Source organism: Myxocyprinus asiaticus, chromosome 22, assembly GCF_019703515.2.
Source record: "Myxocyprinus asiaticus isolate MX2 ecotype Aquarium Trade chromosome 22, UBuf_Myxa_2, whole genome shotgun sequence".
In the NCBI taxonomy this organism is placed as follows: Eukaryota; Metazoa; Chordata; class Actinopteri; order Cypriniformes; family Catostomidae; genus Myxocyprinus; species Myxocyprinus asiaticus.
This window is the reverse complement of record NC_059365.1, coordinates 36,515,535-36,587,623: the sequence shown is the minus strand read 5'-3', so window position 1 is coordinate 36,587,623 and position 72,089 is coordinate 36,515,535. Positions and strand designations below refer to the sequence as shown.

Here is a 72,089-nt window from a genome sequence, read left to right as displayed (position 1 = left end):
TAACCTGATAGCACATATATGCTGACAAAAAGTCTATACAATGTGTGTGTTTTTCATTTTAATGTAATTAAAATTAAAATAAAAATGTTATGTTTTTTAATTTGAATGTTTAATGTAATGTAATTTTTATAGTGTACAGTATGCTCATCTGCAATATGTCCCTAAATTATTCACTAGAATGACATTCTGCAGATGTATTATAAGTAGTGCTGTCAGTCGATTCAAATGTTTAATCGTGATAAATCAATTTTGTTTTTGCAGTTAATCGCGATTAATCACAGATTTTGAAAGTGCTGAAATTTGACACTATACATCTTTTCCTATCAAAATGCATTGATTTCCATCTTAGGAAAGAAAACAAAACAATATATAACAATATAATGTTTAATTAACATTTTACAAACAAAGCCTTCCACAGTATAAAGAGAGAAATGCACTAAAATAGCACAAATTCAAGTAACAATAAACGTTTCCAAAGTCTAGTGGCAGTTTGACTAATTGAAAGAACTAGTCCCCATAGTTTGCATATTCAGTGCAATGGGCATTAAGTCTCTTAAACTCTCATCCTTCACAATATTAATCTGCTGGTAGAATGTGGCTATCCACTTTCCTACATCATCATGAAACCGCGTTCAAGATTTGCTTTAGGGCGTCAAGCGCTGCTTTGAACTCCACATGAAAATTGCTTGCAGACAAAAACATCTCATTCTGTGTTTTGGTGATAGTTAAGTCTTGACGTGACATCAAATAGCGTAAAGGGGTCCTTTCACCATTTTATCACTGACAGGGAAACACTGTTGTGTGTGTGTTGTGAATTGTGCGTCAGTGTAATGACTCCGGGCGAACACATTGCAAAGGTTCCGCCCTTCCAACAAGTATTTATGCTGGTTTATGCTGTATTAGAGGTAAATGCGTTAATGGTGATTAATACAAATTTATGCGTTAAACATTTTAAAGTAATCGCATGCTTTAAAGCGTTAATTCTGACAGCTCTCATTTTAAGACATTTATGTTTTAGAATGTACGTGAATGTACTTTTTAATGATGTTTTTCAGACATTTGTTCACAAATATCTACATGCTGTATATGCACTTTTTTATATTTCAAAATGATCCACTCTTTCACAGATATCTCAGTGATGTACATGCTTACTGGGTAAGTAATTATAAAGCAATAAGCATGTTTATGTTTAGTGTTACAATACCGTTACGAGTGTTTCCTACGATGCTTACAAAAAAACAGCCTTTTGAAACATGGTGAACAATACAATGCAGCATCAGAATATGAGCTCCAGGTGAAAGTAAAGTAAATAAGACAGGAATATATTACTATTGTATACAACAAATCCTCAAAGTAATACTAGTAATACTGTAGCATATTATAATGAACAAACTGGACAACAATAAATAATTGTTGAGTTACAATATTAATAAATAACAACTGAATACCAAAATGTTATTGGGTGAAGTAGTAGGTTTTGCGCACCCTGTTCACAAAAATAAAAATGAATATATTGTAGTAAGTGTATTACAGTGATTTTACCATGGGTAAGAGGTGTTCTTACCACCTTTAAAATTACTGTAATGCATGGCCTTGAGTGTCTTATTGCTTAAATTTAATGGCTACAACAACAATATGATAAATACACCAATATTCGATAAACAGTTTATTATTAATAATAACTGGAATAAACAATTATTTTCCCATGTAATACAGTTTATTATCCTAACTGTAGTTCAGTCATGGCAACTCTCAGAAAGATTTGCATGTTAATGTGGGTACGACATATTGATGAGATATTGGTCTCGGCAGACAAGATCTGCTACGCTGCTGCTGCTGCAGAGCAAGTACGGAGACTTGCTACTGCTTGAAGATACACAGACATACAGAGTTAAGCATGTGGACATGCTGATGCTACTACTTAATTAAACAAAATGAAAGACATGCTGCATCGAGCATGTAGGACATGATGCTGCACAATTAGACATAAATAAAATCCCCATATAGCAGATCTAGACATGTTGAGCTGGGGTGGGAGTTGGGTTTCAGAGAAAAACTCTCGCAGCGTGCTGCAGTGAAACTGAAAATCTGCAAAACTGAGTAATTTAAATGTTAGACAAAGAGAGAGACAAGTTGATTGGCTACCCGATTACAAGTCAAAGGACCAATCAGCTTAGACCATGCGAGCTGATTGGCTTAACATGTCACATGTGAGTGAGCCAATTGAACCTATCAGCTTGCGCCACATGCAGTTACATGCATGAACTTCAGTCATGCTGTTTAAAGTTGCCTATATAGCTTCTTAGACAAGTGTCACAGGAGCACCTTATCATGGTGTGGTTGCTTCAGCAATTGCATTTTTCATTTCACAGTTGCTTTTATGGCTTTTATTGCTTTTATTAGATTTAGTTTTAAGGTTTAGGTTAGAGAGGTACGTTTTGTTGATTTAAAACTCAACAGAGCATTAACCTCGCTATTAGTGCCACACAGTGGACATTTCACCTCAAAACTGACACGATATGTTTAAGAAACCACGCAATATAATTTAGCAAAAATGTCACCACAGTCACAGAATTTTCATGAGATTAGGTTGCTTCTCTTTCTCTCTCTCTCCATCCATCTCTCTTTCCCCTACTCTCTTCTTGTCCTCAGAGCACAACGACATAGAACAAGACCTAATGCACCTACCAAGACAGCGATTATCACCTCAGTAATCCTGCAGTTCATTAGCCAGCGGTCTTAATAATTAAGTTAGGGAAGTGCAGTGGTCCAGAGAGACATGATGCATTAATGCTCGCATTAACAGTAAAGGCACCAGGAGGACTAAAGAGGTGCCATCATCTTCTCTCAGTTTCAGGGCTTCACTTTCTTTAGCTTTTTCACATTTTAATTTGTTATTTTTGGGTCTAACAATACAGGAACTGCAGGAGTAGTGCACCACCTCACGCTAGGTTTTAGCACTCGTTATATGAACTTATTGATCAATTGTGAGGCATGGAGCAGGGTTAACGAGCAGAGAGGTTGTTTGCTTAATTGAACTTTATGTTGCCAAGAGGGATTTGCTCCACAAATAGCTTTTTAAATGGTCCCTAATGTTTCTCCCGCACTGTTCAGTTGAGTTTGAATGTAAAGCTTGACTAGATGGCTAATGTTAAGTGTATGTCATTGTAGCATACCAGTACAGAGGGCTAGCATAGCAGCTAACATGGGAAGATGTGGGACTTTGCACAAATAATTACAGTCTGTAGGTACAAACAATCACAAAGTGCAGGAATACAGGGGTATGCTGTTAAGATTTAAGTAGTGAGCACAAAAATACTCTTGTAAAATAGTTCTTGCACACTAATTGTAATTTGAATGTGTTATATTGTAGTAAGACAATAATCACATGGAAAAGAGCGTGGTAACGAGAAGCCTTTCACATAATGCTCTCTATAAAACAAGTTACAACTAAGGTTTGTTAGAGTTGTGGCCTAGCAATAAGTGCATGTATTGTTATCAGAAATTAAAATTTTAGCTTGCATTGTTTTAGTGGCATCTCTACATTAGGGGCAGGTGGGGCTGCGTTCCACCAGATATAGCGCTGTTGTGCAAAATGCGTGACATAATCATACATTTATTTTAAGAGATAAAATATTTTCCGCATCTTAAACTTGTTTTATGTCCATTATACAAGACATCAGTAGATATTCTTTTGAGAAATTTTATAATTATGAAGGTCTGTTGCATTAAGCCATTTAATTATTCTCATTTGCTATGCATGGGGCATGCACGTCTTCCCGTGTTAATCAACTGAGATCTGGAGAACGTGAAGCACATGCGCAACAAGCGTTCAATGATAGCCTGAGGGGCACGTTTGGCTTTGCACTTAGCCAATCAAAAGCTTTGATTATATGTATGTCAAGCTGAAGGTCCTCGGAAGTTACCGCTCTTGAGTGCAGACCTATGTAGTGAACTTCATTCGTAAGTTTTAAAAGCTAATTTCATTCTAATGTGTTGCTGGTTGGCTTAGTTAAAGCGCACCGCTCATCATTTCAATTAATTGTATGCCATTGCTTTGAGGTGTTGTTGATGCATTGGTTTGTATTAGATTATAATAATTGTAAAATATTGAGAGCCTTTCGTTTTGATTAGTTTTGTTATGCTGTTCATGTGAGTTAGTGAGAGAATATGCACAGTCTTTGACAATTTGCTGTTTTCTGGATAAAGCACATACATACTTCAGTGTGCCTCATATCAACATAAAGTGTCACAGATGAGAAGTACACACATCTTTAATGCTCAGTTACAGGTCTACACTAAAATAACTGACAATTATTTTCTAAATGTAATTTTTGGGCTTATATTAAATGCATTGGCAGAAACGATGCACCACTTTTTTTGCGCTTTCTTTTTGTTATTATACTTTTGTGATTTATTATTATGCAGTAACACTGAGGTAATGCATATTACCATGGAGTAAATATATGAAATATGATTGCGCCTGTTAATACGCATCTTAAAGTATCTTAATACCAGGGAATAAACAGTGCACATACATAACGGGATTGTGCGTGAGAGAGAGAGTGATGCCCTCTTGTTTTTCTGCTTCAAAAGTCCATAATCTACTGTCGTGTTAGCTTCCCATTAACTGTATCCCATGCTGTCTTGTGAAACTAGTGATTCTTTGCTGTAATTGGCAAGCATCACTTGTATTCTAACATTCCCTGCCCCTGACAACTGCTGTCACTGCCGTCATCAACAGTGAGCAGAGAGTGGACAGACACTCTCACGCTGAAGCAGTATCAGGTAAAATTAATAAAAGGAAATATATGTGACAACCATCCCGTATAATAAGGAATTGTCTAGTATTTAAAATAAGAAATCAGATGGTGGAATAGCGTGTTTATTGCATGTAAATCCCTTTCAACTGAAGTTGTGTATGGTCTTTTTCTAGCAGCCCCAAGCAGATAAATACACAATCACGTACATTCACAGGGCAAAATTACTTGCATCCTATATAGGGCTGCTGATAAGGGGGGACAACTGGACCTTTTATCCCGGGCTCAGGCTTGAGGGGGGCCCAGACAGTAGTGGTTTTAACAACCACATAAACCACGCAATTGCCCCCACCCCGATAGGAAAGCTCAGCAAAAACAGCTTGAGTGACATGTGTTCTGGGTACATACCCGAATACGCTGTTGTCAGCGCTCTCAGAGCAGTTCACGTTAGAAGCCGCCGGGTTCAGGTTTTCAAGGGTTCGGGTTTGTAATTTATGAAAAAAATATATAGGCCTTCCTTGTTTCGCCCACGCGCTCTCACTCACAGACATGTGTGAATGGATGCGTTAGGGGCCGTTCACACCGAACATGTATTTGCGTACATCTGCTCTGTTTTTTCATTGTTTTCCTTTGTAAACATACGCTGGACTAACATCCTTGACTGTTGCACCGTGTCTCGCAGTTTCTTCAGTCTCAGGCAGGACTGGCACATTTTTAGACACTGTGTCTAGAACTTGGTTTCAAAAACCCATGTCGAGACACCTGTGTTCTGTTTCATTCATTGTGCTGTGTCTAGATTGTTTTTAGCGCATGTGTTAACGTTCTGAACAAGTTCAGGTTGTAAAGAGGTGACTGTTACAATGTTTGACATTCCAGACTATTCTGCACCAAGCAAAGTTTCAGCTTAATAAACGGCAATGTTTTCTTCCTTCTGCTCTAGTGTGTTGAGGGGGCGCAGGCCGTATGTTTACTGTTACAATATCGTTAAGAATGTTGCCTACGATGCTTACAAAAAAACAGCCTTTTGCAACATAGTGAACAATTACAATGCAGCTTCAGAATATGAGCTCCAGTTGAAAGTAAAGTAAATAAGACAGGAATATATTACTATTGTGTACAACAAATCCGCAAAGTAATACTAGTAATACTGTAGCATATTATAATGAACAAACTGGACAACAATAAATAATTGTTGAGTTACAATATTAATAAATAACAACTGAATACCAAAATGTTATTGGGTGAAGTAGTAGGTTTTGCACACCCTGTTCACAAAAATATATATATATATATATATATATATATATATATATATATATATATATATATATATATATATATATATAGGTAAAAACAATGTATCACTGTATTGTTGAAAAAACTGGAAAATGTCCTGGTTACTTTCGTAATCTCCGTTCCCTGATGGAGGGAACGAGACGTTGTGTCGATGTAGTGACACTAGGGGTCACTCTTGGGAGCCCCAAACACCTCTGCTTTTTTTAAAAAAGGCCAATGAGAATTGGCAAGTGGAATTTGCATGCCACTCCCCCGTATGCAACCACTCATTCAGGTTTTGTGCTGAGGATTCGAGACCAGGTCCCGACCATTTCAGCGGGTAGTTCAGCGTTGTGGCAAGAGGGGCACAACGTCTCGTTTCCTCCATCAGGGAACGGAGGTTACGAAAGTAACCAGGACGTTCCCTACCTGTCACTCACTCGACGTTGTGTCGATGTAGTGACACTAGGGGTCCCTATACAAAATGCCACAACTAGCTGAACTGTGTTGCGTGAACTGGCGGTGTGTGACGGGCAGACTGCTGTGTGCCTCGTAGCCAGCGCACCAGGCCATCACGTAACCTCTCCCAACAATCTTATGAGCATCGAACAGTCCATCAGGAACAAGTCGACTGCCCAACTATAGGGACAGGCTAGCCCAGCCGAAGCCTCTTTTCCCTCTCTTTTCTCCCCAAAAAGTGTGGAATTTGTTAACTGACTGGGAGCCATAAGTGTCTGCGTCAGGGGGTGTCCCTCCCAAGAGGAAGACATCGCGGAGACCATGCCCCACCCAAAAGGGGGGGTATTTTAAGTGGGATACGTCACATGGACATGGTAGGTCCTACCCAAAGGGGGAGGAGTTTCTACAAAGCATGGCGACCGGGGGCAGAGGGGCCTCTGTCCAAGGAAGACACAGTTTGCCGTCAGGGAAACAATTTTGTGGAAGATATCACATGGGGTTGCCTTCGGTGAACCAGCATATGTGGAGCACCTACCTCGGTACAGGGGCTCATTAGCGCATGAACTGGGCTGGTCAGTGAGTTTCTCCGCAAACTCAGCTGCCAGAGGGCTAAGGAGGAAAGTCATCCAGGGATCACAGTCTGTGAACACGACTGGGAGTCAAAAGCGCACGTCTTCACCTCAAGGGAGGGGAAAGGCGCTATGCGCAAGCAGTACACCCAGCCAGTTGTCCAGGAACTTACCTGCTCGTGCCTGCCAGTACACGGGACAAGACTGGCTCAACCCGGGGATTGTAGAACCTCGTAAAGGTGTTGGGTGTTGCCCAGCCCGCTGCTCTGCAGATGTCTGCCAAAGAGGCACCACTGGGCAGGGCCCAGGAGGCCACCACACTCCTGGTGGAGTGGGCTTGTAACCCCGCAGGGAGTGGCATGTCCTGAGCCTGATATGCCATCATGATGGCGTTGATTACCCAGTGGGCGATCCTCTGTTTGGAGACAGCGCTGTCCACCAAAGCAAACAAAGAGCTGCTCGGAGCTTCTAAGGCTCTGCGTGCTATCCAAATAGATGCATAAAGCTCTGCACAGCAATGCCAAGGCTGGGTCTGCCTCCTCCTGGGGAAGTGCTTGAAGGTTCACCACCTGATCCCTAAAAGGAGTTGTGGGAACCTTGGTCACATAGCCCGGTCGGGGTCTCAGGATCACGTGAGAGTAACCTGGACCAAACTCCAAGCACGATTCGCTGACAGAGAATGCCTGAAGGTCCCCTACCCTTTTGATGGAAGTGCACGCAATCAGGAGGGCAGACTTCAAAGAGAGTGCCTTAAGCTCAGCTGACTCCAAGGGCTCAAAGGGAGCTTCCTGTAGACCCGAAGGTCTATGGAGAGGTCCCATGAGGGGACAAGGCGTGGTCTGGAGGGATTCAACCTAGCACCTCTCAGGAACCTGATGATCAAGACGTGCTTCCCCAAATACTTACAATCTACTGCATCGTGATGCGCTGAAATAGCGGCTACATACACCTTCAGGGTGGAGGGGGACAGCCGACCCTCCAGCCTCTCCAGCAGGAAGGAAAGCACTGATCCAACTGCGCATCTCTGGGGGTCTTCGCGTTGGGAAGAACACCACTTAGCGAACAGATGCCACTTCAAGGCATACAGGTGCCTCGTAGAGGGAGCCCTATCCTGAGTGATCGTTCTACCAGCACAACAACTCTCGAGAGTGAGCTAGGATTAGCCAGTCATCAAGATAGTTGAGGATGCGGACGCCCACTTCCCTTAGCAGGGAAAGGGCAGCCTCTGCAACCTTCGTGAAGACACGAGGGGACAGGGACAGGCCGAAGGGGAGGACCTTGTTCTGGTATGCCTGGCCTTTGAAGGCAAACCGCAGGAAGGGTCTGTGCAGAGGTAAGACCGAGACGTGAAAGTACGCGAAAGGACACTTGCTAGAATGCGTTTTTGCATCAGCATCTTGAACAGGAGTCTGTGCAAAGCTTGGTTCAGTACTCGCAGGTCCTGGATTGGTCGCAACCCACCGCCTTTCTTCAGTACGATGGAGTAAGGTAGAACCCTTTCTTCATCTCGGCTGGAGGGACAGGCTCTATCGTGCCCTTGCGCAGCAGGGTAGCGATCTCCGCACGCAAGGTAGCGGCGTTCTCCCCCTTCACTGAGGTGAAGCGGACGCCGCTGAACCTGGGCGGGTGCCTGGCGAACTGAATCGCGTAGCCGAGTTGAACGGTCCGGGTCAGCCACCGTGATGGGTTGGAAAGCACGAGCCACGCGTCCAAACTCTGGGTGAGGGGGACCAAGGGAATGATCACGTCGGACGTACCGGCGGGTGGGGCCTTACAGCGGGGAGGAGCTCGAGGTGCCACATCGAGGGGAATCTAGCCCTGTGGCCGTGCTGAGTCCAGGGACATCAAAGCAATTACCTGGCTCCTGCCGCCCATCATAAGATTGGCCGAGTAGCGAGGAGGAGTCTCATCCCCGTAGTCCACCGGACCCAATCCCATGTGGGCGTGTTTGTGCCACAGCTGGGCGCACAGGGGCAGGGGGACTGCCTGCTGGGGTGCCATACCTGCAAAGATGGGACGGTGGACGGTGGTCGTGACGACGGCTGTGCACACCAAACATGTGACCCAGGGAACAAGAAAACCACTCTTTTGTTGGATTTTTGGGTACCACAGCCTCTTGGACATGTGGTGAAATTACATGAAAATGAATGGGAGGTTCGTGGGGGGATAACCAACGGAGGTGGTCCCATTGAGGTCCCCAAAACTCCCAGTGCTAACCGGCACGGCCTCATACCCATAGGTAGAAGGACCGAGGCGGGGAGCCGCTGGGGTGGCTTGCTTTCTTACGAATGCAAGCCGCAACTGCAACGTTGCCATGGTCATGTTCTCGCAGTGAGGACAAGACCCATCCACGAACGATGTCTCCGTGTGGGCAGCGCCCAGACACGTAAGACAGCGATCATGGCTGTCAGAAGCGGAGAGATATCGACCGCAACCAGGAATAACACACAGACGGAAAGGCATCTTTAAAAAGACGTTCTGTGTGTGCCGCTCTTTTAGAAAGAAAATATACTCTTTTTTTTTTTAGAATATACTCATTTAGTTGTTTCTGCCGAAGCACCCAGGGGCGTTCTCTGCAAACCATTAATGCAGAGGGGGAGAAGCCGCTGAAATGCGCCGTAAAATCCAGCAGAGAGAGGTGAATGAACTCGGCGGATGAATTCAGCTCAATGAATAGAACCGCTCGGCTCCGAAGAGAAAATCTGAATGAGTGGTTGCATACCAGCTCCTTTTATACCCATATGTCCAGGGGAGTGGCATGCAAATTCCACTCGCCAATTCTCATTGGCCTTTTTTCAAAAAAGCAGAGGTGTTTAGGGCTCTCAAGAGTGACCCCTAGTGTCACTACATCAACACAATGTCTAGTGAGTGACAGATAGGGAACATGCATTAATGATCTTTTAGTAGACTTTTATTTCATTAAACATTTTGAATGTACTTGGCTACAACGGCTGATAGGATGAATTTTAAATTATGATTTTAAATAAATTGTATGTATTTTTTATTTATTTTTAAAGCCAAAATTTTCAAAATTGGGCCCTGGGTTAGTTGTTTGCTTGGGGCCTCAGAAATCGTAAACTCGCCCCTGAGCAAGATAGCAAGAGAGCAAGATCTCAGCAAAACAATCAGTAGGTGTGACACCCTTGGTCAAAATAAAGATGTTCTAAGCCAGCTAGTGAGAGGCTGGTTTTTATGTTCTGTTATAAGAAGGACTTTAGACCAATGAGCATTCACACCGGATGGGGTTACTTAGCGTGACGCCGCAGAAATAGATTTATAGAATGTCCTGTCCATCATCGCTTGTTGCTGTCGTGGCTACTTAGGATAAAAACTCTTATTATTATCATTCTGCGAAAAAGGTTTGAATACCTAAATTATTTTTTATTGTATTTTTTTAGCAAAAGTTAGGGTAGGAGAGGATAGGATGGTATATTTATTAATGTCCTGGGGAAATCGTGGCATTACAGCAGTAAACATAAATCACAGAATGAAACATAACAATAAATACAATACAACATTATAGTGAGAGAAAACAATATATATATATATATATATATATATATATATATATATATATATATATATATATATATATATTTAGAAATTTAGAATTTAGAAAAACACGTAGATGTGCAAAAATTGCACAAATGTTGTGCACCGTGAAATGCTTGTGCTAATAAGCATCTGAATATTTAGATGATGAAACTGAATAAAACACAATGCTTCATCATAGTACAATATGTCAGTGTGAATGAAAATGTTCATTAAATGTTGTCATGCATGGTTTTGTCACCATGATCACATATTAAATCTGTGTGTTAGTTCCAATGCGCTTGTGCCTTTGACATTACATCCATCACATAGTGATATTTACATTTAAACAGAAGTGCAATAAAGCTGTTTTGGTCTCAGTACTGTTAGGTTAAGAGTCTGGGTAAAGTTAGGGTTATATTAATGTAATTACTGCTCAAATGTTTCTGAAAACCGGATTAGCTGTGCTTTTAATGTCAAATGAACAAACAAGCTCTTGCACAGTTTGTCCAAAGAACAAGCATGGATCGATTTTAGCTGACAAAACATTTCACCTCCTATGGCAAATTTTTTTGTGAGATCAGTCTTATTTTGTGCTGTAAAGTTGGTGTGAATAGGCCTTTGCCTGTCATCCCGTGCAGAGCTTTTACTGTGTAGTGTCTGTATAGTGAACGTGCTACCTTAACCAGAGTAAAATTGTTATGATTAATCCTTTAACAATACAGCCATCTCATAGACCTCCCACAGCCTCATTGTGGGTTTTACAGTACTTTGCCCTCCTTCTAAGATTGCTGATTCCTCCTTTTTCATCTTTAATGGTGACATGTTGCAGTGATTTATTCAAATGACAAACTTTGGCTCTCTCTTTTTTTAATCCTGAGATATTAGTCACTGGTCGCTAATGTCAGATTACTTTCCTAGCAATTCTTCCTTTGATAAACGACTGGCAGGCAGGCAGGCAGCAAAAAAAAAAAAAAAAATAGATCAAAACCACTGGGAATGAGAGGAAGAAAAAGAGGAAAAAAGAAGGAAGGAGCTGAAAGAGCAGTAAATCATTTTACTCAAATACCCAACAGGGCTGGAGAATGCCACCCATGATTTCTCTGCCACAGCTAATCAAAGCCCACATGGTTGTTAGCATGGAGAGGATTGGACACTCACATTCCTTCCAAATATAACAAACCATTAGCACTTTCACTGAACTTGAATCAGTGTACAGACAAGCACTTGTCTACAGGGCCAGGTTTACAATTTCTGAGGCCCCAAGCAACCGACCAACCCCGGGCCCCATTTAGAAAATGTATGCTTAAAAAATTACATAAAACTGATTTTAAATCATAATTTTAAATTCATCCTATCAGCTGTTGTAGCCAAGTACATTCAAAATGTTTAATGAAATAAAAATCTATTTTTTTTTCTTCTCTTATTTCTGTCTTATCTACTTTACTTTCACCTGAAGCTCATATTCTGACACTGCAGTGTATTGTTCACCATGGTGCAAAAGGCTGTATTTTATGAAAGCAACAGCAACATTCGTAACAGTATTGTAACAGTAAACATATAAGACACGACGGCCCCTCAGCACACTAGAGCAGGAGGAAAAAAGCATTGCTGTTTATCCAGTGCTGAAACTTTGCTTGGTGCAGAACAATCTGGAATAATGTTAAACAGTCACCTCTTTACAACCTGAACTTGTTCAGAATATTAAATCTTTGTGACACGTGTGCTAAAAACAATCTAGATGCAGCGCAACATATGAAACAGAACGCAGGTGTCTCGACATGGATTTTTGAAACCAAGTTCTTATTAACTTGACACTGTGTCGTCCCTGAAGAAATAGCAAGTCGCGGTGCAGCAGGTATGGACGTTCATCCAGCGCATATTTACATAGAAAAACGATGGAAAAGCAGAGCAGATGCACGCACAAACATGTTCGGTGTGACCGGCCCCTCATCCATTCGCACTTATCTGTGAGTGAGAGCGTGTGGGCAAAACAAGTTCGGAAGGCCTGTATATTTTTCCATAAATTACAAACCCAAAGTCCTACTTGAAAAACTGACCCGAACTCAGCGGACCTCTAACGTGAACCACACTGAGAGTGTAAGCACTGATATTTCCTCCAGGAAATCTATAAATTTTTGTTTCTGTAGTACAATTGTTAGAGCATGGCACTAGCAACACAAATAGAACTACTGATAAAATGTAAACCTTGAATGCACGGCAAGCTGCTTTATATATACGCTTCTGCCAAATGAAAAAAAAACCCCCAAAAAAACATGTAAATGTATTATCAGTGCAACACACTGTACAACAGTTCATGTCACAAATGTAAGTAATTTCAGTATATTACCTAATGTTTTTAGGGTCATCTTTACATGAGATTGAAACTGCAATCTGCACTTTTGGTAACTGCAGATCAGAAAGTCCATTGTATTACCACACACACACACACACACACACGCGCGCGCGTGCGCACACACACGTACGCACACTCACCTGCACTATAATGATGACTTTAATGATGTCAGCTCAAAATAGCTATGGAAGAAAATGTTAATTTTGGTATTGAACTTGAAGTATCTAGGTCATTCTTACCTGAGATTGACAACGAAAGGTTTCGTGGTGTCAGCCTAGATCCTTAACAATGAAATTACGACAGTTCTTACTTTTTTTTTAAAAGGACATTGCCCTGGATCAAGCGGTGTTTAAATGACTCTCTTTAAAGCAGTTGTGATAGAGCACAATATCTGGGCCAACTATACTTGGGGTGGAACCTGCAATCTGTGTGTCTGTAATCCAAGTCCTTAACCATTAGGTCACCACATCTCCCTTATTAGGTTACAATATATGCATTTAATAAAAGGACTGGGCCCTTGAGCAACAAGTCGTTTAACATGTCTCCCAAAAAGCACAACTTCAGGGTCACAGGTGGTTGGAATTGAACCCACATCCTTTGGAATAACAACTCAAGTACTTAACCAATAGGCTACCACAACTCCCTTGCTACATTAGACTTTTTTTTTTTTACTTAATCTAAGGACAATGTGTTGGAGCAACAAGTGGTTAAATTATTTTCTTAAGCTCAACTGTGTATGTTAAAGTATTCTCAGTATGTTAGCGTTTTCTTAGTGTCTTTGGGTGGTTCAGTTCTCCCTACCAGTTGGATAATAACTTTTTCCTAGACACTGATTGATGGTGTGTTTGAAAATCTCAATCCTTTTTTGTTTTTTGGAATGTGCACAAAGTTTGGGTATAAAATACAGAGCTTTATCGGCTTAAATGTTCTATATTTATCTGCTTATATACTTCTGGTTATAACAGGACATAAGTAAATAAATAAACTGTGACATTTAATTTGCTCTCTATTATTTAAAGGAATAGTCCACCCCAAAATAAAATGATTTCATTTTAAACATGCTGGTATTCTGGTAACACTTCATATTAATGTTCACTTTGAACATTAAGGGGTTTATAAAAGTGTTCATTAATGACTAATAAACATTTAATAACGTCATTATAAATCATTTATATGCAGTTATAGAAACATGCATAAAAAAGGGCTACTTTCATTCAGTGCCTCCTAATTAGTGAGCATTCAACTTACTTTTTATAAATGCTTAATTAATACACTTATTCGTATCTATATTAATCAAAATCATAAAATGCCCTAATTCATGATTTATGTCACAATGCAGCAAAACTAGACTATTATAGTGAGATTGAAAGGAGGGATTATGTCATTTTGCTACAGTCTACTTTGTGTTTATATTCATTACTGTAATAATCCGAGTCATGTCCCAACCTACTGTAACTAGGTCTAGTTACGTAAAGTCCTCTGCAAAAACACTTTTCAGGTCTGCATGCTCATTCACTGCATAATAAAGCCTGATGACTACTAAACCACACTGAACTTTATATATATGTTTCTAATGTTGGCAACTCCTTAATAAATGCCTCACTTGTGTCTACTTAGAGAAATGTACATTTTCGTATGTTACTAATGTTGAATAAGTGTTATTAAGCATTTATATAATTCAATGTAAAATGTTCACTATTTGACAAGCACTGAAAGTCATCCTTTTTTTTGCATGTTGTTATAACCAAACCAATTTTTTTTTATTTTTAATTTTTTTTTAGGAATTATTAGTCATTAACGATAGCATTAACCATACAACACTAACCGTAAAAGCACCATAAAAGTAGTCTACATGTCTTATGCACTATATTTCCAGACTTCTGAAGCAATATGAGAGCTTTGTGTGAGAAACAGACCACAATTTATGTTTGTTATTCACTGCAAATTTCTCTCTCCACTTTTGCTCTTAAATCTGACAAAGCCAACACATACACAAATCAAACGCATACACACATGCAACGACACACATAAATAAGTGTCAGTGATATTGACAGGACAAAATCGATGCAAATGCATAAATGCACTGCGTGTCAGCAACAACCCCATGGCATATATACACTCACACAAACACTCATTACTGACATTGATACTGTATGACTGACAAATGCAAATTGCAGCATCAACACCAATGGTGAGTGACAGAGTATTATACTGTTTACATCAAAAGATTATGTCAGTGCAATTTATAACAGACTCATGCCAGACAAAAATGACCACAAAATGCAGCAGTGTCTATTTCTGATGTGAAACAATTGTGGGAAAGTTACTAATTATTTTTACACATCCTTGAAATGCATACACAATTAATGCACCTTGCATAAATTTACACACAAAACACAAACTAAGCATATGCACAAAGCATATTCAAAACTTGAGAGTGTAACACAAAAAATACAGCATTTTACACATTTTATAAGTTTATTTTTGAACCGTATTGTCATTTACAGATTATGGTCATTAAGAAAGGTAATTTACAGATTTTTTACTAAATGTGCATTGCTCTGATATGCTGTCCATGTCTCTCTGTCAACAGCAACATGTGTTGCACTAAACTGTAGCAATGGTCTATTCCTTCGTCTTGTATTTGCAGGCACACTGGTTCAAATTCAGTGCACAGTTAAGGTTTTAATCGCTCTGATGCACAAAGGTCAAAACAAGTCCCTGCAGTGGCTGTCTAATTATTTTGATTAAAATCTCGGTGTAGATTATGCATTCTACTTTTTATTTATTTGAATATTTCCGGTCTTTACATGCAACATGAGCTGTTAATGGTAACATTTCTCTCTCTCCCTCCCTCACATAATTTGCCGTGTTGTGTATTACCCAGGGCATTGCGCCCCTCTCTGTGAAGGGGGGAATCAGCATCACCATTTGGGGTCCCACATGCAGCAATTATAATCATGTAAGCAGATGAAGTTGTTTGGCTATCAGCAAGTTCTCCCTGCTCACCTCGAAGGCCAACAGCTAAAAAATAATCACCTCTTTGCCATTCTGCATGTAATTCACTCCAAACTGACTTCATAAAAAGCCTTGGCTCTCTTTCAGCCTCTGGTAACTGTCCTGAGACAATCCGACAGGTCAGAGTGAGAAAAAGAGTACATGGATACAGCCTGTGTCATGCATTATTTAATCTGTTGTGAGTTTGGCTGAAAGGATTGTTGTCAATTCTTTGTGCTAGTGATTCCTGAGGTCCCATGGTTTTAAGTTCAGGTCTTCACAGACAATCAACAAAATCAAAACTGTCATTAGTAGGATCAGCGTTGTTACTTCTTGTTCCTCCATGCTATTAAAATGCTGTATTTACTATGGTAAACATAGAGTCTACCAAAATAAAGGTTCTCAGAGCTTTTAACAACTTCTGTTTGAAGGATATTATGTTGACCATTGTAGAAACTATATGGTTATCATAGAAAATGTTTGTAAGGATATAATGTTATTTACCCATATGAAAGAAAAATCACACAAGAGATCTCTTAAATATCTAATATTTATTTATTTATTTATTTATTTATTTTTTGAGAGAGAAATTGTCTCAAACTGTGCTCAGATTTGCCAAGATACCAGTCTGCAATCAATCAGTGAAACTGTTACATCCCTAGTCATGAACTGCCTCATTTGTTTCTGTTTTAATTTCCCCTTAAAAATGATTGATGGGTGACAATTTACATTAATGTTCCTTCTGTTATTTGTTTATAAAAAAGGTTAATTAATGACTAATAAGTCATTTACAAATGCATTATAAATCACTGATATGCAGTTGCAACAGCATGAATAAAAAGGGCGACTTTCCTGCCAAAAAGTGAGCATTTTAACACGTTATAAATGATTAATACATAGTTATTATTACTTAAATAAACATGCATTAAATTTCATAAAAATAAATAAATGCAAACCATATTCATGGTTTATGTTACATTGCAGCAAAAATAGGCTATGATATTATGTAGTCCTAGTTACCTAAATTCCTCTGCAAAAACACTTTTCAGGTCTTCATGCTTATGCACAGCATGTATCATATAAAAAAGCCTATGACCATTAAACAACTTATACGTAGATAGGTTATTAATGTAGAATAGGTGTTATTAAGCATTTTTAACATGTGAGGTAAAATGGCTAATTCTTATATAATTGTTAAATATTGCATTAAAGCCCCCCTTTCAATGCATGTTTTTACAGTTATTTATAATGCATTTGTAAAGGAATTATTAGTCATTAATGAATTCCTTTATAAACACTTAACAAAGGGAACATTGATTTGAAGTAATAGCAATTGATGCTATTAAGACAGCTAATTAGGCTACTAAGACATTTCTGATTTGAAAAAATCCCTTTGTAAAGTAAAAAAAAAAAAAAAAAAAAAAAAAAACAATACCACTGATGACCATTAAACCATATACAACTTGTACATGGTTACTATAATTATATAATATTGCATGAGTGTTGTTATAACCTCATATAAGTTATTTATAGTGCATATGTAAAGGAAATATTAGACAATAATTAAGTCGTCAAGTCATGTTTATTTCTAAAGCACATTTAAAAACAACCAGGGTTGACCAAAGTGCTGTACAATGGCATCTTAAAAAGATAATAATAAAGCATAAAAGAAAGAAAAAAAGGGAAAAAACAGGGGAAAAAGAGAAAAAAGGGAGACATAGTTAATTAATTCATTTATAAACCCTTAACAAAAGGAAAACTAATTTGAAGTGTTACCGATTGATGCAATGTTTCTAAATAGGCTAATAAGATATTTCTGATATGAAAAAACCCACATCTTTAAATATCAAACCTACTAAAAGCCTACTAGTGTTTAACATATTGACTTTTTAATATTTGTTTAATAAAATAAACAGAAAATACTTTTTCAGCAACAAAGCATGTAAAGGGGACAAAATCAGCTGTTTTTGTTTCTGTTCTCACAAAAGAATCAGAATGTATAAGAATCTAGCATCTGAGCCTTTTTCTCAACAGAAACACAAAGGAGGAGCTGATGGTGTGGAATTAGAAGGTATTTTTTTACACCCATCAATTACCTGGTAGAAACTGCTGGTGTTGACAACACGGAGCCCCAGAAGACAGCAGCAAAAAAAAAAAAAAAAAAAAAAAAATTGAGGAAAACACACAGAGAGAGAGAGAGAGAGAGAGGAGAAGATTTAACAGAGAAAGCTGTGGGCTTGAGTGATTGTTTACGCTGTGTTAGCGGCTGACCTGTAAGCGTGTTTCGAGACTCTGCGTTCTGTCTCTCCCTCACCACGGTTATGTCAGGGTCAACTCAGGGTTGTGCGCCATGATCCCTGATGTCTCATATTCCTCTCCTCTTCCTCTGCCTCCATCCATGCATGACAGCACGTGTGTTCCTTGCAGTTGAGACAAATATTGAAACAAATTGCATGGGATATACGTCAATGTACAGTTTAATTTCCTTTCTTATGAGTTTTAATCAGATACAAACTTATTTCACATCAACATCGAGGTATTTCTGTGGTTACTATGTGTTTTGAGTTCATACAGGGTGTTTTTGGATGATTAAAATGTATTCCTCTTTCCAAGTGAACCAATCAATAAATTCTTATCTATTCTGTATTGTTTGGCCAAGTCACAGCACTTAAAAAAAAAGAAAAAGAAGAAGGAAAAAAAATATTTTTCATATGCCTTCATCTTGCAGTGAGTTATTGTACCTTTCCAAAATATTCCCTCGTGATTGAAGGGGAAGTGTCCACGGCATGATTTATGAATGTTAATTGTGGCATTCAAAAATTTGCAAAGGACTGCACTGAAAAAAAAAAGAAAAGAGAAAGGAGTAAAAAAAAAGGCAAACGAACATCTGGAAAAGCTATTGAAAGTGAAGCCAAATTCTTGTCCTGGGAGTAAAGCAAAACCAGTGCTGAATTTGAACTAGCTGCACCCTGGAGATTACAAAATATTTTCCCCTGTTAACTAGGCCGCAGGCCTTTAATTCCCTGGGCCCCTGACCCTTGCCAACCCCTGGTCCACATTTCCTCTTCGACTGGAGATGGTTTTGCACTGTACTAAAGCAAGACATATTTGTATTTGATATTGAACTAGCATCACATCTGACATAAATCACAAATGAAGCAGCCATCGGATTTGAAACATTTTTCCGCAACGCACCCTCGAAAAGACGAGAAAACAATATGGTTTTTCATTGCATTACCCGTGGAGACTGATGGAGGTTGAAGTGAAACCCACCTGCACGTCCGGGGGAACCACTGTTGCCAAGGCCCACACAACAGTCCCTCTGGATGCTTCCCGTACATGAGAATGACTTGAACTGTTTCCAGAAGCTCGAATGATCCTACTCCTTCTCTCTCTTCATGTCTTTTTGTTTGTCTCTTCACTGAAATCATCCGTAAACTTCTCAGTCTTTTGTGGTTCTGTGTTGACCCTGAGAACGTTGTTGATGGTGAGAGCAGGGCTCTCTGAGTAAATTTTGTTGTTGCACGTAAGATGGGCCTGACATTAGAGCTCAATTGAGATAAGCAAGTTCTATACAGAACCGATCATCAGTAATCACCGCCAGGTGCATGGCAGTTAGAAATGCTGTGCAACTTGCTATGATGTCATACTGACGTGTGCCAAAATTCTTAAGGTGCAGTTTTCAGAGCCTGGGACTGTAGTTGCTCTCCAACATTTGCGCAAATTAAAAGCATAATGGAAAAATTACTTGCTGACAACACAGCTTAACGCTCACTGGCTTAGAACAACTGTGATGTTTTTGTTCTTTTTTCCGAAATGTTAGTCTGTTTACTATAAAAATTTAATCTGTGTGATTTATGTGCGAACACTCTCTACACACTTACATCTTTGTAGGTTTTGAGCTCTTAATTATATTTCTGAAATCATATCTTCTTTTTGAAGATGCCATGAAATAAAAACTGGAGCTTTGTGGCTTTTAGTCCGTGAGGCCATGTATATGCTTGAGTATTCCTAAAAGTTAGTTGATATACACATTTATAATGTAAAGTCTTTCTCTTCCAGGAAAATGGAATACTAAATATTGATGACTCAACTTGCTCTTTAAATAAAAGATTTACTTGTGGAATTTACTGACCTGATTACATGAAAATTACATGACTGCGGCAACATTTTTGCAAAATGATATTGTCAGTTCCAAGGTTAAATGTCCTCTGTGTGGCGCTAAAAGTGAGTTAAAGTAATAGTTCTCCCAAAAATGAAAATTCTTTCATGATTGACTCACCTTTAAACCATCCTAGATGTGTATGACTTTCCTTCTTCAGCAGAACTGAAATTAAGATTTTTATAAGCACATTTCAGCTCTGTATGTCCATAAAATGCAAGTGAATGGAAGCCAGCTGTCTGATGGTCCAAAAGGCATATTTAGGCAGCATAAAAGTAATCCACATGACTCCAATCGATCAATTAATGTCTTCTGAAGCAAAGCGATAGGTTTTTGTAAAAAACAAATCGATCATTGAAGATGGAAGGACAAATATACATCTGGGAAGGCTGAAAGGTGAGTAAATCATGAGAGAATTTTCATTTTTGTGTGAACTATTCCTTTTAATTATCTTTTAAACAGATGCAGTTTTTAGGGTTAATGCTCTGTAGTGTTTTTAATTAAAAGAAAATTCTCCCTACCCTAAACTTTAAACCTATACCTAACCGATACTGTTATAAAAAGGTTAGGGTTAGGTTAGTGTTAGATCAAATGTGAGATGAAAAATGCAATTGCTGAAGCAACCATATGATTTTGTGGTGCTTCTATTCCAATTTTGGCTCATGTCTTGACTCACGTGCTCTTTGGGACTTGTACTCCGGTCCTTTCCATTGCAAGTGCAATGCTCTATCAGTTGAGCTACTAGGCAATTTAATTGTTCCTTAAGCTTGTAAATTAGGTTTGGTCATACTGTAGATGGTTATGTCATCCAAACGTTAAAATGTATCACCTTACAAGTCATGCACTATAGTAGAAGTGTTTTGATGTCATAAAATAGTATTGTGTGAGGAACAGAGTGAAAAGTAAGTGTTTATGTATGAACTGATAATCTGCTGTTTACTCTAGATTTGTGGGAAAGTGAATAAAATTGATAGCTGTGACTGCCCAAATACATACAATGAGCCACGTGAAAATAATTGAGCAAAAATCTAGGTACAGTAATGCCAAAGTCACATTATATTTTTCCAGTGATTTTCACGTGTAAGCTTCATTTACATAATCTCCAGCCAATAGGTTAGAGACGGAGTGCGTATTAGCGTCTGCCAGTGGGAGGTTTGTTAATCTCTTGACCATCGGGACTCCCATCTGATTTAATGGTTCCAGCACATGGAAAAGCACATCAAAACTGTTGAAAAAATCATTCTGTCGCCGGGGCAGGCTCTTGTGTTTTCATCAAGTGACCAATGAGCTTCTTCTTCTATTGAAGAACTGACAAGACGTCATGCTGATTTGAACATTTTCTTCAGCGATTGCAGTCAGTCGCATATCATCACAAATGCAGATTGTGATTCTGTCACCAAGTATTTTTCCTGGGGTACTGCTAAACTAAAATGACTACTGATATCAGAAAGTGAAGGCAGTACAGTCTGTTATTACAGAAAGTACTTTCTTTATTCGCCAAATGCCGCATATGGTCAGACACGTTCTACGGCAAGCCTTGAGGTGATGAATACACAATCAAACACATTCACAAGGTAAAGTTACCTCATGAATTGCATCGTAAATCACTCTTTTATGTTCATGGTGCTCCTATTGTTATTTCTGCGAGCTCCAAGTTGCGGGGAATCAGAGTTAGAGAGTCGAGGGGAGTCATTATGTCTGTCACCCCTCCTCCATTTTGTATCGACAAGTGTGAAATACATCTGACTGGCGAGAGCAAGATCTCAGCAAAACAGTTTGCAAGTTTGACATCATCAGGCCAAAATCTAGTTTTTTGGAGTCTGCCAGCTTAATGTGATTATATGAGACCAGGATGGAATTTATTATTTGACAATTTGATTCCTTGTTTATCATTGCAATCTTCATGTAAAAGTGTATGTATGCTGCTTATGTAGACTGCTGGTACATATACGATGAGTAGGCATTGTCTGACATGACAACTCTTTTTTGGCACTTGGCATCTCATACAAGTCTGTCTCAATTCTGTACACTTTTGCTTTGCATCTGCTTTACTCAAATTTAGGCCCAGACTACAAGCGCTTTGTATCCCTTACCAAATAAAGGCTCCTTATACTGCTGTTTTACACAGCGCACATCCCTCGTCTGAATCCCTGAACTGTTTCGGCAACATGCTCAGGAGTATGTTGAGGGATTTTTGCCATCCTCTGTGTCAATTAGATTTTACTCAAAAGGCAGGCAGAGGGTCTGGAGGATGATGAATGCCCTCCTCCGAGTCACGGCGGAGAATTCCCCCACCAACTTACAACTCCACACTGGTCTCTCTCGCCTGCTTCTCTCTCACCACCACCTGCCCCACACTCCCAATGCACACCGCCTCCTCCCTCCATCTTATACGGTTCTCCTCTCCACCATTTCCTTTCCCCCATCTCCTTCCATCACACATCTTTCGAGTCATGGAGGAGAACAGATGGCGATGTATGTAGTTGACCTAAAATACATCCTTCCACTGGGAAAGCCTTTTTTTTTGCATTTAATATGGCAGTCGGTTTGATGGAATACAGTGGATTAGGGCAGTAAATGGCAGTAGGAGACACTCATCTGAATGAATTATTGTCAAGATTCTTACAGGACTTTTTGGTGCAGATCTGAGACTTTGTGTCATGGAGTTCTCTAATAGAGCCACATAACACTGCTAGAAACATCTTAAATAAGAATTATCTGGTTTAAGCAAGTCGAGCTGGTCTTTCAGCCTTTCCTGCTGAAAAGTGTCACAAACCCATTTAAAACCAGCAAACAGACCAGCCTGACAAGGCTGGGAGACCAGCTAAGACCAGAAAACCGGTCAGTAACATGCTCAGGAGTATGTTGAGGTTATTTTTGCCATCCTCTGTGTCAATTAGATTTCTCTCAAAAGGCAGGGAGAGGGTCTGGAGGATGATGAATGCCCTCCTCCGAGTCACGGCGGAGAATTCCCCCACCAATTTACAACTCCAAACTGGTCTCTCTTGCCTACTTCTGGCCGGTCGGCCAGATAGTTTCCCAGTCTGACCAGCTGAAAAGTTCTCAAAACCCCTATAAAACCAGCAAAAAGACCAGCCTGACCAGGCCTGGAGACCAGCTGAGCCTGGCTTTTTTTCAGCAGGGCTGACAAATTAAAGTTACATGACCCTGCTAAAAATAAATAAGTTTAACAACCCTAAGCTTGTTTGCTGGACTTAGCTGGTCTCCAGTTAGCAGGGTTTCCAAAAATAATATTGTTCATATTTACTTCATGTTAGTTCATAGTGCATTAACTAATTTGAACATATACAACTTTTTATTTTAACAATGTATTAGTGTATGTCAAAATTTAAATTAACTAAGAAGAATAAATGCTGTAAAAGCATTGTTAATTGTTAGTTAATGTTAACTAATGTAGTTCACTAATGTTAACAAATCAGGGGCAAATCTAGAAATTTTTAATGGAGGGGGCCACAGAGGGGTCACAGTATGCAGAAAGTGGCCAGATTAATAACGTGTCAAATGCATTCATTAGACTTAAAGGGTTAGTTCATAAAATGAAAGCTCTCTTGTCATTTACTCACCCTCATGCATCCCAGATGTATGACTTTATTTCTTCTGCTTAACACAAACAAAGACTTTTAGAAGAATGTCTCTGCTCTGTAGGTCCATTCAAGTGAATGGTGTTCAGACCTTTGTAGCTCCAAAAATAACATAAAGGCAGCTAAAAAGTAATCCATATGACTCCAGTGGTTAAATCTATGTCTTCAGAAGTGATATGATAGATGTGGGTGAGAAATAGAACAATATTTAAGTCCTTTTGTACTCTAAATCTCCATTTTCACTTTCAGATGTGAAAGTGAAACTATACAGGCACCACATGTGACTTTCAAATGTAAAATAAAAAGTGGAGATTTATAGAAAAAAAATTACATAAATATTGATCTGTTTCTCACCCACACCTATCATACTGCTTCTGAAGATATGGATTTAACCAGTGGAGTCATATGGATTAATTTTATGCTGCCTTTATGTGATTTTTGGAGCTACAAAGTTCTGATTACCATTCACTTGCATTATAAGGACCTACAGAGTTGAGATATTCTTCTAAAAATCTTAATTTGTGTTCAGCTGAAGAAAGAAAATCATACACATCTGGGATGGCATAATGGTGAGTAAATAATGAGAGAATTTTAATTTTTTGGGTTAACTATCCCTTTAAGCTACGAGATACCAAATGCAGATATCTATATTGTAAAAATAAAAATAATTCTGAAAAAACTGATGGCTACTCCATCAGTAAAGCCTGTTTCATTCTGGGTCTGTGGGGAGTGAGCTGCCATTAGGCTCATGTACACTTACAGCATAACAGAGCTGCAGTTCTGTACAGTAGTAGAAACTACATTGAGTTTTTCCTGTTATAACTGCCATACTTCATAACTATTTCTGACTACAGTACTGTGCAAAAGTTTTAGGCACTTGGGAAAAATGTTGCATAGTGAGGATGTCTTTCAAAATAATGACATAAATATTTTTCATTTATCAATTAACATCATCCAAAGTCCAGTAAACATAAAAAAAGCTAAATATTTGGTGTAACCACCTTTGCCTTCAAAACAGCACCAATTCTCCTAGGTACACCTGGACACAGTTTTTCTTGGTTGTTGGCAGATAGGATGTTCCAAGCTTCTTGGAGAATTCACCACAGTTCTTCTATCTATTTAGGCTGTCTCAATTGCTTCTGTCTCTTCTTGTAATCCCAGACTGTCTCAATATTCAGTGGGGGGCTCTCTGGGGACCACGCCATCTGTTGCAGGGCTCCCTGTTCTCCTATTCTATTCTATTGTATTCTATTTGCAAACTAAATGTTTGGGACTCTAAAATGTATATTTCCTATTGACAAATTAAAGCTGAAAATATAAATAACCATCTTAAGACAAATGTTTTTGTGAAGCATCTTATGTGCCTAAGACTTTTGCACTGTACTGTATCTCAAACTTAACAGTCAGTAAGTCAATTTTGCATGAGGAGGAATATTCAAAAGGTATAATTAACATAGATCAGAACCCAAACCACAATTTGCAGAGTATAACATTCTTATATTGTTTGGATTCAGTCAGATTTACTGAAGAAAAATAATGTTTGCGTGTCTGTCAATAGCTGGGTTTCCATCAGCGTATTTTTATGCACATTTTGGGATATCGAATAAAACGGCTGAATGGAAAGACCAAGATGCGAATAAAATCTCCAAAATGAGCATCAAAAACTTTTACGCTTGCATAAACTGTGATGAATAGACATTTATTAAATAAACTCCTAGAATTTAAATAGGAAAACAAGATAGGCATCAAAAAAGTCATGTTACTTAATTCATATCTAACTAACCAGGATCAAAATCATTGGATCCAAAATGTTGCTCTGGTCTGCATATAGCTTGCAGATAAAATAATTTGAATTCAAACTTGAACTGAGTGGAAGAGGAGGTTACTTGACTTTTGAAAAATATCTTATAGATCTGCACGACAAAAGAAGGAGGAACGCGCACACATAGCTTTCACAGAACTGTGTGACATGCTGTTGTTTTGCAATATTCTAATTTTTCACATTAATTAAATTGGCAACTTGGATGGAAACATGTGACTGCATGTGGAACTTCCAAATACCCAACAGACATCTTTTAACCACATTATTTTGCATTGCTTTATTAACGCCTATTTAACAAAAAGTTGTGCTGATAAATTGGTTTAAAATGCATTTCAAAGTGCTTTTGTTGAATTCAGCGTGTTGCGCGTCAAAGATGCAGGCAGCCCCATGTAGTCAACTTACTGCGCTGTGTCCAACGGTTCTGTGTAACCTGGTTGCTTAAATGCATCTCCTGTGATCACTTGTGTTTGGATTTCGAGGGGAGTTTTCATGAGGACATACATCAATCAATAAACCAGTGTGTTTGGGAAATACCAAGTCATTGAACAATGTTGCTAATGATGGAACTTGTGACCATAGTTGGCTAACAATGCTTTTGGGAAATGCACCCCAGGCTGGGAGATCAGTTAAGACCAACAAACCAGGTAAGGCTGGTGTAAGCACCAGCTAAGAGGAACAGATAGGAACAGAGTGATCTTCAGCTCTTCAGCTATCTCTGGCCAAAGTAATCTTCAGCTGGTTTAGCTGGTCTTCCAGCCTTAGCAGCTGAATAGTGGTCAAAACCCCTTTAACCCCTCTTACCATGCTAGGCAGTGTTGTAGTACTCGAGACTGGACTCGACCATATTTTCATGGTCTTGGTCTTTGACTCAGTCTTGACTCGAATTTGAACAAGTGTGGACTCGGTCTTAACCCCGGTCGAGTCCCTTTTCAAAAAATACACAGTGAAAAGCTTTGAGTTATCTGACAAACATTTTTGACTGACAATATCAGAGATCTTGACATAATGTCCCGCATTTCAATCTGGTGAGAATCAGAACTAGTGATGCCCAGTTCACAAATAAGTCATTCTATTGAGTTGGTTCTTTTCAGAAAATTTGCCAAACAGGTTAGCAAAAAGGTCTGAATCGATTGGCTATTCAGTCCGATTTGTTCGTTGGATCAAGTGGATATTTACCTACAGTCAAAAAAAGAGGTCAGTAAGTATTGACCTTTTGAGAGGTAACTTTGAGAAACTTCCATTGGTGCTGTGTCTTGTTAATAAGGGGTTGTTCACACCAAACACAGTGTTGCATCCTCCCATGCTGTTTTTCAGTTGTTTGTAAACATGCTAAACTGATGTCTTTGACCGTTGCATTACGTACCACAATTTTTTTTGTCAAGAACATCAAACATCACAAAAAGAACATCAACTGTTAAAAACGTGTCTCGAGACACCTGTGTTATACTCTATTCCTTGATAGCACACATACAACACCCAGACATCTATTTAATAGGTGTGTTTACATCTGGAAGATGCCTATTTTAGCTCGTTTGCAATACATCTATAATATCGGATGTCAATAAGACATTCCGCAAATGAGACGTTTAGAATGATTGTAAATGTGATCTTTTTAAGATGTTTAGCAGATGTTAGTTGCTTTCCAGATGAAAAGATCGAAACAGACATCTTGGAGATGTACGTGTTATTTGGGTTCGTTGCACTGCTTTGGTCTGAATGGCCTCTAGTCTTTTAGAAATGCTTTAGCCATTAGTAACGTGAATGCTATACATACTGAAGAAAATTTAAAAATACCTTTCTCAATGTCATCAGAATTGAATGGTTTCTGAAAAAAACTAACAACAAAAATGGTTTCTGTACATACCGAAATGAAATCTTGCAGGCAAAAGTAAACAGAAATGCTTACTTGACTTACAGTGAATAAAATATAGTAGTGCAATTGAGGAAATTGTTAACAAATTGAATGTAAATGTTTATATCACTTTCTGCGTGAACATTGTCATATTTAATACATTATTGTTAGTTACTTTACAGTTATACTGTATTTTTTAAAGCAGAAATGTTAAATGTTAAAATAATAAATGAGGTTTATTTGATATATGCACCTATAGTTCTTTAAACTATTTAATACATTCATAAACAAACTCTTGTTTCAGATTTAGCCTTCACTGGTCTCGGTCTCAACTTGGACTTGACTCGTACTTGATCCTTTTCTGGTCTCGTTCTTGACTCAAACTCAACCTATTCTGGTCTAGGACTGGACTTGGACTCAGATGAGCTGGTCTCGACTACAACACTGATGCTAGGAGACTAGGTAAGGCCAGCAAACCAGCTTAGGCTGGTTAAAGATTTGTTCTTTACTTTTCTTTTTTCAAGGAACACCTTCTGACAAGTATTTGTGATTCAAGTGGAGCAGGGATGAGTTCAAAAAGACGATGCTCCAAATCTATGCTTTCCACATCCAGACGAAGACCTCACTAACCACATCAGTGTGCAGATGTGAGTATATAACAGAGCACAGAACGCATTCATGCTGTGCCGTAACTCTGTCATTGACCTCCGTGGAACGAGGCCTGGATGGATTTTCAGGGTTCCACCGATTTCCAGTAATTGAAAACACAAGTAGGATAATGTTACCAAGATGTTTGTTACATGTCACAACAATACCCTGCTTATGAGCAGAGAGCATCCCACTAACCGCGCCTTACGCTTGAAGAATGTTTCCATTGTGTGTACGAAAAACCTATAAAATGAATCATTGCTTCATTCTTACCATCAAACGCTGCAGCAGTGTTATTATCATTAACAAAAACTAAACGAAAGCATTTTATTTTTCTGAAATAAAAATTAAAACTAACTTAAAGGAATGTTTCAGGTTCATTCAATACAAGTTGAGCTCAATCGATCACATTTGTGGCATAATCTTGACTACCACAAAAAATTATTTTGACTCGTCCCTCCTTTGGACACTTTTTTTAAAAATGCAAAAACCATTTAGTTACAGTTAGGCATTTATAATAGAGGAGAATGCAGGCAGTCCATAAATGTTTGCTGGTATTGTGCCATGTACCAGAAAACATGGTTTACTGCTGTTACTTTGTCATGACTACAAAGTTTTAATATTAAATATAACTTAACACAAATAAGATTAGTAAGCAATTTTTATCTCACTAAAATCTGTAAAATTGTTATGTTTATTAACTGGCTCCATTCACATCCATCATAAATCCCTTGTTGTAATGACAATTTTTTAAATAATAAATGAGGGGGCCTGGGTAGCTCAGTGAGTAAAGATGCTGACTACCACCCTTGGAGTCACAAGTTCGAATCCAGGGCATGCTGAGTGACTCCAGCCAGGTCTCCTAAGCAACCAAATTGGCCCGGTTGTTAGGGAGGGTAGAGTCACATGGGGTAACCTCCTCGTAGTTGCTATAATGTGGTTCTCACTCTCGGTGGGGCACATGGTGAGTTGTGCATGGATGCCACAGAGATTAGCGTGAAGCCTCCACATGCGCTATGTCTCCACGATAACGCGCTCAACAAGCCACATGATAAGATGCACGGATTGATGGTCTCAGACGCAGAGGCAACTGAGATTTGTCCTCCACCACCCAGATTGAGGCAAGTCACTACACCACCATGAGGACTTAGAGTGCATTGGGAATTGGGCATTCCAAAAATCACATTTTGTTTTGTTTTGTTTTTTTGTGGTAATCAGCATTATGCCACAAATGCTGTCAATTGAGCTTAAATTTGAACTCGGAACATTCCTTTAATTGGAAAAAGTGAAACTAAATTACAATACATTTTCATGTTTCCAAAACTAACTAAAATAAAATAATAATGATTACAAATTAATTTTGCTTTCATTTTTGATAATAGTATATTATAAAATTTGAAACTTTTACAAACCACCTTCATTAAACATGAAAATGCCACTAGATAGCAATAACATTAGACGATCATGAGAAATGTAATGCTGTTAAACAGATTATGGCTGGGTTTCCCGATAACATTGCAACTTAAGCTTTAACGATCATCTTAACTAACGTCGCTTGTTATTTTGCGATGGAGAAACGCCTGTTTCCCAAACCAGCACGTAGATCACTCGTTATAAAGTAATATTTAAGTGCTTTGTTATGGGAGCTTGTCCGGTGTAAAGGTGCTGATCACTTTGGCCAGTATGTCCAGGAGTTTGTCTTCTCAAAATGAAAATAAGGTGGAAATATTGAAAAACATGGAAGTCGTTTGTAACCTTTTCGAGGTGCCGAAATGTATTACCTAACTATTACAGAATTTAATTAAAGAAATAATTATGGCTTTAGTAAGACAGAGTTTCAGATGTTCTGATGCTCAGTCATAGAGAGATGAATGAAAGTGTATGTAATAAATGCATGTAATGCGAATGTACACTATGTGAATCATAAGGGGCTCTAGTGTAGCCTAAAGTTTTTTGGCTGGAAACTGAACAAATGCACACAGAACAGAATTAAAATGACGTATCAGTATTAAACTATATAGACCTTTCTAAATATTAATAAATCATCTGTTTAGAGTTCAAGGTACTGTGTACTTGTAGCCTTACTGCCATTATGCATCGTGCAAATTGTTAATGCCTTGTAAAAAGATGATAGGCGGGCCGATTTGAACCAGCCATTGGAGGAAGAAAGAAGAGGAGGAGGATGAAGAGAGAGAGAGAGAGAGAGAGAGAGAGAGAGAGAGAGAGAGAGTATTGCACACTCTTACTCTAATCTCCTCTGTTAACTATATTTGTATTATTTATTAAGGCATATTTATTTAAGTTTTAAACTGCGTGGTCACATTACTCACATATGTCTTCTTAAATAATGTTTATAAGAACATGTCGTCTTGTATTGCAATTACAATTATGCTTATCAAAGAAGGTTAATATAATGTTATACTGTATTACGTGTCTTGTAAATTTAGACCTATCATGTCGCATGCGCAGACTGCAGAGACTGCCTATTGATTTCAATGCGATTTGTTTCTTCTGAAATAGTTTACAATGGCTTTCCAATGATCAAAATATATTAATACAATTTATTAAATGTCCCATTGTCTTTGATAAACTGTAAAAGATGCCAGAAAGATACGTTTAAGTTGCACTTAATGGACTTAAGAGCGGTTCAAAGCTCTCGTTAATTTACGAATGTTTTTACGAACTACTTAGATAACGATGCTTTTGGGAAATGCGCCTTAGAGATTAAGTATTACTTAAGTGCTGCTAACGTTCTACTTAGTGCTTTGGGAAACGCAGCCTAAATCAGTTAATTTTGGCAGCCCTAAAAAAAAATTAAGCTGCAGTTTGTTTCAAACGACATGCAAATTCTACAAGAGATGTTCATGGTTTCAGATTCCATTTCCTGTTTAAGTAAAATATTGCTTTAAATAGGTTAATCAATCTATATTCATGTTTGCAAATGTTCACAGCAGAGTCCATGGGTCCAGGAAGGACCTGTAAAATGGTTTAGTCCTAAATGAAGCATGGCCACATGCATTACCTGTCCCCTTTGACCAACAAGAGGAAAGACAAGCAGGCAGTGAGGAGAGAGGCCGGTTTGATCTCTATTTAATGATCATCAGTGTCTGCACTATGAGCGATGCTCCCAGTGTTAGTTGGAGTAATCTCTGCTGTTTTTCATCACGACTGCCTGAGATACGGCCATGTCCGTGCTCCCCAAATGAGCCAAAACCACAAAGTGGATTTCTCTTTTGGATCACACATTGAGGTACTACACAGCAGGGATCTTTAAGGATTTAGAAACACTCAGGTTTGATACATTTTTCCAGTGCGTCAGTGTCTTGAGGATACTATGAAAGTAACATCTTGGAGGTTGTTCTTCATTATCTGATGTTATTTCGCTGTGTGCTGAAGGCACATAGATAAACATAATAAATGTTTATGATTATTTAGTATTGGGTTTGAGTCCACCTTAGTCAAGTCCTTAAGTCTTTAAACAATCGAATCCGAGTCGAGTCTGAGTCCAAAAGTCGGACTCAAGACCGAGTCCATAACAGGCAGAGTCCGAGTCGAGTCCGAATGAGTCTGTTCAAAAATCTGAATTAAAATTGTAACCGTAAACTCAACATCAATATTTTAAGCTTATTTTAACCTTCACAACTAAGAAAAACAGTTTCTCAATATAAATGCAATAAAAACAAACGATTAGTATCCTGATGAACAAACTTCAAAGTGGTTTCAGAATGAAAGCATATGCTTTAGGTGTATGAAGACAAAACTGTCCTTCAACACACTTCTTATTGTGTTCTATTGACATTTCATTTATTTGTTGCCTTTCCCCTACACTCAAACATAGACTAAAGAAAGTGAAAACTGCGTTAGTCATTAAAACCAGAGTTATTATTATTCCGAATTTTAATTTAGTTTTTATTTCTACTTCATTTTCAATGAATTCATTATGGGTGAAATGCATTTAATATAATTAATTAAATACATTTAATGTGTTTAATACATTTAATAAATGGTAATATTAAAACATTTAATAATGGCCATAAAATTAAATACAACAACATAAAATAAAAACAGAAAAGATCAGATACCATTAAAAAATATATATTTATACACTACAGTACTACACTTCACACTTTTCAGTCTTCCTGCTGTGTCCAGGTGTAGCCTACTTCCCTAAAGTCAAGATCAAACACACCTTGGGCTGACATTTTGTTCTTTTCACATTATATTTAGTATGCTAATAGGTGAATAGAGACTTCTCCCCTCACTTGTGTTCTTCATTGTATTTTCAGACTTTTTTGCCATTGAAACGCAAATGCCAGCTTTACAGGTAACAAACAGAGGTTGCTGTACAATTTCCATCATGGTCTATTTCATATTAGTTTAAATGTCCCTGATTCATAGTAAATTTGATATAGTCAACATTTTCAGTTAGAAATGACTTTGCGTAGGGAGTGTGAGTTTGATAAAACATGTGTTCTATTAAATAATTTGAAGAGCTTAGGAACGTACTCTTTAAAGTGTACTTATGTTATTGATATTTCTGGATGAAAGCGGCAGAGCACGTCTGACGAATGGCGATCTCTTTCCTGCACACACATACAGCACGGGCGCGTGGGCGAGAGAGTTAAAAAAGTACTTTGAAAGAGTACGTGCTGCTGCTCTCAGCCAGAATAATCACACGTAAGGACATATACGCATGAAAACTGATGCGCAGTATCAAATACGCAGAATGTATGATAGTACTAACTATAGAGAGCACATCAATATGAAGACAAGGTCTGAAAATGAGGACATGTCTGGGGAAAAGAGGATGTAGTATGTTCACCCTATGTTATGCTATTTTTTTGTTTGTTTGTTTGTTTTTCATTGCATCAAAAATGCCACAGACTCAGCCGGACTCTGAAAAAATCCCAAGTTCGAAAGGCTCGAGTCCGAGTCAAGTCCGAGTAAAAATGCATCCGAGAATAAGTCATTTTAGCAATCCATTGTAGATTTCTTAGACTCATTCTTATCCGTCACCCTTCTGTTATTTAAAGAAAACACCATAATTTAATATTGATGCATCAGTTATTATTATTTATTTTTTTACTTCTGGCCATCTGCATTCCTTTATAATATACAACCTGTTTTTCTTTATAATTTTAATGTTTTTTAAAGCCTTTTTGACACTGTTTATAGCATAGTACTGATATGGCAGGATTTGAATGGGGAAGAGTGGCGAATTAGATCAAAATTCTCAAGCCAGATTCAAACCTGCATTGCCCACATGAGCACCATGGCTCAATGATTTGGAGTACATGTACTAGCTGCTGGCAAAAGCTCCAACTGCTAATTGCTACACTGATTAACTGGGCCATTATACATGTAAGCTAAAGTCTCTATGAGCCACACAGATTTCAAACACTTCAGGAGTTCAGGATTCTGTCAAAATTCTGTATTTAAAAGGATGTTGAATTGGAATTTGAAATGGAATGACAGGAATGGGAATTTACTGAATCACAGTTCAAAGCCTGAATGCAATTCTTAGTAAATTTGAGAATTCTAAAATTAAGTGTTTTTCTACCATGTAATGAAATACAATTAAATGAATGTATTAAATACAATTATTTATATGTTATTTTAAATTATATTTATATTAATATTAAATATTATGAAATATTAGACCAAATTAAATAAAAATATATTTCATAATGAAATATTACATATTTATTGTTAATATTTATTTCATTGATATTAAATTATATATACAGTATATATATGTTAAATGTATTTATATACAATTATATGTTGTATATAATTGTATAATAATTTTATTTTTTGTGAATAATACGTTTTTTGGGTAATTCATGCTGAAAAATCAAATGTATTATTAAAAACAGCAGCTATATTAATTATTTAAATTAATTATTTAAAAAAAAAAGATCTATATCCTTAAACGAAAACTTTACACAAAAATTAAAATTCTCTTTATTTACTCACCCCCATGCCATCCCAGATATGTATGACTTTCTTTCTTCTGCTGAACACAAAGATTTTTAGAAGAATATCTCAGCTCTGTAGGTCCATACAATGCAAGTGAATGGTGAATAAGCCATTGAAGCTCCAAAAAGGAGATACAGTCACCATAAAAGTAATCCATACAACTCCAGTGGTTTAAACAATGTCTTCTGAAGTGATCCGGTTGGTGATCCAGTTGGTGTTGGGTGGGAACAGACTAAAATATAACTCCTTTCTCTTTACATCTTTCATTGCAGTCTTGTGGTACGATCATGATTTCAAGCTCGATTACACTTCCTAGTACTTGACGCATACACATAGTGCTAGATGGCATCAAGATGTACGGTGAAAAAGGAGATATTTTTTGGTCTGTTCTCACCCTAAACCAACTAGATTGCTTTCAGAAGACATTGATTAAACCACTGGAGTCATATGGATTACTTTTATGCTGACTTTATCTTCTTTTTGAAGCTTCAAAGGCCTGATCACCATTCGCCTGCATTGTATGGAATTCTGCCATTCTGTATCCTGTTTGCTACCTTAATCTTCTAGAACTCTAATCTACTGAAGGTTCTGGAATCACTTGGTAATAACAAGAGGAAGTGAATGTCCCAGGAGGAAGAGGAGAGAGTGCATGGGTTAAGAAACGTGTGGTCTGCTATTAAAACAAATGCATGACATGTCAGAAGAACACACACACATGGCATTGCATGGTTGACTGACACAACCAATGACACAACCATCTCTGTATGACATCAGATGTTCATAAATCCCTCTTATAACACAGATCTAAATAATAATCTCCCTCATACAGCAGGCCAATACATTAGTAAGCAGGACAGTCAGCATACTCTCCAATAGTTAATGTGCTTTAATATGCCTTAAAAAGGAAGACATTGTCCATGCCCCTGTCCTCTTAACGCCTGTGATTACATTGTATTACACATGCTGACCTGACCCCTTGAGAGCAACACAATAAATCTCCTCCCTCCTAATCTACTCCACTTTCCAAACACCTGACACAACTAGGCAAAAACACGACTGTGGTGCCACATTTAATAAAACAGGAAATCAATGGGGCTTCCTTTTACTTTATAATCACATCGGTCTCTGTCTCACTCTTTTATTTTAGTTATTTTTCTCTCTCCCATATCTTTCTTTGATCTGAATGCAAGTCGGTTGCACACTGTACCATTTTTTTTTTTTTTTTTTTGTCCTTTAAGATTATTGCTTGTCAGATTGTAAGATATGTCCCGGTGAGATCTTCATTGAAATCAAGGTAGACTGTGTGATATTAACTCTTTTATGTCAGACTGTACAATATATATCTTAGGGCGGTCATTGCCGAAATTAAAAAAATCGAAAATGCCCCCAGTGGCCGAAGCTGGAAATGTTGGTGGACATAAGGGCACTTCTGAGCTCCAGTTTCTAAGTGAAATGTCCACAGAGTGGAGTAAAAATGAGTTGTGTTTTAGTTGTAAACAGAGGTGGGTAGTAACGTGCTACATTTACTCCGTTACATTTACTTGAGTAACTTTTTGGAAAAAAAAGAGTAGGTTTAAAAGTGGGTACTTTTTACTCTCACTCAAGTAAATTTCTAAGGAAATTTTTTTACTTTTACTTAATTACAATGGGTGGCGTTCCTGTTGTTACATTACTGGGTTTAATTTTAATTAATGCATAATTTATTTAATTGCAGCTGTTTTTCACTATGTTTTTTTTAATTTTTTTTTTTTAATGTTTGGTAATATAAAAGTGTTTTATTAGTTGTATTTAGTATAAATTTATTTATTTTCAATTTAATGTGTTTTATTAAATACATTTATTTGCTCAATTTTATGTTGTCACCCCATTTGATTAATTTGTTCACCCTTATTGTGTCATTGTTTTAGTGCCAGCTAAATTGTGTAGAATTTAAAGTAGAATAAAATAAAATAATTAGATTTCAGGTTAACACTTTATAATAACTTTCATTAAAAGATAATTGAAAAACATTATTAACAGATTTTTAATGTATATTCAGATAATTAGAAATATGAGATAATGCACTTGTTAATTTTTAATAGTGAATAATTTAATGCTAAACAGATCATGTAAATTCAAATACTTACATATGTTAAGCTTTCATTCCTATATGGCCTTGCACTTTTTATTTATTTATTTATTTATTTTTACAAATGTTATATAGTGATTAACAGATCGTTTGTTACTATACATTTTGAATGCTTAATTTCTTTAGACTTTTTCAGAAATGATTTATAAATGAGCTCATGCACTTTTTTACATTTACAAATGTCTTCAGAAACTATAAAAAAAATAATTTCCCCACTTCAAACATGATTCATGCTTACAAATTATTCATTAATGTCCAGCCAATTAGTAACCAAGGTCTGTAAAGGCCACATATTTGCTGTTTGTTTGCTGATGTATGTAAGCATGCATTTACTACACTATATATATATATATATATATATATATATATATATATATATATATATATAAATATATAAATCATTTATTAATTATTTGTTCATATTTTTTCAATACCCAATCTAAGTTGAAACTATTCATACATTTTAAATGTTTTATTTTTGCCTTTATGGGCATTGGACTTTGAGCAACTGCAAAAAAGTTTGTGTAAGGGGTGGTTTGTTAAATTTAGTTGCTTGACACAGACATTAATAACACAACAATAATAACTTACTCTGGGAGCAAAAATGTGTTTATTGCCTCAATAAAAAAAATATAGTATACTGTATCCTTAAAGAGAGAATATTAATTTCACCATAAATCCAGAAATCAGTCAATTTTTTAGAGAGACAGGAAAATAAAGTGAATTTATCAAAGCAATGTTAAACGAATGACTGTGTTACCAAATAACTAGCCTTTTACTTTTGTAGGAGTTACCAAAATATCCATTTCAGTTGTACTATTCAACACCTGCACTCCTCTTCCCCCCATCAACGTCGAAACATTGGACAGTCCACCGGTCGGACAGCTAGGGTGAGTACCTCCACAGATCTCTTCCCACCGCTCACATTAAACACTTGTCATTGAGCTAGCCTCCTCTCAATTTTTCCTCTTTTTCCTGGACTGTGGTGGCAGATCATTTACTCCTGCTTGGTCCGAGCAAGTGAAATAGCTGCTTTTATTCATGAAGCAATGCTTTCAAAATCAGGAAAAAACTATTTGATTATTACAAGCAGCGGTTAGGTGCTCATGAGTTGCGAGATTTGGTCAACAAATGAATGCAACAGCTGAATTCCCAGTGAAGTACTACACTACCCACAATCCTGAAGCGAGGCCATTCATGGATCCACCAATCAGAGATTACAGAATCTCGGCAATGAAAAAAAGTGACAGCGTGCTCCCAGGCACAAAAAAATTCAACCACTGTTGACTTAATTTTAAAGCTGCACTACTTAACTTTGTGCTCTCTAGCGACGTCTGTGGTTGAAATTTAAAATTGCAAGCAATTTGCGGAAGAACAATTTATGTCTGTTGTGTTTCGACACTACTGCTCTGGCGGATGAATCTCATGATTTGATGTTACCTGGACATCGCCTGTGTGTGATCAGGACTGGAAGATATTTAGAGCCGGAGTCATAATGTGCTATTTTCATGTTGATATTATTATGTTATATGATTAAACATTTAAAAATGAAATATTACTTGCTTTGATGAAGATAAACAACACTCTTATTTACATATTTACTACACTCAAAGTGATTTTACATAGAGAACAGGGGACTCTCCTGAATCACCACCAGTTACAAGTATATTTTAATATGATTATTTAAGTGTTTTATAGACTATTATTGTTTGTATTGTATTATATTATCAGTTTAAGAGGTGAAACTCGTGATACTGCTGATTCGAGTTCAATGTAAGACTTCGTTATTTTTGCATTATTAATCTCAACAAAATCAATGATGAAAACGTTTGTTGATGAAAGGTTTTTTTGATTTCGTCAACGATTGATCAAAGATGAGACGAAAAAGGCACATCATGAAGATTATTAAATGATTTTATTAAAGCATACTGTTGACAAAAATATGACGATAAAAATTATTCTGCAAGATATTAACAGTGCAAGATATAAACAGAAGAAGAAACATCTTGATAATCTGTAAAAAGAAGAAGATATTAGATATGGATTCATTTAATCCATCAATCAGTGTGTTGGGCATTTCTCCACTTGAGCTGCATGAGCTGAACGAGCTAACACCGGCAAAATTAACCGCTTAAATACGGCATCCTATTTATACATGAGATTAATCAATATATCCACAACATTTATGGAACAATTTTCATCTGCACAACAAAACAAATGAACATGTGAACTTTAATTAAATGATGCGCTAGTCAGAATAATCGTAATCTGCGTTGCGTAACTTGCGTTGTGAATACGCGGTTTCCATAAGAAACATGCTACACTTTCACGGAAATTTTTTTGTCAAAAGACTAAAACTGTGACTAAAACAAAAAAATGAAAAAATGAACACGGCAGTGAAACTGTAGGCCTAATAACACTGTAAACTAAAACATAAAAAGAGCAATAATTGGGATAAAATATACTTTATCAAACATAAAATAATATGTACAAGAAGTCAATTTCAGAGGTCATACATATTAGTAAACTTGCACAGTAACTTCCCCTGACAACGGATCATGATCAGTAAACACACGAGTAATGTTCGAATTCATAAAAGCATTACCCCTACCAGACAACACACTGTTTCCAATAAGAGATCAAAAATACATTTTAGCAATTTGTTCATTCTTAACCAGAATATATTACCTAGTGCAGCTTTAAATGACAGTTTCTGTCAATAGGCATACATTCATTCAAATTTGAAGACCTGTCGAACCTGCTCAAAAATGAAAGATGCAGAAAATAGCATGTGTTTGTTAGTCAGAAGCTACAGTATATTGGTAAACAAGTTTCAGGAAAAAAACAAAAACATTAAAATATTATTATTTTGGATATATATATATATATATATATATATATATATATATATATATATATATATATGGCACAATTGTCTCTTGTTTTTTTTATTATTATTATTTGTATTATTTGTAAATATTTGAATTTGCATACAATGCTTAACATATCATTAGTTAATGCAAATTACTGAACATTAACAAGTGCATTATGTCATATATCTAACTATTTGAATACTGTATACATTAACTAATGATATAACATAATATAATGTTTGTTAATAATTTATTAATGAAAGTTATTATAAAGTTTTACTGATTACAGTTTATTAGTTATATTATTAAAAACCATTTTGTTCTTTAATAGCCTCATGTAAGCCACATTTTGTTAGTTGTTTGTAGTACCTACTTTTCCAAAAGTGTAGCTTGACAGTAGTTATGAATAGCTTGTACATTGGGAAACCAGCACAGTCCAAGTTAGTCAAATCACCAAACAACCTGTGTTGATATTTGAATAGTAAACATTGGTATATGGTACATAACCTTTTATGTAGGGTTTGGTGGGGGGCGTTTCATGTCTGATCTCGCCTAGGGCACCATGTGAGTCAGGGCAGCTACTGATCGTGGCTAAAATCGCAGTGTTCACCAGGCTTTAGTCAAGACACTCAGGAATAAAATGTTAAGGAATGTTAATGGTGACTGCAGATGGCCTGCATTGTTTCCGAGAAAAAAGAAAGAGAGAAATAAAAATAAAAAAGCTCAAGTCAATTAAGGATGTACAATGTACTATTTGTCCTGGTAAATGTGAGAGTCTTGTTTTATGGCAGTTATTTATAGCCTTATAACGGCAAATCAAATTAGTTCATATTGAATAGCTTGTGAGCACCCCTGGTGATTGATTCTCCTTGAAAGCTTGAGCTGATACGACCAGCCGAGGCCAAGGAAAATAGAAAGCGTGTGACCCTGAGACAGGGTTCTGCCGCAGGGCTGTAGCAGAGTCACGGGGTCACGCTTGCTGGGTGAGGACTCACAACTGTTCATTACAGGTGTTAAGTGCTCACCGAGGACCAGGTCTGGTTTCACAGACAGCCGCACACGCTCCAAATAAAAAAAGGAGCTCTGGACGGGCCTTTATGAGTCTGTCCACAAACAAGTCCATTCTTCAGTCATCTCTCGGGAAGAGGGGGGAGCACCACCACACACTGAAATAGCCCCTGGGTGATGAAAACAGCCACCACACCCTGAAAAGTAAAGGGCCAAGTAGAAAATAAATTAATAAATCAAATATATATTTTGCAGAGATAATGTACATCAAGCCATATGTTTTAGCACTTTTTGCCCTTGATATTGCTTCAGATGGCTTTTCATTCAGCTTTGGGTAAAATGGAGAGTGTCGAGGTATATCCGAACTTAAATTTCATCAAATTGAATGGGTAGTTGATGATTTTTTTTTATTTTTTTTTACACAAACATACATTTTTTATATTAAGATGTACATAGATGTATAAGAGAAATTGTATATTTTTTGGTCCTGTAACTGATAGTCAGCCATTTTTAATAACCCTTTTTGCCTTCACTAGTTCATTTTAAATGATCCTGACAGTGTTGTGACAAATGTAAAAAAATTTTTCTTTTTTTTTTTTGTATAGATATTAAATGTTACATTTTAAATGTATAAATATTACATTTTACATTTTTAAAAGTACAAATATTCTATATAGTCTTTCAATGAAAGTTATAAACTGCATGTAGTAATTGTAGAAAATTTGGAAAAATGCACTGCAAGAAACTGCAAAAATGTCTGAATATTCATGTGAACTGCCCCAATATTAATTTACAAATGTGCTCATTTATTTTAACTGGCAATTGCATAAAATAGAAACAGAGTTTATTATTACTACTCTTATTATTATTATTATTATTATTATTATTATTATTATTATTTATTATAATTGTTTTAAGAAAATGTAATGACATTATGGCATTATTCAGAATTAATATGTTTCACTTTGTTTCATTCCCTACATTTCCTGATGATACAATCATTTGGACCACGTTGCATTTTTAAAGCATGTCTGTGTGAATCTATAAAAGCTCGGCTCTTTCTTGCCCTCTCTCAGACCTTTCTGTATGGCCAGTTGCTCTGGGAGTTGTCCCCGCTATATGATAAGTCTAAAATGGCCCCCACATAGAAACAAACTCTGGATGTTCAACAACTTTTACAAGGTTTCACTTTACTCACGGCCCCTGTCTTCCCTGCGCAGATGTTGGATACATTACGAAACCATATGAACAATAAAGAATGGCTTAAAGTTCCAAGGCTGCAAACAAAAGAATGTTCTAATGGCAGGGTCTGTGAAAAAAGAGAGAAATTTGGACAGGTTTAGTATTCAATTACTGTGTGATTGAGTGTTGACATTTTTGAGGCTGCATGACAGGAAATTCATTAGAAGCAGAAAAGCTTGTAAAGAATGGTGGGCTACAGTGAAAAGGAAATGTGGGTCTTGGGTGATTATGGAAAAGATGGTGGAGGAGGTCGAGAGGTCAGTGTAAATATAAAAATGTTTTTCAGGGTTCACCGCAGCTTCTGACATTAATTGATGTCCATTGTGATTTTGTAATTTGCTGTAAAAGTTATTCAGAGTGATTTGATTTTGGGAGGATAGCCGACATACAGATGAGGTGCTCTGACACAGTTTTTCTTATAATGATATGTGGATGTGTGAAGAACACACTTCATATTTTTAGACCATAGAATAATGGATGTATATGCGTTTCAGAATGAATGCACAGTCTCAGTGGAGGGTAAAAATAAATACATAAATGAAATGAATATGCTGAAATTTATTTTGAAAACTGATTATTGTAAAATGATTGTACAAAAAAATAAATAAATAAATAAATAAATAAAAATAAAAAATTATGAAGCCAAAAATTGGCAATATGTGCAATATGTATGTGCTCATACTGTCTGTACTATCTAAGAGTTAAGACATTGGGCATCTTTTATAAAATATATATAAATATATATATATATATATATATATATATATATATATATATATATATATATATATATATATATATAATGGTTTTATGAATGACTTCAGAAATTCTGCTCGTAATAAATGAGACCCATAGTTTACATTTCAATTTCCCAAGGCAAGATGTACAACTGAACCTCAAACTGCCCCTACAAATGCCAGTATAACTGATATGCATGACACTGGTTTAATTTTAGATCTTTATTTATAACTTCAAAAATGTTATCACTTATTTAAATCAATGTCTTGTTATTAATAGTTTATTATCATTTATTACAAATATATTACCATCAAATATTTTAGTATTGTCTTTACATTATACACATTATAGCAGACATACAAATACATGCTGAGTGCGAGTGTGTGTATGTAACAGCAGTGTAATGTCTTGTTGACCGGACCCGTGGTGCTTGCATCAACACAGCGCTGTAGAGTCAAGTTCTACTCAGCTTTAATGAGCTTTTCAAGCCTTCTGAATCTCTCTCATTCCCTGCTGAACAGTCGGCTTCATCTGCACTCCCCACCCTAGACAACACTGACATAAACACTGTGATGTTCCTGTCTGTCCCAATTGCACGACCGTTAACATGTTTCCAAATCATTCCCATCCACTCTAATAAGAAGTCTGTGCACTGTCCACAGTGGGCTGATTTAGACCGGGCAGGAACGGAGAGCACTTGTGGGCTTTTGAGAGGTAACAGGAAGCATTAAGAAAAGCACAAATAATTTTAAGTGACAGTTGCATACACAGGGGCCAGCTGTTTATTAACTATAAGTTCAATTTAATGCCCGGTCTCTTTATTACCTTTACATTAAACTCATAACTGCATGATCAAGGGGCCCACTCTATGCTATTATGACATAAATAATTAGCAAGTAATTATACTTGTTGCGGATTTTGTCTATCTCATAAAACAGTAATTCGAGATTTGATTACTATTTGAATGCAACAGTGATTCATTAAGTATACATGGAAAGTAAATATACATGTCTAAATAAATATATTTGAAATCCAGAATGTAATGCTAAAATTTTTAATGATTTGCAAGATGTGGCAGACCTTTCTTAAAAGGATTACTAAGCTTTGAATCTGAACTGTAATGTTGCATTGTAAGGAAAAAAATGTAGGGGAAAAAAGTGGGGAAAAATGAAAAACAAAGAATTGGGGTTTATTTTGCTTTTCAATTCTAGCATGCAACAACATCAATCAATAAGAAAAAAAGAAGAAAAACAATTTCTTTCCTGCACTTTCACTTTCAGTTATAATTGTATTCATCCTTGAAAAATACCACATATTCATTTTAGTATTTAGTATTTATAAATAAATAAACTAGATTGTTATGTTGACTTGTGTTGTTGTTTTCCATTTTGCAAAATTATCTTGAAGTTCGTCTTGTAGTTGGAAAATGTATTTATTTTTTGTAGTGCAATATTATTCCACACCCCATGTTTTTTTATTTGAAATTTGTCACTGTTGAAAAATGGGTATCTATCTATCTATCTATCTATCTATCTATCTATCTATCTATCTATCTGTTAAAATGTATCAAACTGTTTCTAAACTTTTTCACTTTTTTTATTTCTAGCATCTCACAGAGGATGCATTACTGCAAAATTTAACAATGCACCGAAACCCCAATTTCTTTTTCCTTTAGAGAGTGTCTCATGTGTACAACACACTGTAGACAAGGGCTCTTGAACAGATGTTCTTGAAAAGCTGATTGTATTACTTGTGATAGTCCGGCCGCTGAAGTGGAGGTAGGCAGTGTAAGAGATGAAAGCAATGCTGAAGAATACGAGTGTAACTCGCTCTCATTGCCTGCAGTATTTTAGTGACTGCAGAGAGATGCAGATAGGTGCATCCTCAGGTAACGAGCATCCCTATCAATTCATGCATATTCCTTCCTTTTTAAAAGCAACTGGACAGCACTCTTTACTCATGCTATCCGCTTCTGCTATCATTTTTTTAATTGAAACTTTTTTTCATCCAAAGTTTTTCACATATTTATTTATTGACCACAGTCATCCGGTGCTCAGAGGGTTAGCAGAATCTCAGAAGATGGTGGTGGTGGTTGGGGGGCCCTGAGACCTTGTAAAGATTGTTTCTAACACGTTTTCTGCTGAGGATTTGTATACTCCATCTTGGCTAATCACAATGGAACCTATTAGCGCTTGACATTTTTATCCGGCAGCCAAAGACTCTGCGTCTCCGGCATAGGAGGCTAACGGCTGTGGACAGTGTTACCACGCTAGCAGGCCTGCACTCAGGCACCACTGGGTCCACCTGAAATCCGATACCTGAGCCCCTACACCCAGACGCCATTGATTTCTTGTCAGCCGCAGAACTTTTCAGCTTGTGTTGAGGGCCTGAGGTTGGAAAGGGAGATGAGATGAGAAGCAGTAGAGAAAAAAAAAACATGTTAGAGGGGGTGAGAGAAATCTTAATTAGAAGAGGGGGGTGGTGGTGGGGGGATTTACCGAACCTGGATTCTGCTTTGGGGATCCAGTCAATGAAATAAAGGAATGTAGGAAAGAGGGATGATAGAGTCGGGGAAGGAGAGAGATTAGAGAGTGACAGGGTGAAGTGATTGATTGAGAGGTGTAGAGAGTAGCGTGTTTTCCTGTGTTTTGGGGTGGGGGTGTCAGCCTACGTGGTGGGCTCTCTGTGGATTTGCACAGTTGAGCTCGCTACCAAGCATTACCCAATAAGAAAACACTCTGCTGTTCTAATTGCCCAATTTAGGACTGCAGGTGGTCGTACAGAGTTCAGCCAAACCTGCTTACAGCACTTTTTTTCTCCGTTCTTCTAACCCAAGCCCCATTTCACTGACAGGGTGCTGGTGCCTGAGTTAATGCACAATCTTTGAGCCAATCAACTGAGCCATAAAAGCCATGTGACTGATCAATCTGGAGCTGCAGGAATAGGAAAATTACGTCTGGACAGCGCTGATTGGCCAACTTGAAAAATCAACATGCTACTTCCGAATGTTCATGCACCCTGAAAAATCAACCATTCTGCTTCAATTACAAACAAGCATCATCTTCCATCAGAGATTTTGGCATCAATTCAAATGTGATCACATTTCCCTCTGCCATTCTTTTCTACTGACTTGAAATCCGAACAGTGACGTCACAGGTTACGTGTGTCACAGTGTTTGTGTGCAGCTTTTAATTCTGTTTTTGAGGACATATTTAAACAAAGTAAATGTATTGATGTTGTCAACAGGCAGACGAAGAGACGATGACGATAACATGATGAACCCAAGTGCAGTTTTATTTACAAATGTGGAATCCCAAAAAACACTAACTATAAACATGAACTAAACATGAACATAAACTACTTGACTTGACATGAAACTAGACCTGGCTTGACTTGACTTGACCTGGCTTGACTTGACAAAAACAACAAAGTTACATTCACAATACCTAACACCAGACAATGGCAACATGTGGGCTTAAATACAAGGATATGGGTAACAAGTAAACAAGACAACCAATCACAAGACTGAACTAATAAACAAGATAACAAGACTAAATGAACTTAAACCAATGAAAAGACAAGACTAATAACAAAGTAATCAAACAAGAACCAATGAAAACAAGACACATGAACAGGGGATACACAAGACAAGAACACATGAGGGAACAGGAAATCACATGACATGAACTGGAACTAAACTTGAAAATAAAAGACATGAAAAACATGAACCAAAACACATAAACGTGACAGTAAAATGCAACCCAACGTTATTACGTTGCTCCACAAGATTGCCAGAGATGACATCTACGATCAAGATGACAGGTAACGAAATTACATTATTTTGTATGAACTTTTTAATGGGGCTTAACTTGCTTAGTACTATAAACTGTAACAGTGAAATCTTTATTAAAATTGGTGTAGTAGATTATATTATATTTAGAGTTTTGCCATAGCATATAATGTTATGTTTATGCCTTGATTGAGAATCCCACCGGTTTACTTAACAGATAGCCCTTACTGAACAAAACAATGTACAAAATAAGACAAGAAGAGTGTATGGAAAGCTAACAAAGTTGGTAAATGTAATAACTTACTGAGATCAGCTGCAAAGGACAACAAACACCGGCAAGCATAATTTCTTGCTGTATCTCCTCGTAGACTCTTTTTTCCCCCCTTTGTGATCTCTCTATTTATCTCGGATCTCCGTAAAAGGCAATTTTGCGAGCAGAGTGCTCATTTCATCCATGTTTCCCCAAAGCTTTTGATGTCTGACATTTTTGTGGTATTTTTTTTATTGTTGTTATAGAGTAATGAAGTACTCCTTGCTGCAGATGGTAACTTCTGTTGTTGTTTTGGAAAAATTTTCCTGGTGATGAAACATTATCATGCCCTCCGCCCCCGATGTAATTGGTTCCTGCGTAGAGACCAGCAAGCTTTTGGGGCCGGTGCCGAGCCAGTTTTTCCACCCCCAAACGGCCTTTTCTGCGGTGGAAACGTGTGGAACAGTTTGAGAATTCGTACTGGCCCAGGAACCTGAACCATGTCAGTGGAAAATAGCTATCTGAGACATGGGTTCTAGTCTTGTCGGAACCAGGAAGTATTCGCATTCACATAATCAATAATGAAAGCAAGACAGAGGTTGCATTTCACTCTAAGATAAAATTTTTGCTGATGGTTAGGCTTAGGGTTGGGGTTTGGGTTAGGGGGTAGAGTTAATAAATATACATTCCTGTTGACTGAATTGCATCATTTACAACTAAAAATACAACTTGCTTTTGGCACAACCCTGTGAACATTTCACTTCAACAACACTTCCAGCGTTGTCCACTGGGGGCACTGGTTCAAATTTCGATAAACAAAGACCAGTTTTAGCAGCCGAACTTTCGACATCCTCTTGCCAATTCACAGTGTGATTAATCCATTTCACACTGTTAAGAAAATAAAAACTGTAATATACTAACTAGGGTTGTCGATTTACAGTTTTCCTCAACTGCTTTGGCTCATTTTTTGAAACAGACTTAACATTCTCTAAACTGTATGTTGGGACATCACAACTCTATGGCATGTCTGAAAAATATAGTAACTCACCCAAAACATTTAATTCATGCTTCAAAACCTAGTTATTGTGTCAGTAAATTGGTCAATGCCACCAAAATTAAAAGTTTTTTTTTTGTCATCGTGCGAGCCGTACTGGTCAAAATGTTTAGATGTTTTTTCACCATGGCAGTCAACCCTGGATATGTTTGTTATATACAAATTAAATTTTTGTTCTACTTTTTTGTTGACACTGACTGCTTACTGTACTATATACAATAATGTCAGTTTTGTCTAGCTGAATGCTATTGTGTATCACACTGAGCTTTTTAGATACCGATTTCAAACAGTAGGTAAAAGCTTACTGGGAAAAGTCAATACTGTACAGCACTGTATTACACAGAGAAAGGATATGCACATTTGTATGTATACAGTAAATGTATTTTCGTAGCAATGTGTTACATGTAAACAGAAAATTCACATTTGCATGTCCATTTTTAAACATTTCTTACATGTAAATTCATATATAGTAAACAGAATGACATCCATGCAAAAAAACAAAACAAAAAAACAAATCTGCAACAATGAAAAAACCTGAGGTAGTTCTGTAAAAAACAATAAATTGTACCTCCTCAGAGTACATAACACTACAAGTTCCCATCTTCTTGGTGGACATCCTGTCACTCTTGTTGGTCTGGCCAGAGATTTAGCAGACATCACAAACATTCCATGTCATAGATATTTATGGAACATACATGTACTGTATGTCCGACAGCTTTTGATAATTGAATGGATCATTTTGCTTGTGATGGCTCACACGATGAAAGAGTGCTTAGAAGTTGTGAAGAGTATGACAATTTCACTGAGAATCAACTCATCAGTTTTGATCAGCAAGCCATGTGCATTTAGTTATTGTGCAAATTGTAGACAGTTGTACTTACTCTTTTGCACACATGTGCCAAAACACGTGCAATTTGCTTAAATGAATAAGACTTATTGTTTGAAAAAAATTATTAATATTCAAGAATTGAGCCTAACCGATTGAGAAAAACTGTAATTCATTAATTCAGTGTGATTAATTATATGGAAAATAACATATTAAAAAAATGAACGCAATTAATAATGTCCCCGGACCATAATAAGGGATATTCCTACCTTTGGAGCAATTCAAGCTTGAAGTACCACCTTTTTCTCCAGGGGGCAGTAAGCGAAACTTCAGCTGTATAGGGAATGTGCAGCTTATACAGAGAACAAACCAAACTTACCGATAGCAGACACCACAAGATGAGAACTTGTTCTTGTGTTCAAACAGAGCTTCATGGAATGCAAATCAAAACACAGGGATCTCAAGATGTGTTTTCAAACTACATTTAACTTGACACAGTGACCTAAAAATGGTATGTTTATGACGCGACACAACCAAAGTGAGACGCTCCAAAAGCGCCCATCTGACGCAGGTGTACATTGACGCATCCTAAGAAAAGCCCTTATAATAAATCTTGGACTGATTGGTGAATTTCATTGCAAAATGGATAGCTGTGAACTCTTGGCCAATGATTGGCTTATGTTCAATAGAATGGAAATAAACAATACTTTGGATTCTAAAGCCACTTTTTGTATTGTCTTATCAATGTTTTACTAGTCTGCCACAATAATGTAATAATGTAACAACATACCATGTAATTAATTTGCTAAAAAAAATTATCGATTGACAGCCCTAATAGTGACATTTTGTAGTTTATTTTGATTGCAAAAAAAGTATTTTGTTAGAATTAATTGATACGTTTCAATGGCCATGTTCAGAGAAGGTGATTTTAGGACCAGAAAAATTAGCTTTTCACTGTCCACTTAAAAATGCTGGTCTCAAACCAGGAACAGCATACACGCAAAATAAAACTAGATCACTCCCATTGTAATCATTAAAGCAGTCTACATTGGAAATGCCTGATATAACAAGTTCTTTATTCTGTATTGCTACGAAAATTAAAATATGTTCTCAAAACTCATTAGACTCGTAAATGAAGATTGTGATGCACTATGTTTATTTGTTGGCAGGTTTTGTAGTAATGTCAGTAAAGTCAACATTTGGAAACAAGGGCCGGTTCTGAAGCACCTTTCACATGACTAGTGTCAGTCGTCAACGTTTCGCTCAGCATCAGCGCCAAGTGCCACTTTGCCCTCCACAAGACAAGCATTGCAGAAAGTGCCACAGAAGTGCGATTTCACGAGTTTCCCATGCAAGAAAGTGCACAGTAAACATTGAATACTTGTATTTTACAGATACCAGGGCTGAGCACAGCACCATTTTGGTGGAAATGGGGCACAAGTGTTCTTTTCTTATGCTTGGCAAGTGGTCATTAAGTCTGGAAAGACACCTTGACCAAATGAACCTCTCTCACAAAAATGCAAACGATTAGTTTAGAACATTGAAGCTGAGATTGAAACCCAACTCGACAAGTTCTTTGACTTGGGCCCATCCATTCCTCATCCCTGTAAGCTCTTTAACACCTCCACTTCAAACATCCAGCCCACTTCCCAGCATGCTTGCTGCCCCTCTGCCTCCAGTGGTCAGAGTGTGGTCTAAACCAGGGAGCTTTAACCTGACTTTGAAACCACAAACAACTTCTCAGACCAGAGACACAATTAGTTCAGCGTGCAAAAAGAGCTGAGCCCACTCGACACTGAGGAGCAGTTGTGCCGCACACATCTCTGATCTCCACACAGGGAAATGATGTCATGGTCCGCAGCACTTTTTGAAGAAGTGTGCCTTTATGAGGGGTCAAATGCTGTAATGGCAGCTTGAGTCCAACCCTTGAGGAACAACTGAACTTTATATGATATTACAGTCCAAAACGCCATTGAACACTGTTTAAAGCTACTAAATTATTTGCTATCCCTGTGTGGTTTAGCCAATGGAAAAGACGGGAAAATACATACAAATTAATGGGCAACCACTGAGGCGACACTTAGCTGATAATATATTTTGGTCACTATTATTCGAAGCAAAAACTGCATCAGTTTTAACCTTATTCCAACAATTAGATAGATTTAAAATCCTTCCTCCATCCTCACTAGCTGTGAATGAAGTCTTAAAGAGGGCTGATGGGTTTGTCAACAGGTAATCCGCTCGTTTATGTTGACGATTGATGGATCTGAGGTTCACGCAACAGACGCAAAGCCCACATCTATCTTGGCTAAGGGATGTGGTCCACCGACAGGCTGGGAGGAGGAATTACACGCGTGAGGACTATGGCCCCTCATATATCACTGCCGCCCAGGTACAACTTTAAAGCCCAGTGGTAGCTGTCAGCCTCCGATTTACAGCCATCTACTGCTTTGCTTTCCATTAAAATATATGTACATGAGACTTGTGCTAGCATGGCAAGAGGGCCAAAGAATTTATGAAAGGAAATAGCTGTACATTGCTCCTCTGTTTTATTCTATTTTCCAGGGTAAGTGTCACGTTCCTGCGCTTGGTGGGAATTGGGCAGAGGAAACAGGAAGGGGAGCCGATGACAACATCTGGTTGTGATTTCAGAGATGCGGGTGAAATATGAAATCGAAACGAGCCTAACAGAAATGCATGTTTCAGCAGCAGCTGCTAAGGGCAATGTATTACAATTAATATCACCTTAACGCTACCTTTTGAGTGACAAAATCATTTGGTTTTAATTTTCCCAATTTTTACTTCAGACTCCAGACCGCAAAGTAATCACCTCTTTGTCAGCATGACTATCTTTCACCTGCTGTATAATGTGAATTAATTATTGAAATCTTGACCTCACAGTAGAAGCTGTCACAAAAGAATGAGCGCTGTTGGACCACCATTAAATCAAAGCGCGAATATGATATTGTGTGTTTTGTAAAAGAGATGTCAGAATTTTTTTTTTTTTGAAAAACTTCACACAAGTAAGGCAGTTCTGTCTCAGTAATTCCACTTGATATTGTATTACTAATCTGAGCATCTGAGGAACATGTATCAAATTCAATTTAGGTTGATGTGTGTAATTTGTGTAATAAGTGTAAAAATAGTTTCTCTTACCCCAGCTTAATATGCTGAGACAGCTATAATAAGTATGTCATCCATAGGTTGATTTCTGTAAAAGAAAAAAAAAAAAAAAAGGCGAACTGTGGATTTGTCTATTTTAAAAAAGTGTACAGAGATTTTTTCTAAGTGCATGGAGCGTCGGGAGCGCTGATGTGAAGACACGTGCAATATGAATAGTCTGATTCCCCTAAACAACCATTCAGAACATGCATTTCAGTCAGGAGGAAATATTTTCCAATCAATTATATTTACTGTTTCAGAAAGGGGGGCAGAACATTTCAAGCATTACAGTGTAATACTGATGTGTGAACTGTGCACTGTGAATATACTTCTCTGCTGAATGTGAACATATTTAACATACATTATGTATGCATTTAAACACATCTTATGCTATTAAGCATTAAACATTGTCTAACCAAGTGCTAGATTTTGATTTCTTCACAGACATGGAAGTTTTCCCATAAATATATCAAATGATATATCATATTATTTCAATTTATAGTTCTCAGAATCACTACTTAACACAAAGAACACAATACATTATAGTACACTAATAAAAATACTTGGTTACACTTTATTTTTACAATGTCCTTGTTACAGTGTAATTACACATGTAAGTACTGAGTAATATTAATTAACAACATGTACTTACTATAGGTTTATGGTTAGGGTTAGGGTTTAATTTGGGGTTAGTTGCTTGTAATTATGCATAATTTACTGTTATTACTATAGTCATTACATGTAATATGTATAACAAGGACATTGTAAAATAAAAGTGTTACCAAATACTTAATACACTATTTAGTTATAAGCCTGTGATGCAGGAGTCAGAAAAAGTGATTATCTACATCGTTGAAAGAAATGTTGTCAAATTTGGACAGACGTTGAAACGAAAGCACTTTCTCCATCTGAGTGATGTATTTCCAACAAATGACATAAGAGTTTTAACTGCATGTTGGTGCTGATGTGTGAATAGATGGAAAGCCATTGCACATGTGAACAGCAGATGTGGTACATTTACCGGAAAAGATAATCCAGCAATTTAACGGGATTCATGTGTGAAAGTGGCTAACGGCTCAACCAATGGTGTGAGTTTGAAGTAGGGCTATTTGTTTGTCCAACATATGGAAGACATGGGGGTGTTTGGGAAACCTGTATGAAAACAATCATTATTTTACACATGGTAAGTCCCATTGAAGATAAATATATTTTGGTACACTATATACTGTATGTTCCCAGAAATACTGTTGTGTTATACAGTATATTCATACTTTGTGTGTGTGTGTTCTGCTATAAACTTCTATGTTGCTATGACTACAGATTTTACTGCCACAGTATACAACTCAATTTGCGATTACACAGTCAAAAATATTTCATTAAATTTTAATTAGTTGAAGGGGAACCAGGGAAATTTAGAAACTTGGGAATATTCAGAGGAACGTAAAAACTTTAAAAGTTCTTCAGATCTTTTGTCTTTCTAATAAGTCTCACTTTATTGTCCTTTCATTTCTCATGGAGGACCATTCTCCCATGTCCCACTGCTGTGGATTTGGCCCAGTGCACAGAATCTCCTGTGATATGGGCAAATATCTGTTACCCTGACAGACAATTAGAATGATTAATCCAGCAATAGTGGATCAACATTTTAATTAATTTACACATAAAATGTATGTTTGGGGCAGGGGCCCTGAAGGGAGAGGCCTCTGGGGACATCATGTCTCTGTTGTGCTCTGTTAGAAAGAGAAGAAAAAAGTGGTAGAAGAAACTCAGAAGTCTTATGTAATAAAGAGTTTGATATCATCAGTTCATTCATTTCTATTGGTTCAGTGAGGTTAAAGTTGTAATGAACTGGTCAAATGCAAATGATGTATCTGCTATATTTAATATTGACCTGTTAAAGATAGTATTTACAATACTCCATAATAATACAGTATTTCAGTTCACCATACATCGTTTAGCCATTGCAAGTTGTTAATCCCCAAAGATGAGTATACTGCAAGTAGTTTATATAATTTGAAATACAAAAAACAAACAAATATATATATATATATATATATATATATATATATATATATATATATATATATATATATATATATATATATATATATATATATATATATATATATATATAATCACTGTTTAATTGTTTTTATCAGATATAATTATTTTACTGAATTCTTATTGTATTCTTTAATGAATTGTATATGACCGGTTCTTGTCCTTTCAATAATAATAATAATAATAATAATAATAATAATAATAATAACTTTATTTCATAAATTGTTACATTTGATTAACTCTTAGAACTAATTTTACAGCACATCATATATATACAGTTTTTTTTTCTTCAAACAATTTCAGCATATTTTCAATTGAAAATCACAAAGAAACATTTTCACCACACCAAATAAGTGTTTCATCTATACAGTATATACCTTTCATTTATTAAGCATTAAATTAGATTGTTTCAAAAAATCTAAAATTTAACTGCATCAATGAACTCTAAAACTATAATATAAGAGTCCATAACTTCTCTAAAATTGTTGGTCTGACAACTCTGCTGCACTGTATTCCTGTGTACATCAGCGAAAACATCTACAGCCCACAGCCTGTTTTTCTGTATATACTGTATGTATGTGTGTATATATATATATATAATTCATATAAATTTGTATTGTTGATAAACTGAAACTGGAATTGATGAAAGACTGGGAAAAGAGAAAGACATTGGAAATAATGTGAAATTTGAGGTTGTTATAATAAAAGAAAGGGAGGTGATTTTATTCTGTAAGTTTTTTCATTGCCGGGACTGGGTGTTCTGATAGTTCTGACCAGCTGACCTCATCCCACAGACCCGTTTTAATGTAGCACTGCCATGCACACACTAACCATTCCCCTACACAGCCTGGAGGTGGAACTGTTCTATAATCTCCCCCTCCTGACCAGTGAACCCTTGCTAAGAGGTTAATGCAAGGCCACTTTCCCTGACATGAAGACACACACACACACACACACACACACGCACACACACACAAACAAACAAACATACACACTGAGTTAGATAAAACATACATACATATTTATTCATAACAAGTGTAGGGATTTTTAGTCCAAACATTATTTAGTTTGTGTATGCTCGGTCAATGATTTTCATTACATTAAATTACAGACAAATTGTTTCAAAGTCAGAGATAGATAGATAGATAGATAGATAGATAGATAGATAGTTTAATGAAAGCAAAATTATGACAAACAAAATTCTGTTCTGTATGTTATAATAGATAAATCATGCAGCCAGCATGGTGAATGTGTGTGCATGTGTGTGCTGCGGTTCATTCATGGTGCCCCTGTTGTTCGGGGCGCCTCACCTTAACTCTGCCTCATTAATCAGAGCTGTACAGGACCGCAGGCTCTAGGTCTGAGGTGCCCACAGGAGCAGATGTGCTCTAACCCCCCACCTCTCCCTTTCTCACTCTCTCTCCTCCTGAGCAGGTGTCCAGTGCTGGGCCCTGTAGTGAGGGCTTGCTGGAGGGTGGCATGTGTGTGTGGGTGTAACTGGCTTGCTACCGTGACGACAGAGGCCCCTGAGACCCTGCTCATGCCATGATGTGATTGGGCGGTTTATGAAGTGGCATCTGCCGGCCAGGGGGCCATATGGACAAGCTGACATTTAGCGACACTCTCTGCGTTGTACAGGGCGGTGAGACTAAGTGAGCGGAGGACTTGCATCGTAACCTTTACACACACATACACATTCTGTAGTCCTAAAACCCTGCTGTGACCAATGCAGACCCATGCTGGTGCTATCTGGATATGGCACATGTGCATCAAATGCAAGACAGCACAGGGGAGATAGACTTTAGATCAGAAGAGCAGACCACATGTATTAAAGAATCATTGCAGTTCTTACAGAGTGTCGCTCACGTTGCCCTTTGCAGCTTTTCTCACATGCAACAACACACACGCCAATGAGGTTGCAGGAAAAAGTGATTCATTTAAGCCCATTCAAGCATAAGTGTGTATGTGATTTTAGTAGCCATACTTTAGGGTCAAATTTGTCCCCAGAACTGAGGTAAATCTGATCTCTTTTTGGGAACATCTGAGGATGTCCTCAAATTGGAAAAATTATTCATAAATGAAATAAATATTTTATATTTGTTATTTAGCCTCATCACCGCTGTCTTTAAAATGTAGAGCACACCTCTCTTCAAGAGACCGATCTCTAACTCCATTGCATGCATGCTGATGTCCTCGCAGGTCCAGAATTGGAGCAGGGTATTCGGCGCGGATTAGATGACTTGCAAGATCAGTAGTGTAGGTTAGTGCATTTGCAAGCATACACCGGATGTAAGTCACACCTGGTCAGAATAGCGTTTATCAGAGAGAGAATAAAAAACACAAATAAGTCGCATCTCTGTATAAGTCACACTGACAGAGGTTAAATGGGGCAGGCACTAGGAACCAGGAGCAGCCACCCGAGTCCTGACTTCCCTTTAGCTGCTCAACATGTCAGACATGCTCCGTTATGAAGATTACCTCAGCAAATATCTATGCATTGTAACTCTATGCGGCATACAAATAAACAGATTTTAGTCTGTAAATAAAACTGTATGCCTGTTGAATTCTATTCATTCATTAACGTTAGAGACTGTCTATTTGTGGATATTTCTCATAATAGCAAACTTTGCTCTGCACTAACTTTCCGGTTCACTAACTGAATGTTTTTACCAGGGGGTCAGGAATTGGCTTACTAAGCAGGTCCGTATTAGCCCCTGCTGGTAGATGCTGGAACTACACCACCCGATGGCAAAAAGCATGTTTCTCCATAGACAGCCATTCAAAAGTAGCCGTGTTTTATGAAGAAATATTTTTTTTCCAAGAACCATTTCAATTTATATCACTTAATTACATTATAGTTAATCTTCATCCAGTGACGGATTGTTTTTGAAGGGCTCTTAAAAGCGTGAAATTGATTTATATTTTTCCCTATCTATTCCCATTGACGAGTGATCAGTCACGTCACATGACACCCGATCCCGAAACTGTGCACCAATGAGCAAAGATGGGCTCCTGGGAACCCTGCAATAGCTGAGCAAAGCCATAGAGATAAAAGGAGATGCTAATGGATAGCTCTCTCCAGGTATTTTAAAGCTCCTTGGTTTTTACTATGAGTGTGATGAAAAGTCATTTTGTGGGCATGTGAGGAGTTGCGTTTTACAGCGGTCTAGAGTTTGTTAGAACAATCATGTTAATTGGACAGATTATTAATTTTTTTAAAGGCTAAATACTCTGAATTGGACACTTTCAATTACTACTTCCATCTCTAACTGATGTTTTCGTCTTTTTGTGTGTTAGCATATGTGTTTTAGTGTGCGTGCGTTTGAATGGCTGACATTAATTACATATAAATTATGTATATAAATTGCTTTGGACTATAAATTCAGATGATGAAAAAAAAACACGATTTATATTCCGTAAAATATGTCATAATTTTTGCTGTTAATTTACTTTGCTGCTAAACTTGAACATAAATTAATACATTTAAATACAGTATAAATTATGCTATAACATTTTTTTGAAAATACTGACTGCACCCGCACTTGTTTTTGATAATCTTCCCAGATGCTGTCCAAGTTATCCGAGTTGTCCCGTAATTATATCAAACGTCATTTTTTTCTGCATTTTACTTCTGTCAGTGGAGCCTTTTTTATCATTTAAAAATAATTTAACTATACTAAACACATATTAGCATATTATTGGACAAAAAATAAATAAAACAAATAACCATTCATTCTTGTGTATATAGTAATATAAGATAACATTATCACTGATAATGGGGGTACTGATAAATTCACAGTATGCCCACAGGGAACGACTTGGATTATCTTCGCCCCACCTCTTCTGACGGCTGTCCTTCAGCCAGGCACACTTTAGCACTTTAATGTAAAACACTTTGAATTACCACTGTGTGTGAAATGTGCTTTATAAATAAACTTGCCTTGCCGTGTGTGTGTGTGTGTGTGTGTGTGTGTGTGTGTGTGTGTGTGTGTGTGTGTGTATTTAATCCCTGTGTGAGCTCAGCTGTGTGTTGCACTGACATCACCCTTTTCCGTTCGAACTGATGTCAGAGTCCATGCTGAGGTTTCTTCATCTCTTTGGGACAACATTTAAACCACTAGAAACCTTTAATGGCAGATCTCCGGTTTCAATTCGCATCCATCACAACATCACAATGTCTGGGAAAATTAATCTCTTCTTGGTAGAATTAACTTCATAAGCTCATGTGATTGGAAGCAATTTGGGGTTTACCATGTCAAGTTAGCAATTCCGAAATTTAAAGATGAAGTATGTAATGTCTGTGCCAATAGCAGCACCAAACAGAATTGCAATCTCTTTGTCTGAGAGGTCCAACTGGTGTTCCTAGAGAGTGATTTGTATAAAAAAAAAAAAAAAAATGGCACTTACAATGAAAGTAAATGGTTTTTAACTGAGTTTTTAAAATCCAAAGTATTTTTGTTAATGCATTAACATAAATGATTCCTTTAAAAAAATAAAAAAATAAAAAATAAAATATATATATATATATATATATAAAATTGTAAAGTTCTTTAAATAGTCTTTTTTTTTTTTTTTTGTAGAACCACTGTTGGATGGATGAACTTGTTATTCGTCAACATCATTTGTCATGTAAATATATAGCACACATATTTTATTTTGACAGTTTTTCGTCATCGTACATCATGAGCATATTCAGACAACAGGAAAGAGACAAGTACATGTTCTTTTGCTGAATATGCAAAAGTGCAAAAGTTACCAGGATCACAGACTTTTGTCTTGTTATTTCATCATGACAATGATGTTGAAATATTCATAATTTGAATAACTATACATTTTAATGCTTGTATTACAGACCCACTTACATTTATACACATATTCCAACATGATTAGCTTTCACTCAAAGCTTATTGTGAGGAATGCAAACTATTGCATGGGAAAGCAAAACTTTTCTTGAGAGAACACAAAACTTATGCGAGGGAATGCAAAATGTACTTATTGAGGGAACGCTAACTATTGCAAGGGAATGCAAAACCTTTTGTGAGAGAACGCAAAACTTATTGTGAAGGAATGCAAACCATTGTGCTTACTGCTTATTGAGTGCTACCAGTTTAAGGCACATTTTAATTACTACTGAAGCATGCCAAGTCTTAACTATCACTCCACTTTTCCCGTGGAGTTCAAAGCAATGCTTGACGCTGGCGTTGACACTCTGATGCGAATGATGAGCGCAACTTCATGATTGCTGTAGTAAAGTGGATAGCCACAGTCAACCGGCAGATTAATTTTGTGGAGGATGAGAGTTTAAGAGATTGCACATTGCAATGAATACTAAACCTATGGGAACTAAAGCCATCTTTACACACTATAGGTGGCTCAGAAGCCGCATCTGAAGTGGCAATTAAATGTATTTTCACAGAGTAGGAATAAATGCATTTACACAGTAGTTGCAAATGCATAAATAATGTTACAAGATGAATATTTTAAATGTAAAATTATGAGATTTTAGAGAATATATAAATATGAAATGAATGAAAATATGAATGGATATTCAACCTATGGGGACTAATTCTTTCAAGTCAATCTCCCAATTAGATTTGGAAAAAGTTAAAATTTAGATGAATTGGTGCTATTTTATTGCATTCCTGTCTTTATGCTGTGGAAGGCTTTGTTTGGAAAATGTTAATAAAGCATTATATTGTTAAATATTGTTTTGTTTTCTTTCCTAAGATGTAAATAAATGCATTTTGACAGGAAATTAAGTATATATGGTGTCAAATTTCAGCATTTTCAAAATCTGCGATTAATAGTGATTAACTATGCAGAAAAAAAAATCGTGATTAACATTTTTAATTGACTGACTGCCCTAGAAATAAGTACATATATAAGAAAGTAATACAAAAGAATTAAAGAAGTACATTAATAGAGTACAAAACAGCTGTATGTTTGCTCTCTTGAAGCTGTACACATTTAGGTTAATTTTAAAAGCTCAAATTAGATAACTATACCCATCAGTTGGAAAGAAAAATTAGGAATTTTTTTGGTAACCAACATTATACCACAAATCAATGGTGAAAACTGATTGTACAAGAACTGAAGCACAATAAAGTCCATGTACCGTTGACAACTATTGCATTAATTTTGTTTTAGCTCTTAAATCATTTTTAGCCATTATAATGACCTAACAAATTAATGCCACTTTTATCAGTGGATTAGGTAGGCCTGTAAATGTATCCAAATATTAGGCTTAAAATATAGTGATGAAATTCGGTCATGACTTGAGTTGATTATTTTAGAACGATTTATAATTACTTTTAAAAATATGCTGATGACATGAATGTAAATGGAGGGACAATAATATGCACTATTTGGGAATATAGGCTTTAATAGCCTGTCATACAAAAATACACCAGGTTGTACATTCACTGGCTCCAAAAAATAATTTTGGATAACAGTTTAATGCTTGATGCATTGTGGGAAACACAAGAACGCACAGCATTAAGAAGATTCAAAATCTTGAACATTCTTTGCATTTAGGTAGTAGGTACAGGGCGCTTTGGTCTATTTGTGACTGCAGATAAAAACAGAAAAATAATACTAATGTTACATTAATTATTGAGCCAATATGAATTAAGGATAACATGTCTGACTTGATGCAAGCTAAAAAACAGACAGTAAAAAAACCACTGACTGATCATAATAGAAACTGCATATCATCTAAAGGAATATTTAACTACTGAAACAATAATTAAAATATAATCTGTCAGGCAGAGAAGTCTCATCTTTAAATCAAGCAGGGTCATAGAATTAACAATTTAATGGCGTATGCCTGTAACAAATTATAATCACGAGTAAAGGTGCGCTTTCCAAGTGTGACATTTGCACACACTGGCACACCCGTGGCTATGCCACTGCCACAAATGCTTTCGATAAATGTAATTTGAATTGAGTCTAGAACTTTACTTTAAGAAGAATCATAATTTAATTAGAATAATGTTAACTTTTCAATTACAGCATAAATACTAATGTGTTAACTTTTGACCAAAATAGAATGAAACCACACCTGCATTTTGAACATATGACCCTGTAAACCAGGGGTGTCCAAACTCTTTCGGTCAGGGACCAAATGCAGAAAAAAATATAAGGTGCCGCAGGCTGCATCGCTGTAATAAAGTAAAAATGGCTAGAAGCTACTAGATTGCCACTATGCATAATCTTTATATTGTACGCTTAATATTATGCAAGTTTTAATCATAATTTGTACTCTATGGTATGCTTGTGTAGGCCCTACATGTAAATAAACGATAGGGTATTTCACTCACAAAGAACTCTTTTAATGGAACAGTCTTATACAAAATATTATTCAAATTTTTATCTTTTTGACGTCCATTCAGTGGCAATGAGTGTTGGGTGTGACCCATCACAATAAATAGAATCAGATTACATTTTATCACTTTATGAATGATGCAAGGAATTACTCTTTATAGCTATACAATTATAACATCTGTTCTGTTGTTACTTGTGTTACAAATACGATTTTAATTTGATAAAAATTATTGCGCTTCATTTTATTTTGTAGACGTGCATGTGCATGTGTTTTAAGTGCTCTCTTCTACAGTACAGTATGTCCTCACTCAAATGGCACTGGGAAGCCCATGGATCATTTTTCTTGTTTCAACTAAATATCAGAACGAACCAATTAATTACTATATATTTCCCAGTGTTACAGAGGATGTTCTGGAAGATATGCTCGGTTTGCGCGTCTCTGTGCATGCTCAAACTATGTTCAGCCGCTCGTACAACAGCAGCTCATGGCTGGGTTTCCCGAAGCACTGAGTGGAACGTTAGCAGCACTTAAGTAGTACTTAATCCCTAAGGTGCCTTTCCCAAAAGCATCGTTATCTAAGTAGTTCGTAAAAACTTTTGAAAATGAATGATAGCTCTTAAGTCCATTAAGTGCAACTTAAACATCTTTCTGGCATCTTTCACAGATTATCAAAGACAACTGGACATTTAATAAATTGTATTAATATATTTTGATCATTGGAAAGCCATTGTAAACTATTTCAGAGGATAAAAAAGTGTGTATAAGGGAACACTTAAATCACACATCGGATCTCGATGAACAAAATATACTGAAGATCAAAATCTTTACTGTATATTGTGTAATTTGTTGAGAACAAAATGACATAATAACGGTCAGTGGAAACCAAAATCACCAACCGATTGAGGGCTGGATTCAAACTTGCACCGAAAATCAAAGTAAACAATTGAAATTACAGGTTGTTCCAACTTGTGTGAATTTCATCACGGCAACTCATAATGTGACTCAGTAGTGTGTATGGCCCCCACGTGCCTGTATGCACTCCCGACAATGTCTGGGCATGCTCCTGATGAGACAACATATGGTTATTCTGGGGGATCTCCTCCCAGACCTGGATCAGGGCATCAGTGAGCTGCTGGACAGTCTATGGCGCCGCCGGATGCATTGATACATAACGTCCCAAAGGTTCTCAATTGGATTCAGGTCTGGGGAACGTGAGGGCCAGTCAATGGCATCAGTGCCTTCATCATCCAGGAACTGCCTACACACTCTGGCCACATGATGCCGAGCATTGCCCTGCACCAGGAGGAATCCAGGGCCCACTGCACCAGCGTCAGGACTGACGATAGGTCTGAGGCTAGCACGTGGAGGTCTGTGTGACCCTCCAAGGATATACCTCCCCAGACCATCCCTGACGCACTGCCAAACCGGTCATGCTGGATGATGTTGCAGGCAGCATAACGTTTACCATGGTGTCTCCAGACTCTTTCACATCTGTCACATGTGCTCAGTGAGAACCTGCTCTCATCTGTGAAGAGACTCAGTTGTATGATGTGAGGTATCGGTACATTTTAACAAGAACAAGTACATGAGTAAAGTATCTAACCTGATGTCAATTCTTTAATAAATGCATCATTCTTTCTGCAGGGCACTTCATCCTTGGAAATAAGGAATATTCCAAACTCCTGTTGAACTCTGCCAGTGGATGAAGCTGGTGATGACACAGAATGCACTAGTGGAGACAATGCACTGTCAATAGCGGCTGCACGTGATAGTGACATCCAGTGCCCAAAATATGAATTTCAGATCATTTCGCCATAGCGGGCCTAATTCTGTTCTATTTCTAAAGTCTCTCGCGGGCCGCATCGGAGCAGTTGGAGGGCTGCAGATGGCCTGTGGGCTGCACTTTGGACACCCCTGCTGTAAACCATCTCTTATTTATCTAATTTCTGTAGTTCAGAGGTCTTTACTTTCTTTTTTTTTTTTCACTGAAATGAAAAATGTTAGCAATTTTCTTCCACCAAGCAGAAACTGTATCTGTGTCTTTGTATCTGGCGAGAAGTGTGTGTGGAGGTAATTATTTCTTTTTTTCTCTCTGTAACACGTCTGGCATGGAGAACATAATTTATCGACAATGGTGCTTCTGACGGCGTACATTGAGACTGCTGAAACAGAATTCTCACCTCTCATGAGATGAAGAGGAAAGAAAGATGACTGTTTACGCCGCTTTAAGCCTCCTGTCTATGTATGCCACACAAAGGAAAGAACATTCACAAAAGGAAAAAACTAAATAAAAAAATACAACATGTGTATGTCACTCAAACACTACTTGTTTATTTGTTGATCTTGCTCTTACAAAGACCTGCTAATTGCTCCCATTTTGATGAGGACATTTCTTGTAACTAACATTTTTCTTTCTTTCTCTTTTTATTCTTGAAATAATTCAGCCACTATTTTGTCTAAGGTTTGGATGTAGCCTTCACTTATTAATGACGTAAGAGGGGGTCAATTTAAACATAACTAGGGGAGACCAGGGCTATTCTTCACACTTTTTACTTCCAGTGAATATTTCTGTCACATACCTTAAAGTATTGGCTTATACTTTAAGGTATGTGATACCCCCCCCCGTGTTGCCCTTTTGTGACAATATGTATCAATAGCAAAGAATGTTGTCAAACTATATGGGGTAAGTTACAATGGAAACTTAATGGAAATTAAACTAAATGGAAAAAGTAAAACAATGAAACACAAAACATGAAACAAAAATGTAAATGAAATTTTATGCAAAAATTTAAAAGGTAATACAATTTCAAACCATATATATATGAGATATATATATATCTCACAGTGAAATGTAGTAAAAATCTAATATTTATGAAAAATATGTTTTGATCTGGGAGCACCATTCAACTTTTTGGTTAAAATGTTCCTTTCATTATGGAGTTGACTCTTCCCTTATGTATTCAATGTGTTTTAATAGTGTTCACTGAATTGTGTGTTTCAACAAAACTGTTACAAAAAATATGATGATATTGGAATTGTAGTTCGGAAGATAAAATAAAAAATAAAAAAACTAGTGTCATTTAAGACGGTCTTTAGTTATTTGAAACCGACATACAAAATCACTGCTGGAGAAAACAAGAATTTATATAAATGGAATTTTGACTTAAAAACAAGTTACTCATATATAGCCCTATAGTATAGCCCTATAGTTACTCAAATATAACCCAATAGACAACTTCCACATGTGGCAGCTAGCCCTTACTTTAAAAAAAAAAAAAAAAAAAAAGAAATCACAAATCGTTCAAAAGTCGTATATTGTTAGATTTGCTTAACAAAATAATTTGTCATTTTCATAGACTACCACAGTACCAGGAAGGACTGTAAAATACAATCTTGTTGCCTTCAAGAGCCCTGAATGCAGCACTCGTGTTGGTGGCTTTGATTCCTCTCTTTGTCTCCTTTCCTCTCCTTCAGAATTCCCTTTTCTGTCTAATTCTAAATGGTACCTGCAGTAGAGAGGCTAGAGTCCCTCTGAGCTTGTATTAGTGGACCCCCCTCACTTCTTTCACAGGTCTTGCTGTCTCTATATCTCATGGTGCTCCTTCATAATTTGTGAGTGTGTGTAAGACAGAGAGAGAGAGAGAGAGAGAGAGAGAGAGAGAGAGAGAGAGAGAGAGAGAGAGAGAGAGAGATAAAGAGAGATTGAGTTTGATGGTGTACAAGTGTGTGTGTGTGTGTGTTTGGGTCAGTGTGCTTGCTTGACTTTGGTAGACTGTTAAAGCTGATTTGTCCCTATGGTGTCTGAAATTCTTACAACAGAGCCCAGCATAACTCTACAGAGACCAGCACAGAGCACGAAACATGTTAATATTTATGTGTTAATACAGCACATCTTACAGAGCAGCTGTGATAGTACAGACTAAAGGGAATTCTCCATCGGCCTCTCGTGCAGAAGACTTTTAAGAAATTATTGTAAAAATAAAAATTACCTTTCACATGAACATTATCATAAAATACTTACTCCCTTTCGTAGGAACTTGAGCTGCGTAATCGCTATGGGACACGTCTGAGTGTCACGTGGTCTGAAGCCCTTATACAGTCACCCCAATGTTATTGGCTGATGGCATTAAGCTATGTCACGGGCTCCATAAAGGCGCTCGCTTTCGCGCCATCTAGTCAGATTTTCTGTTCTTCAGTGCACAATCTCATCTGGCCCGTGTTGTACTAGCGACTCACATCAAAGTGAGGATCATTATTATTCTCCCTTTTGAGTGGCAACACAGAATGGTATTTATGAAAGGCTTATCTCCGTGCACGCGATATATCATCAGTTAAGATTCCCACGACATATGCGTTGCCTGTCTGAGGTTTCGCTGCATGGAGGCCGTGTTGGAGGGTTCGGATTACCCGCAGTGTGATTTAATGAATGTCAGGATGCTCCACAAAAGGCTTGCCTCCTTTGGAAATTCGGTCAAGCCGCGTGCTGGTGCGGGCTGTGTGTCTGCCAGCACTACGTAGCCACTTGATCTGTGGGAGGCTGGCACGGACGCAGAGGAGATGGGAGCTGAGCAGCAGGCCAACATACGGTTCTCTCTGTCACTCTCCCCAGATTCAGCTCGACGTTCTCCCATGGAATTTTCACATGGGCACTTGCGTCCTAGCCCTGAGGCCCGTGCAGTTGTTTCCTTCGGCGCTGAGGATGAGGACTCCATGTCTACGGTGGCGTCAGATTCTGAAGATTTTGCTGGTGGCCAGACTGAAACCTTGCGTCCTAGCAGTCAGATTTCCAGACCTTTGGTAACTTGTACAGAGTTGCTGGAGGTTATTAGACGTGCAGTGGAGAAATTGCACCTGGTCTGGCTGGATGAAACGCACTCAAAGGATCATAAATCGATCTTGGACAACTGTTTTTAGCGGGCCAACGCACAGCTACGCCTCGTAGGCCACGCCCTTTTTCCCCAGACCTCCATTGTGAGATTTCGAAGTCCTGTCAATGGGAATGAGACGCTGCGTAGCTGGCCATACTTTCTAGCAGCTGCATATGCTTGTGCCTTCCTGCAGAAAATCTGACTCGATGGCGCAAAAGCGAGTGCCTTTATGGAACCCGTGACGTAGCTCATTAGGGGCATCGCTTAAGCGCCATCAGCCAATAAAATTGCCATGATTGTATAAGGGCTTAAGACCACATGACACTCAGATGTGTCCCATAGCGATTACGCAGCATCTCGTGTATACATGTTTGCATGTATAATATATACATGTTTGCATGCATAATTTGTACTATTTAGTATTTACATTATGTAGAACAAGTGCTAAAACTGTATTGTTTCTTTAAGAATAGCAGCAGTTCGGCATCTCACAGTCTATTGGTTGAGCGTATATTAATGAGAGTGGAGCTGAATGACTTTAACGCATCTGTGCTTTGTGTTATTAGAATTAATAGTTTTTTTTTTTATTGGTTTTGATCAACAACTGATTGTAAATAACAGAAAGGATATTTAAACAGACATTGGTATTTTAAGAATTTATATCAGAATCTTTATTTTTACCAAGCCCTAATAACATCTAAAATGAATTTACATGCACTGCTTAATTGACATACATGCTATAGATCAGTGCTTCTCAACCTTTTTGACTCAAAGGCCCCCCACTGTCCAAGACAATATTTGAAGTCCCCCTTGCCTGAAACTAGACATGTCTATAAAATAATCATGGATAATTTTTTATTCTAGAAGTTTCAGAAAGAGTCTGTATATAATTTGTAGGCATACATATTAAAGTATTTTTTAGCATTTTAATTAAGTAGTATTATTTTAATTATTTTAATATTTGTTATTTTAAATTAATTTTAAGTCATCTTGAGGCCCCTTTGGAAGTGTGCTGAGGTCCCCTAGTGGGTCCTGGCCCCCTGGTTGAAAGCCACTGTTATAGATCATGTGCACTGAGGAGGAACAATTTTAGGAAATGTACATATTAATAATATTCCACTACAACCAAATATTCTCTCAGACATTCCTGCATCCTTTCAATACACCTTAAAGAAAACTTTGTGCTTTATTTTGCTATTTGCCATCTGTATAGATGGTCCTGTAGATTTGACATTTTTAACGGAAAATTTGGGGTTTGTGGTCTCTAGAGTAAAAAAGAAGACAATTAAAATCAATTTCCCTTCTGGGCAATTTCAGAGAGACGTTAGATCTACGATATACATTGTCCAGTCTCCAGTACTGATGTAAATTTTGTTGATCTGGGTGTCTAAAATGGGAAAAAAGATGACTATCTGCTGTGAAATAGAAGAAATGTGTTTCAGACCTCTGTACCAAAGATTCCCAAGAATGTTTTGACACATCTACAGTCAGCAAGGCCATTAGCAGCCACACTGCAGTACTGTCTCACCTAAAAGTACTCTAAAAAGCTCATTATCAAAACTGAAATTTTGTTAAGCCTTCAGAGAAAAGTCAGCTGGAACTTGTGCCCTCTGAAAACCCTTCCAAATGAATCACTGGGATTGGATCTGATTGCATAGTTGGGTGTTATTTCCTTATTTATAATCTTGTACTCTGGACAGGTGTAGAAAGACTCTAAGCTCCATGAGAAAAAATAAATGCACAGGCACCTTGTGGTTTGACTCTTTTAGAGATGTACTTAAAGTTTAATGTATGAGGGTATCCCGTATCACTGAGAATCATGAAAACAGACCATAATATTTATGTATGAAGTAGTTTCTTCAATCCAAACAATTTAGATTGGGAGGTCAAGACATTCAAGTTAAGACATTTTCTTCTTCCTCTTCTACGCTCTCTCTCTCTCTCTCTCTCTCTCTCTTTCTCTCATCTGCTGCAAAACTGAGGTTAATTTCTTTACAAGAGCGCAGCACTCATTGAGCAATTACAACAGTGATGGAGAGTTTCCTTGACTCCCTGTTGTTTAAAACCTGTAATTTATGGCTCGCAAAGAGGCCACACTTAATTTCTCCTCTGTGGTTTAAGAGGGAGGCAGACATACTCTCTCTTTTCTGTGGCTTGACATTTTAATAGGAGTTTTGGGAGAACTGCACCATCTCAATCTGGTTCTGACCCAATGGGCACTTGATCATTGTTTCCTCGTTTCAACGCACCATGTTACCTCGAGGAGGAAAAGACACTGAATGTAAAACGGACCGGGGAATTGGCAGTCCTTGTACATATTCTGGCCATGGAAATGCATCGCTAATTGTTCCACCACCAACGCTGAGAGATGGTGATATTTTTTGAATGTGTTTTCGTGTGTGTAGAGAGTGCAAAGCATAGTTTAGGATGGTCTATATTAATGAATGATGAAGTATTATAGATTGATAGTTTTAAATATGGTATTGGCTGTCATATCATCAGACTTTTTCCATGCACTGTGTGAAATTTATAGTTTGATCTGTTACCTCCTTTATGGCGTGCTTTGTGTGTGTGTGTTTGTGTGTGTGTGTGTGAGTGAGAGAGAGAAAGACCTTGATCACCACAGAAACAGATGTGCACCATCCCTTGTTTTTCTATGTAAAGGGGCTTGTCACTATTCAGCAAGTATTTATAGCATTACATAGAAACAAATCTCCCATCATTCCTACTAAATGACATCCTGCTGCAGGTTTTTACTTTGTTCTGTGAACTGTTGTCTGCTATTGTAAACAGGCTCTTGAAATTTACTCTCACACCTGCAATGTGTTGGCCCTGGTTTTGTATTTTCCAAGCAAAATAAGGGTTTTATTAAATTGTCTAAAAACTTTCTAAAGTGTATCTCTCTGGTAAGAGAATTCTCTCTCTTTTACTGATTTATTTTTCTTAGCTCCAGAACCAAGTGAGCTGCCTACGTAGGCAGTATTTTAAGGAATCGTAGGTGCACTCTTGATGGCAAGGCTGTTCCAAAAGGAGATTTTGCTGCCGTCTAAAACACTTTGTTTTTCCCAAATTGTAAGGCAGCATCTATCCTTTGTGGAGGAGAAAATCTCAGAATGCATTGCAATGAGCTCAGTAAAAAACATCATCCCAGATGGCAGACGAGTTGAGAGAAATGTTGTAAATATACTTTTATTTAATTCAGTACTGAAAAATGTCAATTAAATAGTTCTCTCTGATTACAATTTGATGATTTTAAACATTATTTGTGTATGCTATGCATTTTTATGCTTATCAGAATATCACACAACTAGCTTAGCAACATGCTAACGTGAAACCAGAGACTGTTTTCACCTTATGCGCCAGAGAAACAAGTGTGCAGCCATCTTGAAAATATTGTCTTTGAACTTCCGATCTAGAGTTTCTATATAGATATCTATGGTGTTGATGTCAAATTGTAATTAGCTAGTGAAGTGGATTTATAGGTTATAGAGTTGCCAAAAGTTATGAGTATTTTAAAGTGTTCAGGGGATGTCATAACAACTGGAAGCAGAGCGGGAAGATTTTAAAACGAGAGTACTTCATTCATAAATTCACAAAGTCTTACCTTCACGCTGTGGACATACTGATTTGCCTCTGTGCTCATGAAACTCCAAGAGACAACACAATGTCATTAAAGATTTCTCGGTACGACACGTCTGACCATCTTCTCATGTCATTCACCCATTGCGTTATAGTTTTTGCAACTATATTTATACACATACACACACATATAGATCTGAAAATATAAATTTTATATTCCGCTTAAAACCATTTTAATCACATTTAAGCCTTTTAAAAATCTGGGCTGACAAATTTTAAAAAGTATCTGAAAAATAGTTTTTTTTTTTTTTTTTTTTTAACATGATCTAAGCGAAAGAAGCACAATTTATTATGCTATTTTTGCCAGATTTCACTGCAGATTTCCAATACGTTATATGCTTGTAATCTTGAGCAACCATTTTGGAGTTGTCCTTGTATCCATAGAAAATAGACTGCCTGGAGGCATTACAAACATGGCCGCCAAGTAACCTCACTTGCCTTAAAGGGACTTTTGGGGAAACTCAACTGTCTCAAGTCTTCCATGTGTTTCAGTGGAGAATTGCTACGCATTTGTAAAAGCTACCTTCAAATGTCTGTGCCATTAAACTGGGGTGTGCTATTATTCAGCCAGCTAGCTATAAACATACTTATTATATAAGATATAACTTGTTTAGCAAGATTCTCTTCAAACTGTTGTTCCTTCGTGAAAGTAAGGCAATGCTTAAGGCAATGCTTAGAATACAAAGTGTACTTGTGTTGCGTTAGGAATTGCACTATAATACAATTCATAGTGAAATGATATGTGAAATCAAGCTAGTGTAGCTGGAAACATCTGTGTTCACATCCTTGCATAGAGTATGTTTCGGGCAGCTGCCTAAGTAGGTCGCAAGGCAGCTGACTAGGAAAAAAGAGCTTTTATTTCCATACTTCAGCACAGGTCCATCAAGTTGCTGTCATCCTAATCAGTGCCATCTGATACAGAGTTGCTCCTCTAGCCAAGAGAGCAGCAAAAACAAGCTGTCGAGAGTGAAGTCGCAGGAGATGTGTTTTGTGGGAGAGTGCGGTATGCCAAGAAAGCTTAAGCAAACCCCCACCAACACTCTATACACCTGCATTGGCGATCAGGGGTGGCGGTGGACATCTCACTACACTCACATATCACACTAAAGCTCTCTCAGTGCAAACCCCTGGACACAAAGCATTCACTCTGGTCATGAGGGTGAATCCACAAACACCTGACATTGCATCTATCTCTCTCCCCTGGTACGCTCCAATAGTGGACAGTGTGGAGGAGAGATACTTTCATTCTAACTCCACATTTTGCCTCATTTACATCTTTGGGGCGGTTGAAAGAAGCCCCACTGCCCTGAACGGCCCTCAGCAGTCCTCTCATTGCATGCCACTTTGCCTCTGAGTTTGTTGCTGTCCAGGCCTGTAACTTCCATAAAGTTTCGTCCCTCACTGCAGGCCTTTAAATCTTTAACTTGAAACTGCTGAACTGTATTGAAATGGTTCATGCAATCACCATGGTCTTGAGACTGCACAATCTGGCACAGAGGCTCATCATATTGAATGGGTCCTTTGTTATTTACTTTACCAAACTTACTGTGACTTTAAAGGTGCTGTAATCTTTAAATAATTTAATACCCTAAATTCTTTCTTTCTTCTATCCCAGGTTCATATGCAGAGACAACTATAAGTAAATAACTTGTTGGTTGATTCACCCAAAAAATCTAAATACTGTGACTCTGCTGCACTAAACTGAACAGCCCATCATATCAAAATTGGCTAAAACTATGGCTTGAGTTTAGCGTGGACTATGTTTGTTCGACCAATGGCAAATGTATTTTGTATATTGAACTATGTACACATCTTGTATTTATTGTAGTTTTATATATTGTTGCACGTTGAGCAGATTTCCATTGTGACCCAAGGTAAATCAGACTGATGACATTGTGAATTCGGCAATAGGAGGTCAAAGGTTCTGTTGCTGAAATCTTGCATGATCATGCTGTGTAAATTGTTCGGTAAAGACATTCGAGAAACCTCTCGTAACTATGCAGCAACATTTGGTGATGCCAGTGGTGCATCAATTAGACACTTCTGGCTGCCCTGAAAATTTTCAGAATTCTTAAGAACACAAATTTTGCCATTTAAGCTGTAAATATGTAACGTTGTAGGCAGGCAAACAGAAGCAAGATGAAGACGAGATGTGAAGAACCCAAGTGCAGTTTATATACAAGACATGGAAATCCAAAACATGAAACAAAATATAAAGACTAGACTTAACTTGACTAAACTATGAAATGAAACCATGAATGAAAACATTAAATGAGCATTATGACCACGAACAAGACCATGAACAAGACCATGAACAAGACCATGAACAAGACCACGAACAAGACCACGAACAAGACCATGAACAAGACCATGAACAAGACCACGAACAAGACCATGAACAAGACCATGAACAAGACCACGAACAAGACCATGAACAAGACCACGAACAAGACCAACTACAATGGCAAACATGAGGGCTTAAATACATGGACATGGGTAACCACATGACATAGAAAACCAATGATGAGGCTAAACTAATGAACATGATAAAAACACTAATAAACAAGAACCAATAATAAAACAGAACTGATTATAAGATAACAAGACACATGAAACCAGATCCTCACATGACAGGAACAAATCAGAGGAACAGGAAATCATATGACATGGACACATGACCAGAAATAGGGACAGGAAGTAAATTAATTTCAAAATAAAAGGCATGAATACAAAACATGAACAAAAACAAATTTAAATGTGACAAAAAATGTCTAAATTGTCCTTTTGAAGTGGGAATACTTTTCTAGATGGAGGAAATTCAGGCTACTGTATGTTCAGTGGGTGGAGTTTGCAGAACTACTTTACAGGTAGCTACAACTCATCTCTCCAACGGATACCCAATGTGATCTCATGAGAATTCATATGTATTCTTATGTAAAGTGTGGTTCTAGCACATTTTTCAGTGATCAATTATTTTTTTTAATTTTATTAATTTTTTTTAAATCAATAAAAAAATTCCACTCTACCTTAGACAAAGCTTTTGTTTGCCATCAGGGAGCACACTGAATGCAGAACATTACATCAATATCTAGTTGCTGATTCAATATGTATTGT

The 72,089-nt window shown here is 37.3% G+C and overlaps 1 long non-coding RNA gene across 1 annotated transcript; it reads right to left on the bottom strand.

Moving 5' to 3' along the window:
• Positions 1–40,023: 40,023 nt before the first annotated feature.
• LOC127412635 (uncharacterized) lies at positions 40,024–46,317 on the bottom strand. The gene is made up of 3 exons (XR_007892464.1): positions 46,096–46,317; positions 41,220–41,330; positions 40,024–40,218 (listed from the first exon to the last, which is right to left on the bottom strand). It is a non-coding gene; the product is annotated as an uncharacterized LOC127412635 (long non-coding RNA).
• Between the last annotated feature and the right edge of the window lie 25,772 nt (positions 46,318–72,089).